At 37.3% G+C, this 72,089-nt stretch overlaps 3 protein-coding genes, 2 long non-coding RNA genes and 1 pseudogene across 5 annotated transcripts in view; 2 read left to right on the top strand and 4 right to left on the bottom strand.

Moving 5' to 3' along the window:
• LOC136224133 (protein ENHANCED DISEASE RESISTANCE 2) overlaps positions 1-2,794 on the top strand; it is a 3,689-nt gene extending 895 nt beyond the window's left edge. Inside the window, exons 2-3 of the mRNA XM_066012391.1 lie at positions 459-1,426; positions 2,459-2,794. Of these exons, the coding sequence (XP_065868463.1) occupies positions 465-1,426; position 2,459 (963 nt within the window). The 5' untranslated portion in view covers positions 459-464 and the 3' untranslated portion in view covers positions 2,460-2,794. The remainder of the gene's footprint in view (positions 1-458; positions 1,427-2,458) is intronic.
• Positions 2,795-20,092: 17,298 nt separating this feature from the next.
• Positions 20,093-21,914, bottom strand: LOC136224300 (RHOMBOID-like protein 13). The gene is made up of 2 exons (XM_066012594.1): positions 20,525-21,914; positions 20,093-20,434 (listed from the first exon to the last, which is right to left on the bottom strand). The coding sequence occupies exon 1, from the start codon at positions 21,338-21,340 to the stop codon at positions 20,531-20,533; it is 810 nt and encodes a 269-aa protein (XP_065868666.1). The 5' UTR covers positions 21,341-21,914; the 3' UTR covers positions 20,093-20,434; positions 20,525-20,530.
• A 3,517-nt stretch (positions 21,915-25,431) lies between these two features.
• Positions 25,432-53,390, top strand: LOC136222165 (uncharacterized). Its single transcript, XR_010685521.1, has 3 exons — positions 25,432-25,523; positions 30,525-30,696; positions 53,009-53,390. It is a non-coding gene; the product is annotated as an uncharacterized lncRNA (long non-coding RNA).
• On the bottom strand, positions 25,830-29,232 carry LOC136222163 (probable disease resistance RPP8-like protein 2; annotated as a pseudogene).
• Positions 30,552-34,021, bottom strand: LOC136222164 (probable disease resistance RPP8-like protein 2). The gene is made up of 2 exons (XM_066009675.1): positions 30,830-34,021; positions 30,552-30,727 (listed from the first exon to the last, which is right to left on the bottom strand). The coding sequence occupies exon 1, from the start codon at positions 33,956-33,958 to the stop codon at positions 30,848-30,850; it is 3,111 nt and encodes a 1,036-aa protein (XP_065865747.1). The 5' UTR covers positions 33,959-34,021; the 3' UTR covers positions 30,552-30,727; positions 30,830-30,847.
• LOC136221706 (uncharacterized) lies at positions 35,190-36,500 on the bottom strand. Its single transcript, XR_010685272.1, has 3 exons — positions 36,314-36,500; positions 35,472-35,600; positions 35,190-35,388 (listed from the first exon to the last, which is right to left on the bottom strand). It is a non-coding gene; the product is annotated as an uncharacterized lncRNA (long non-coding RNA).
• Positions 53,391-72,089: the final 18,699 nt, after the last annotated feature.

Genomic DNA, 72,089 nt, shown 5'->3' with positions numbered 1-72,089 from the left:
GCCAAAATTTTAAATTTCATTAAGAAAAATGTTATTGAGAATTTGAGAAATAAGGAATGAGTATTGTCTCACAAGGACGGGGATGAGAGCTATATTTTTCTCATTTTGTAAATGGGAATGGGGACAGAGATGGGGGAAGCAATCTCTAGTTCCACCCTTCCCCATTTGCAACCCTATGCTGGACACACTTGTTAGGTTGGATAGGACATCATTTGAGTCCATTTGGCTGAGTACGCACGTGATGGGCGAGACCGTGACAATGGCTTATTTGTAGCTTGTTATCACCTTCTAACAAACTTATAATTGAATGGAATCACCACATTGCCTTCAATAGGAACAATATTGTATGCTTCTGTAATTTGTTTGTAAGAGAAAAATGGTTTTTTAACAGTAGAAGTAGAAGAAAAGATGCCTGTTGTTGCTTGCATATTCTCACTGTTAACATCTATGGCAAACAGGATTACATGGCCAACCTGGGTGATGGACCTGAAGGTGAGTGGATAGAGAGCATCAAATCCGAGGGAGCTGTTCCCTTTCTTGAACTAGATGACTGTTCGAACGGTTGGGCTTCCCCGCCCGGAGAGAAGTTTATGGTAAGAGGTCCAGACTATTTTACAACCAAGGTTAAAGTCCCTGCTAATGAATACATTCTAAAGCCTCTCGGCTTTGACTGGATTAAAAGTTCTACCAAGATTGGGGACGTTTTGAGAGATCCGAATAGCCGTGTGAGGAAGGCTATGGATCATGAGTTTCCATCTGGTGACAAGCCCTTTGTTTGGGCATTCAATCTGCAAGTCCCTAGTAAGGATAATTATAGTGCTGTGGCCTATTTTGTTGCCAAGGAACCAATTCCTAAAGGATCGTTGATGGATCAATTCTTGAACGCCGATGATGGGTTTAGAAATTCAAGACTCAAACTGATTGCTAACATTGTTAAAGGCCCCTGGATAGTACGAAAGGCGGTTGGAGAGCAGGCAGTGTGCGTAATCGGGCGTTCTCTAACCTGTAATTACTGCATAGCAGAGAATTATTTTGAATTAGATGTGGATATTGGATCTTCTGTGGTTGCTAGTGCAATAGTTCATCTTGCATTTGGTTATATCACGAAGCTTACCGTCGATATTGCATTTCTTATTGAGGGTCAAACTGAGTCGGAGCTTCCTGAACAAATCTTAGGTGCTGTAAGATTCTCCGAGCTGGACCTCGCTTCAGCTCAGTTGTATGAGCCATCACCTGAATCTCTTGGTGCTTTGCAGTCTAAATTGTCGAAACAGACTTCTTTGTCGAAGCGTTTATGGAAGACACTCGGGCAAGGGTTTTCGCAATTGCTTAAACCAATACCTCAAGAGAGTAGTTCTACTGATGGCTCACCTCGTGCTAATGGAACTTCCACTCTTGAAAGCTGTAACGAAGACACAAAAAAATGGTAAGGATTTATGAATCATTAATTCATTATTATTATTATTATTATCTTGAAACTGTTTATATTTTAGCAACTAAAATTTATCATCTTTGAAATTTGAGTAGTCAGAAGTTGGTGAAATTTAATTCTTGGTCACATCCTAACTAAGGATGTGAACTTAAGGAACTTGTTCATTTGAACTTAAGGATGCTCTGTTTAGTTGCTGCAGCATTATGTCTTTCCTGCTCAATCAAATATCAAACTAATGGAGGCATAGTTTTTTCTTCAAAGATTCTCATTTTAGGACATTCTTTTTTTAGTTATAAGGTCAAAATTTGTCCTTATCATACACCTAACATACGAAATGGTGAAAGTTTACCCCTAATGTTTCCAAGCAAGATCAAGATCGATTTTAGGCCTACCTAACGGATAGTTTGATTAGGTTTGGTTTTATTGTTATTTGACTTCCACATTTGACCTTCCAAAGTTTGTCGATAAAATGGAAGCAATTTTATGCATTTTTTCAGGTTATTTCTAACTGTGTCAATAACACATTAAACATTTTAGATACTTTCGCATTTTTTTATGAGTAGCTTATACGTGACACACTTGGTTATTGGTATATTGTTTATAACTGTGTTAGTAACACAATTACATTTTAGACATAATTAATGTTTGGAAGGTCTGATGTAAAGGTAAATCTTTCCATTCAAATTTTTTGTTTGGTAGGAGTAAATTGATCTTGCTTGAAGATATTAGAAGTAAAGTTTTACCATTTTGTACATCACGGGTAAATATGCATTTCTCCAAAATAATAGGGGTGAATTTGGACCTTATACCTTTTTTTAATTATTGATATTCAATCCCCGAAGATTGAAGATTCCATCTCTGATTTTGGAAAACATTATTTGGTGTTCTCATCTTTCTACTGTGTAATGGTGATGTTTACTTAAATCTTGGATGCCTGCTTCATAACTTGTGGTCATCTATATGTTTTTGCTTATCTTGAGTTTTAATGATTTTAGAGCTAATGGTTACACATAACAATATCTGCAGATAAATCATCATTTGGTCCTTACAGACAGTGCATATACTGGTATATAAGAAGCTTAATCTTGGATTCGTGTTCGAAGATCGAAGGTAAGTTTCGGAGGATCATAACTTGTGCTGCAGAATTCCAAATCCCATTTGATTCTGGTGATTTTTGGATAGACTTTGCATTGGCAGATTGTTAATACTAGTCATATGCCGCACCTTGCGGTAAACTTAATATCTTAAAAAATTATTTATATAGAACATAAAATTATTAGTAGAATTCTTTTTCTTAAACTCTTATGAAGTAAATAATGCATAAATATATGGAGTAGTCCTGTTAAGACGGTGTTTGTTTTATTTTTTCAGAACAACTTTTAGCATTTCACTCAGTGAAATATATTGGTCCTATTTGGTAAAGAGCTTTTTGGAGTAAAATTAGAGGTTTGAGCCACTTTAGAGGTTTTGATTACTCAAACCTCTAATTGTAGGTGTTTGGTGAAGAGGGGTTTGGAAGAGCTTATTGGGTCCAAAAAGCTAATTTTGAAAAGACGGGTTATAGGAGCTTATTGCTCCATCTTTTTTTAATGACATTTTTACTCTTAATTAGTGTCCTTTAATCCCAAATAAATGTTTTGTCATATCTTTATTTTTCATTGTACACAATCAGCTATTAGTAATCAGCTGAATTTTATCCAAAAAAAAAAAAGTTTACACAATCAGTAAGTTTAGCATCCATTTCAAAGAAATATGCCAAATTTGAATAAATCAATCCAAAGTTGAAAGTTTTAACAATGTCTTAATTTGTGGAGACGAATCCTTGATACCCAAATCCTAATTATTTTTGCGGAAACAATAAGAATATAATAAGAATAGATTAAACAAAGAAAATGATGAATTGAAGTATAATAGTGAGAAAAAGGGAAAACAACAACAAAAATCTTGAAGAACAAAAGTATTACAGAAGCAACGGAGACTCGCACCGAAGAAAAGTATTATAGATAAATCAAAAAAGTATTAAACTGATGCTACTTTTTGCAATATAAATTTTGAGATTTTTGATTCATGGAAAAGAACTAAATTACTACTTAGTAGAGAGATAAAGAGAGAGAAAAAGATGAAGATGTAAGCAGGAAATGAGGAGAAAAATAGAAAGAGCGAAAAGACTTCTTATTGAAGAGGAGGTCAAAAGTAAAAAAATGTGGATAAACAGTAATGATACCACGAGTGTAACAAAGTATAAAATAAAGTGGTTTTTATGTTACATTTTGAAGTTTAGTGATCCTATCGTGAAAATGGATAAAATTCTGTGGCCATAGATGTAATTTTTCCCTAGATTTTTACATGTTAACAATAATAACTCATCATAATTTTATCACACACAAGCACTAAGTTCTGTAGAATCTAAATAATGCATTGTGTGTCATGCTAAATTAAAGAAATTTGTAACTAAATTTCTCTCCGTATATACCACTGTATATGATTTATTATTTATTAGGGTAAATAACTTATTAGTCTTGTGTTTTAATAATACAATATTTATCTTTTAACTTTTGAGCTATTTAATAGTTTAATCCATCAAATATTTGAATTATTAAATAATTTAGTCAATCTATAAGAATGTTAAATGCACCTTTTGGCCTTCCCTCTCATCTCTGACCACTATGATCACCATTACAACACATGGACGTTGTGAGTTTCCATATAACACTATATACAAAAATTAGTATTATAGTTAGAACTTTATAATATAACATTAGATGTTATATAATATAACACTATATACAAAATGGACTTCTCTCTCCGCGTGAGAGCTCTTTCTCCATCGTGAGAGTCTAGGGTTTTTTGACCCTCCTCCTTCTTCGTTTCTGGTTAGAGCTTGAGATCGACAGCGGCGACGTGGTTGCGGACGGTAGAGGTGCGGCACAGACGAATTCTTATTTGCAGAACCGTTTCTCTGCTACCGGATGCGAACGACACAACACTTTTCTGGGATAAATTAATTGCTTTTCTCGTTTTTTCTGTTCTTGGAGCAAGAGTCCGATCAAGGCGGCATGGTTCGGAAGGCAGAATCGATCCCCTGCTACCGGAATTGGAAGGCACAGTCACTCCCTGTGTTATCGTTCGATCCTCTCAACTCTCCTTTTCTTGTTGACGTTTTCCAATTTTAAAATTCAAGATCTGTTTATGTTAATTGAATGGTGGATTTGATATGTTATCAAAATCTTGCTTGTGCGTCTTGATTTTGCTTTGGCTCTGATTCAAGATTTGTTTGTGTTAATGAACTGGTGGATTTGATCTGTTAATAAGATTTTGCTTGGCTCTTGATTTTTCTTTGTCGACTGAATTAATGGAGTCACAGATGGAGAATCTTAACATAAACGGTGATGGTCTGGAATTTGACGGCCTGGTGGAAAATCAGGCGACCGCTGACACGGACCTATATCTAATCGGAACCCTAATCTCCGATAAAATGGTAAAAATACACCATCTCTCAAGTATGATGGCGAGAATTTGGAGACCGGGGAGGAAGATGAATGTCACGGAACTGGAAGGTGGTTTGATCCTTTTCCGATTTTACCATGAATATGATCTTAAATGGGTAATTGATAACAGCCCATGGACGTACGATAATTGTTTGCTTCCTGTGCAAATTATCAAGCCAGGATAAGATCCCTCACATGTACCCTTACATAAAGTTGAATTTTGGGTACAGATTTATAATCTTCCCAAGGTTTTTTTCTCTGAAAAGGTCGGTCGGGCCTTGGGTAACCATATTGGAGGTTTTGTTGCCTACGATCAGAGGAACAAACGAACATTCGAAAGACTGTATATGAGAATTAGAGTATGTGTGGATATCCAAGAACCTTTGAAGGTTTCTTATAGAGTTAGGAAGAAAGGGGATGAATGGATTGAGTGTGGTTTTAAGTACGAAAAATTACCCAGTTTTTGCTTTATATGTGGTCTCATTGGACATATTGATAGACACTGTGAAATCTTCCTATCTACAGAGGATCCTGAAAACCTGGTTCGTAAATGGGACTCATCTATAAGGGCACCTTTTAAGAAAGTTGTATCACTGGGAGGGGAACGCTGGTTGAAGGAAGTAGAACCTGATGAAATTGGAGGAAGGAAGGGGCCTCCGAGATCTCTTACCAAGCCGCCATTATCGAAAGGCCCAAAAAATCTACAATTCCTCGACGGGAATCTGGGATGTTCAAATAAACTCTTGGCTGATTCTAATGATACAATTATACCAACAACAGATAAAAGTATGGGCGGGGTTGAGATAATTGAAGAAAGGAAAAGACGCAGAGGGAATAGTGATGGAGGTTCTACTGATAACTCCATTATCAATACTATGGAGATTGATGAGGATAGCTCCAAGTCTGGAGTAAATGAGACAGATAATAACACTGACAAGGATTCTATTACTACAGGTACCGATCCAAAAAACGGGAAACAGGCAGGCCTCAAGGAGCAGGTCTGCCCAGCGATATGAAGATTCTGAGCTGGAACTGCCGTGGACTAGGTAATGCCAAGGCAGTTCCCATTTTTTGTGAACTTGTCAGAGTTCACAAGCCTGATGTTGTCTTTCTCTTTGAAACTTTGGTTTTTAAGTCTCGAAATTGATTTTCTTCGAAATAAAATAAAGTTTGATTCATGCTATTCTGTAGACTGTGTTGGTCGGAGTGGAGGCATATGCATTTTTTGGAAGCACACTAATGATTGTTCTCTGCTTTCTTTTTCTCAAAATCATATTGATATGGAGATTGAAGACGATAAACATGGGAACTGGCGCTTGACTGGTTTTTATGGTTGCCCAGAACGGTCTAGACGAAAGGAATCGTGGCAAATTCTACGAAATTTAGCTTCACAGTCTACTCTTCCTTGGGCTATTATAGGGGATTTTAATGATTTGTTAACTCGTGAGGATAAAAAGGGAACTAATGACCATCCAGAATGGTGTTTTAAAGGGTTCCACGAAACCATGGATGATTGTGGTCTTTCTTCCCTTCCTCTGGAAGGCTATCCGTTCATTTGGATCCGTCATAGAGGTAAATGGAATGAGGTGTAGGAAAAATTATATCGGACGTTCACAACTGATAATTGGCTTAATATCTTCCCTAATGGCTCGTCTCACAATACCATTACGCCAGTGTCTGATCACTCTCCTATCATTCTCCAAATGGAAGACTCTATTACTTCCCGTTCTAGTAAGCAGTTTCGTTTCGAGAATAAATGGATAAGGGAACCTGAGATGGCAAGGATTGTATTAAATGAATGGCTTAATAGTGGTGATAAGAGTTTGTCTGATAGACTGAAGGCAATTGCAGATAGTCTGGATAAATGGGGCCGTGGAATAAATGTGAATTTCAGGAGAGAAGTTAAATACCTTTCAAATCAGCTTGAGGTTTTGCGCAGCTCCAGCCACGGTCAGACGTCGTCTGAATACGAGAAGGTGCAGGCTGATCTTATTAAAATTCTGGTTCAAGAAGACGACCATTGGCGTCAACGCTCCAGAATTCAATGGCTCCAAGAAGGGGATTCTAATTCTCGGTTTTTCCACTCCTTTGCTAATGGAAGAAGACGACGTAACTTCATTCCTAAACTTCAGCGTGACGACGGTAGCATTGCTACTGAAGCTGACGATCTCTGTAAGGTTGCGCAAGAGTATTTTGGTTCTCTTTTCTCTCAAAGCAATATAGATTTTCAGGAGGTGGAAAAGGCGGTATCTCGGAAAGTCACTGATGAACAGAATATGGCTCTGTCAGCTCCTTTCTCCTTGGAGGAATTTAAAATCGCGTTATTTGGAATGCATCCCGATAAAGCTCCGGGCCCGGACGGATTCAACCCTCGTTTTTATCAGAAATTCTGGGGTATCCTTAGTCCTGACATTTTTAAAGCCGGATGCCATTGGCTTGAGATAGGTACTTTCCCGCCCAATCTTAATGATTCAATTATTGCTCTTATTCCTAAATGTGACTCTCCATCTACTATGCGAGACCTTCGCCCTATCGCTCTGTGTAATGTGCTTTATAAAATCGTTTCAAATGTGTTGGCTAATAGATTGAAAGGAGTATTATCTGACATTATTTCTGAAAACCAGTCGGCTTTTCTCAAAGGTCGTTCAATTCTTGATAATGTCATGATTGCCTTTGAAACTATTCACAGTATGAGATGTAATGTGGCTAAAAAACAGGGTGATGTGGCTCTTAAAATTGACATAAGCAAAGCCTATGACAGGGTGGATTGGAATTTCTTAAAGGCAATTATGTTGAAACTGGGCTTTAATGAAGCTTGGGTGCACTTAATTATGCTCTGTGTTACTTCTGTTCGGTATTCAGTAAAAGTTAATGATAAAGTGATTGGACCCTTTGTCCCAGAACGGGGAATAAGACAAGGCGACCCATTATCTCCTTACCTTTTCCTTATCTGTGGTGAAGGCTTGTCTGCTTTATTAAATCGTGCCGAATCAGAAGGAAGATTACATGGTAATCGAGTTGTTAAAGGAGCTCCTTCGGTGTCTCACTTGTTATTTGCTGACGATGCCTTCCTGTTCTTTAGGGCGTCGATTGAGGAAGCCAGAGAAATAAAACATATTCTATCCATATATGAAAAGGCGTCGGGTCAAGCGGTTAACTTCTCGAAATCCGGAATTAAGTGTAGCAATAATGTGAACCCTCTTCTAGCTTATGCTATGTCACAAATCATTGGGGTTGATAATTCACTAGATTCGGGCAAATACCTTGGGCTCCCTTCCCTTGTGGGTAGGAAAAAATCCGCTATTTTTGCTCACTTCAGAGATAGGCTTTGGAATAAACTTCAGAGTTGGAGGGGTCATAATTTGTCCAAAGCTGGTAGGGCGACTCTCATTCGGGCTGCTGGACAAGCCATTCCTATCTACTTCATGAGAGTATTTCTATTGCCGGTCTCTACCGCTATTGAACTTCAAAGAATGCTTAACTCCTTTTGGTGGGGTAATAAGCAAGATGGGTCTCGAGGTCTTAATTGGATGTCTTGGGAGCGGCTCTGTATCCCCCAAGTGTCAAGGAGGGTTGAGTTTTCATGACTTCACTGCCTTCAATATGGCGATGTTGGGTAAGCAAGGGTGGTCTATGCTATCCTCTCCACATTCTTTAACCAGTCGTATCTTCAAAGCTAAATATTACCGTCAAGCGGATTTCCTGAAAGCAAGACTTGGTCACTCTCCTAGTTTTATATGGAAAAGTATCTGGGGATCTCAAATTATCATTCGTGAAGGTATAAGGTGGAAAATTAGAGACGGTAATTCTGTTAATGTTTGGTCGGATCCTTGGCTGAGAAAAGTTGATGGAAAAATGATTGAAACCCCGACGATTGCAGGATTGGAGAATTTAAAGGTATGTGATCTTTTTATCCCGGGAACTCGCGAATGAGATGTGGAAATGTTGAACGAAATATTTATCCCCAGGGATGTGCAAGCAATCCAGAACATTCCCATGAACAGACCTGGTACTGTCGATAAAATTATATGAAACGCGAAATGGTCTCTACTCGGTTAAGAGTGCTTATCGACTGGGAACGGAAGTAGTGGCTCAAAATGACCAGTGGAGGGCAGCGGGTAATTGGAGGAAAATGCGGAGTATGGAGATTCCAGCAAAAGTTCGCTACTTCTATTGGAGAATTGCTCGAAACTGTTTACCAGTTCGGGCTAATCTATTGTCACGAGGTTTGTCAATTCCCTCTACTTGTGTGCACTGTAATACTGGATATGAGGACCTTTGGCATCTATTTGTTGTATGTCCATATATAAGGGAAATATGGGCTGACAATAATCTGCTTAATCTAATTGATTCTTTGTCTTTGGATGCTGATGGTTTTAACTCTTTATTCTTCGAAATCATCAATACTCAATCTAAAGATACATGCTGCAAATTCTTAGTGATTTTGTGGAGTTGGTGGAAAGCTCGTAATGATAAGCTATGGAAATGCAAAATAACTAGGAGTCGTCAAGTTATTATAAGGGGTTTAGACTGTCAGTCCAATTGGGTGGCTGCCCGTAATCTTAGGAATATTGCTATTCTGCAGGATCGGCCTGTGGTCTGCTCGAAGTGGCATCGCCCTCCTCAGGGCCTGGTTTGCTGCAGCGTTGATGTTGCGTTTTTTGCTGCAGCAAGAAAAACTGGTTCTGCTGCTGTTCTTCGATAAGATGAGGGACGCTTTTTGTCTGCTCGGGTTAATTCTGCAGATGGTCTTCAGCTGGTGCACGAAGGGGAAGCTACGACTCTGTTGAATGCACTTAATTGGATTAAATCGGCTGGTTTTGAGCATGTGCTTCTAGAATCCGATTCGTTAACTGTTGTTCAAGCAGTTAATTCGTCTTTTCCCGACGAAAGCGAGTTTGGTGATGTCATTGCTCAGTGCAAATCTTTACTCAGTCTCAACAACGGTTTTTCGGTCCGTTTTGTCAAACGTTTAGCTAACGGTTTAGCTGATGCTTTTGTTCGGCTTTCCTGTTTTCATGCTATTCCTTTTATTTATGATGTTATTCCGAATGTAATCTCTTCTAGTTTGTTGAACTTTTGTCCGATTGTGGCTCATTAATCTATTCCGTTTTCAAAAAAAAAAAAAAACACTATATACAAATAGGTGTTTGCTACTATTACTTTGTTAAAAAGCAAAGTACACATACTTTGTGTTTCATGCCATTCATCTAAAAAACACACCAATCTCATCCGTTCATTTATTGGATTAATTTCAACCGGTTACTTATTGGCCCTGTTTGATAAAGAGCGTTTTGGAATAAAAACAGCAGTTTTGACCAACTTTAGCGGTTTGACCATTGAAACCGCTGATTGGAGTGTTTGGTGGAGAAAAGTTTGGGAGAGAGTTTTGAGATGAAAACGCTAATTTAGAAAAAGCTCCTAAGGAGCTTTTTCAATTAGCGTTTTGCAATATTAAAATTAATGGACTTCTTTAACCCTACTTTTAGTTTGCAGGTCCTAAAATTAAAAAAAGAAATGCCCTTATTCGTCTTTTTGCACAAACCGCTATTATCAATCAGTTAATTTTTACCAAACAGGTATACACAAACAGCTAGTCAAATCAGCTAATGTAATCAGCTAACAGCTAACAGCTAATTCCCAAACAGAGTCATTCTCTCAGTTAGAGATTAGTTTCTAATTAACCACTACAACCCTTTTTCTCTTCTTTATCTGATTATGGATTTACAACTTTGCTCCCTTCCATATAATTTTTTCTAATTGCCATTCTACAACTCTCTTCTTATTCTTCTTTTTTTTTTTTCCCAATCCCGGTTGTTCATTGAAATTTCTTATTTTTAACCATGTACTTCAATTAAACCAATTAATATCTTAGCTTATAATAACCTCGACTTTAATTAAAAAATCAATTCAAAATTCTCTAATATGAAGTGAAGCATATATTTAGTGTTTGACATAATTTATTTACGTAAAGTTAGACTTAATTTTCATAAAATTATTATTTTACTAAAAATATGAACTAACATCATGAAAAATTGAGTTTCGAGTAAAACTTTAAATTTTACGTAAATATTCTATTGTTAGACATAATATCGCAAAGTGAGCTTAATTTACATTAACTTGTTATTTTACAAAAAAAAAAAAAACCATAAAATTATCGAAAATTCGAGCTTCACGTAAAACTGTTGAATTTTACATAATTCACATATTATTAGATATAATTTACTTGAAATGAACTTAATTTATGTAAAATAATTTTAAAAAAATTCACTAACTTCGCAAAAACCTTTAAACTTTATGTAAATCGTCTATTATTAGACTTGTAGAATTGAGAATCTACGACTAGCCCCAATCGATGGTGGGGACCAGCAGCAATAGTGACCGATCACCGTTAGAGTATAGGTCCTTGGAGAAGCGATGAATGAACGACTGTGTAGGAGATTTCTAATCAGTGAAATGGAGAGGAATTCTGGAAAAAAAAAACGAGAGGGATAAAGGATTGGGACTCGTTGCTTTAATATTTCTAAAAAGAAGGGTTAAGTAAGAAATTAATTTTTACGTTTACCTATCATAAATTTTAAATAGATTGGTTTACTATTATATGACTCGATATTTCATTATCACATACTTGTCAAATATCATGTCTAAAATATACGTAAAGTGACACTTAATATACGTAAAGTTGTTACTTTATAAAAAACATTAACTTTACGAAAAATCGAGTTTTATGTAAATCCTTTATTTTTAAGGCCTAATACACAAATAACCTCCTGAACTTGTCCAAATGTTACAACTGCCCCCTCCAACTTTCAATTGTAATAACTTACCCCTCAAACTTGTTCAATTGTAAAACATAACCCCTCAAACTTGTCCAATTGTAAAACATAACCCCAAATTGCTGACATAGACTGAAATTGAAGAAACACGTGAAATACAAATTTTGCAACGCTTGTGGAGTGTGATAATCAGATCGTTGGTGTGATACGAATCCGAAGAAATGTTTTTACGGTTGCTTCAAGTACGGGGTAAAAAAATTCCTAATTTGGGGTTATGTTTTACAATTGGACAAGTTTGAGGGGTAAATTGTTACAATTAAAAGTTGGATGGGACAGTTATAACATTTGAACAAGTTCAGGGGGTTATTTGTGTATTAGGCCTATTTTAAAACATAATTTACGTAAAGTGAGACTTAATTTACGTAAAGTTGTTATTTTATAAAAAATAAATACAAACTTTATGAAAAATCGAGTTTCAGGTAAAATCTTTGAATTTTGCGTAAATATTTTTATTAAGCCTAACTTACATAACATGTGACTTAATTTACGTAAAGTTGTTATTATACAAAAAGAAATCCACCAAATTTACGAAAAATCGAATTTCTCGTAAGACCTTGAACTTTACATAAATCCTTTATTCTAAAACATAATTTATGTAAAGTGAGATTTAATTTATGTAAAGTAATTTTACAAAAAAAATCATTAAATTCGCGATCAATCAAGTTTCATGTAAAATATTTGAACTTTACTTAAATCCACTATTTTTATACATTATTTATGCAAAGTGTGAATTAATCCATAAAGTTGTATTTTTACAAACAAAAAAAAAATATTAACTTCACAAAAATTCGACTTTCACATAAAATCTTTTATTTTTAGAGATAATTTACGTAAAGTTGTACCAAATTTATGTAACTTTGTTATTTTAGGAGAAAAAATCCATAAACCCTCTGAAAAATAGAGTTTTACGTAAAACCTTTGAACTTTATGTAAATCTTTTATCTTTAGACATAATTTATGTAAAGTTGTACTAAATTTACGTAACCTTGTTATTTTAGGAGAAAAATCCATAACCATTGTAAAAAAATGAGTGTTACATAAAACGTTTGATATTTACGTAAATATTTTATTTTTAGACATAATTCACATAAAGTTATAATAAATTTATGTAACCTTGTTCTTTTAGGAGAAAAAATCCCCAAAGCTTGTGAAAATAGAGTTTTACGTAAAACCATTAAACTTTACGTAAATCTTTTAATTTTTGAAATAATTTACTTAAAGTTGGACTAAATTTACGTATCCATGTTATTTTAAGAGATAAAATTCACAAACCTTGTGAAAAATAGAGTTTTACGTAAAACTTTTGAACTTTTAAATCTTTTATTTTTAGACATAATTTACGTAAAGTTGGAATACATTTACGTAACCTTGTTATTTTAGGAGAAAAAATTCATGAAGCATGTGAAAAATAGTTTAACGTAAAACATTTGAACTTCACATAAATCTTTTATTTTTAGACATAATTTACGTAATATTAGACTAAATTTACGTAACCTTGTTATTTTAGGAGAAGAAATCTATAAAACTTGTGAAAAATAGAGTTTTACGTAAAAGCTTTGAATTTTATGTAAATCTTTGAACTTTAGACATAATTTTCGTAAATTTAGACTAAATAAAATTGTTATTTTAGGAGAAAAAATCTAGACACCTTGTGAAAACTAAAGTTTTACGTAAAACCTTTAAACTTTATGTAAATCTTTTATTTTAGACATAATTTACATAAAATTTGACTAAATTTACGTAACCTTGTTATTTTAGGACAAAAAATCCATAAACCTTGTGCAAAAACGAGTTTTACGTAAAACGTAAGAACTTTATGTAAATCTTTTATTTTTAGATATAATTTACGTAAAGTTTGAATGAATTTATGTAGCCTTTTTCTTTTAGGGGAAAAATCTACAAAGCTTGTGAAAAATAGAGTTATACGTAAAAAATTGAACTTTACATAAATCTTTTATTTTTTGATATAATTTACATAAAGTTGGACTAAAGTTACGTAACCTTGTTATTTTAGGAGGTAAAATCCAAAAACCTTGTGAAAGATAGAGTTTTACGTAAATCTTTTATTTTTAGACATAATTTACGTAAAGTTGGAATACATTTACATAACCTTGTTATTTTAGGAGAAAAAATCCGTAAACCTTGTGAAAAATAGAGTTTTACGTAAAACCTTCTTTGCGTAAATCTTTTATTTATAGATATAATTTACGTATAGTTTAACCAAATTTACGTAACCTTTTTATTTTAGGAGAAAAAAATTCACAAAGCTTGTAAAAATAGAGTTTTACGTAAAACCTATGAATTTTACGTAAATCTTTTATTTTTAGACATAATTTATGTAAGGTTTGACTAAATTTACGTAACCTTGTTATTTTAGGAGAAAAAATCCACAAACCTTGTGAAAATTAGAGTTTTACGTAAAACTTTTAAACTTTACGTAAATATTTTATTTTTAGACATAATTTACGTATAGTTTGACTAAATTTAGGCAACCTTTTTATTTTAGGAGAAAAAAATCACAAAGCTTGTGAAAATAGAGTTTTACGTAAAACCTATGAATTTTATGTAAATCTCTTATTTTTAGTATTTTACGTAAGATTTGACTAAATTTATGTAACCCTTTTACTTTAGGAGAAAAATCCACAAACATTGTGAAAATTAGAGTTTTACGTAAAATTTTTGAACTTTACGTAAATATTTTATTTTTAGATATAATTTACGTATAGTTTGACTAAATTTATATAACCTTTTTATTTTAGGAGAAAAAAATTCACAAAGCTTGTGAAAATAGAGTTTTACGTAAAACCTATGAATTTTACATAAATCTCTTATTTTTAGACATATTTTACGTAAGATTTGACTAAATTTACGCAATCCTTTTACTTTAGGAGAAAAATTCACAAACCTTAGAAAAAATAGAATTTTACGTAAAACCTTGAAATTTTACGTAAACATTTTATTTTTAGATATAATTTATGTATAGTTTGAATAAATTTACGTAACCTTTTTATTTTAGGAGAAAAAATTCACAAACCTTGTGAAAATAGAGTTTTACGTAAAACCTATGAATTTTACGTAAATCTCTTATTTTTAGACATAATTTACGTAAGATTTGACTAAATTTATCTAACCCTTTTACTTTAGGAGAAAAATCCACAAACATTGTGAAAATTAGAGTGTTACGTAAAACATTTGAACTTTACGTAAATACTTTATTTTTAGATATAATTTATTTATAGTTTGACTAAATTTGCATAACCTTTTTATTTTAGGAGAAAAAAATTCACAAACCTTGTGAAAATAGAGTTTTACGTAAAACCTATGAATTTTACATCAATCTTTTATTTTTAGACATAATTTATGTAAGGTTTGACTAAATTTACGTAACCTTGTTATTTTAGGAGAAAAAATTCACAAACCTTGTGAAAATTAGAGTTTTACGTAAAACCTTTGAACTTTACGTAAATATTTTATTTTTAGACATAATTTACGTATAGTTTGACTAAATTTAGGTAACCTTTTTATTTTATGAGAAAAAATTCACAAAGCTTGTGAAAATAGAGTTTTACGTAAAACCTATGAATTTTACGTAAATCTCTTATTTTTAGACATAATTTACGTAAGGTTTGACTAAATTTACGTAATCTTTTTACTTTAGGAGAAAAATCCACAAACATTGTGAAAATTAGAGTTTTACGTAAAACCTTTAAACTTTACGTAAATATTTTATTTTTAGATATAATTTACGTATAGTTTGACTAAATTTATGTAACCTTTTTATTTTAGGAGAAAAAAATTCACAAATCTTGTGAAAATAGAGTTTTACGTAAAACCTATGAATTTTACGTAAATCTTTTATTTTTAGACATAATTTACATAATTTTGACTAAATTTACGTAACCTTGTTATTTTAGGAGAAAAAATCCACAAACCTTGTGAAAATTAGAGTTTTACATAAAACCTTTGAACTTTACGTAAATAGATTATTTTTAGATATAATTTACGTATTGTGTGGCTAAACTTACGTAACCTTTTTATTTTAGGAGAAAAAAATTCACAAACCTTGTGAAAATAGAGTTTTACGTAAAACCTACGAATTTTACGTAAATCTCTTATTTTTAGACATAATTTATGTAAGGTTTGACTAAATTTACGTAACCCTTTTACTTTAGGAGAAAAATCCACAAACATTGTGAAAATTAGAGTTTTACGTAATTGAACTTTACGTAAATATTTTATTTTTAGATATAATTTACGTATAGTTTGACTAAACTTTCGTAACCTTTTTATTTTAGGAGGAAAAAAATTCACAAACCTTGTGAAAATAGAGTTTTACGTAAAACCTATGAATTTTACGTAAATCTTTTATTTTTAGACATAATTTACGTAAGGTTTGACTAAATTTACGTACCCTTGTTATTTTAGGAGAAAAAATCTACAAACCTTGTGAAAATTAGAGTTTTACGTAAAACCTTTGAACTTTACGTAAATATTTTTTTTTAGACATAATTTACGTATAGTTTGACTAAATTTAGGTAACCTTTTTATTTTAATAGAAAAAAATTCACAAACCTTGTGAAAATAGAGTTTTATGTAAATCCTATGAATTTTACGTAAATCTCTTATTTTTAGACATAATTTACGTAAGGTTTGACTAAATTTACGTAACCCTTTTACTTTAGGAGAAAAATCCACAAACATTGTGAAAATTAGAGTTTTATGTAAAACCTTTGAACTTTACGAAAATATTTTATTTTTAGATATAATTTACGTATAGTTTGACTAAACTTTCGTAACCTTTTTATTTTAGGAGAAAAAAAATTCACAAACCTTGTGAAAATATTGTTTTACGTTAAACCTATGAATTTTACGTAAATCTTTTATTTTTAAACATAATTTTCGTAAGGTTTGACTAAATATACGTAACCCTTTTACTTTAGGAGAAAAAAATCCACAAACCTTGTGAAAATTAGTGTTTTACGTAAAACCTTTGAACTTTACATAAATATATTATTTTTAGATATAATTTATGTATAGTTACGTAACCTTTTTATTTTAGGAGAAAAAATTCACAAACCTTGTGAAAATAGAGTTTTACGTAAAACCTATGAATTTTACGTAAATCTTTTATTTTGAGATATAATTTACGTAAGGTTTGACTAAATTTATGTAACCTTTTTACTTTAGGAGAAAAATCCACAAACATTGTGAAAATTAGAGTTTTACGTAAAACCTTTGAACTTTACGTAAAAATTTTATTTTTAGATATAATTTACGTATAGTTTGACCAAATTTACGTAACCTTTTTATTTTAGGATAAAAAAGTTCACAAACCTTGTGAAAATAGAGTTTTACGTAAAACCTATGAATTTTACGTAAATCTTTTATTTTTAGACATAATTTACGTAAGGTTTGACTAAATTTACGTAACCTTGTTATTTTAGGAGAAAAAATCCACAAACCTTGTGAAAATTATTGTTTTACGTAAAACCTTTGAACTTTACGTAAATAGATTATTTTTAGATATAATCTACGTATAGTGTGACTAAACTTACGTAACCTTTTAATTTTAGGAGAAAAAAATTCACAAACCTTGTGAAAGTAGAGTTTTATGTAAATATTTTATTTTATCAGTCACTATGTTAAATATCTATCATATTATTTAGTTCTCGTATTTTAATAATATATTGTTTACTTCTTATTTTTTTATTTTGATCAACAGTTTTGTCAGTTAAATTTTTAAATTATTGAACAGATTAATCCATCTACAAGGGACTAAACTGTTGGATTGAGCTAAAATTAAGGACTGAATAGTGTATTATTAATATATAATGACTAAATAATGATTAGATTAAAATATAGGGACTTATATATTATTTACCTTGTAATTAATAATCTTTAAAATTTCCATAATTAAATATTCTTTATTCCCACATGAATAACAGACCAGGGGTATTTAGATTAGTATCTTACTGTCACACGACTTCGCTTGACCAAATATTTCTTTCTTATAAAAAAAATTAATGACAATAACAAATTTTATTAAAAAAATCAACAACATTCAATTAATTAATAAAATTATTTTCTTTGTTTCAAGAATATTTTTAATTTAAAAGAATTCAATTAGTAATTAACGAGTTCATTTGGCATGTTTTGATTAATGCTCTATTTCAGGAAAACATACCGCAATTAAGAATTATAAATAATTAATCTAATACTTTAACTAGAAGAAAGCGTACTGATTATATCCACTAATAATAAAATCAATTAATAATGATATTTTTTGACAAGTAATAATGATATAAATTAAAAGAAAATACCATGTATTGTAAAAACAATTTTCTTTTTTTTTCTAGAAAATCATCTATTTTAAACTTTATTCAGTTTAAATAGGAATATTTTGAAAACCAATCTCATTTGAATTCCAACAAAATTATATATATATATATTTTTTTTGTACACAATACAACTTAATCTAAAATATGAAAGAATTAAGGGGGCGTTTGGCTAAAACTACGGAATCGGAATCGAAAACGGAATGTAATGGAATCGTAATCGAAAACACAATTTATTTATTATGTTTGGTTTAATATGGAATCGGAATCAGAATCCATTTGAATCTGTTTGGTTCTCTAAATGTTTGGAATCGGAGTCGATAGACGAATTAATAATAAATTAATAATAATTATTATAATAAGTTTTAATAATTATATGAATATAATAACTATAATATAAATATCAAAGATTTTAAAGTTATTATGTAGTTATATATTATATTTTATATGTTCAATTATGGTTATCTACTATTAAATTCATATGTTTTATTTGGTGGAAAATTGAGTTTGGTAATTGAAAATCCAATTTTAATAGAAAAAACAAAAAAGGTATAGTAAAAATCAGAAAAAAAAAATCGTGGGTGAGAAAAAGGGTGGAATCAATTTGATTCCTTAGAATAAGGGGAGGAATGGTTGATTCCAATGTTCCAATGTAGTGGGTAATGTGAATCCCATTACCTATTGCATTTTCATTATTCAAACACTAAGATTCCCATTCCCATTCCATACCCTATTTTCCCTTAACCAAACACCCCCTAAATTCTACCAGTTCTTTTTATTTCTAAACATGAAATTCAAGCAAATAGAATTAAATGAATTAAATTCCACCAAAAATGAGATTTCCAAACACTCATTGAACCACTGTTTGTAATCAAACTCTTACAAAAGATGACTTCAACTATAAACTCTTATCATGATTTACAATTCCTTCAAATAACCTTATAAAAAAAAAAGACGGCCCGGTCGCACTACGCGTCCCCGCTGAGCGAGGGTCCGGGGAGGGGTCCCACCACAAGGGTGTACTGAGGGCAAGCCTTCCCCTGCCAATTTATTTGGCAAGAAGCCGCTCCTAAGACTCGAACTCGTAACCTCTTGGTCACACAACAACAACGTTTACCGTTGCGCCAAGGCTCGCCCTCTCAAATAACCTTATAATCTAAAGAAAATTATTGAATCTCTTATTTGATTTATTCCATACAATTGCATTCCAATGTAAAACTTGACCTATTGTGTCACTATGGAACAGAGCAGAAAGAAAAACTAAATATATTCATACAACTTGCAGAAACTAGTTCTGAAAAAAAAAAAAACCTCTCCAACTCAAATCAGGGAAATACAAGAAAAATTACGTATGATATAAATACAAGAAAAAATGATAATTGTATCGGTCTAAATCATTTTCGGTGTCAGAAATTACCTCCTGATTCTCATAATGTCAAACTAAGCCCAGAAAAAACAAAGCTATGGCCTTGTTTTTTTCCAACTTAATTTCTAGAGTTTAGAAGTGACTCAATCCTCTGCTACCATGTTTACTTTGCCATACATAAGAAAGATCCTATAGTTTTGATGCATATTTTTTTTATCATTTGTTTAAAATTGCCTAGCATATATAACATCACAGTTGGTAATGCATTTTCAGTTTTACATAAGAGTGCCAATTTCTGACACGACAACACGATTTATAAGGGCAACCTGCCAAACAAGACCCATTTGACACCGTTATCATTTTTGTTGCATTATATCATATATAATCATGTGGAATATATAGATCACATAGCATGATTATGACACAACAATCCATTTTGACATAATAGAGTATGCTGCAACCATATCCTCAACAAAACTAACAATCTAGCATGAAACAAAAAAACTGTAAACAACCCCATTTCTGGTAGCTTGTTCGAAGACCATAATTGTCATATATTATTATATAAATATAGTACTTCATGCATAATCTAGCACAGACCTAATTACATTACAAATGGAAGAGTAAAGGTAAAATGCATATGAAGATTCACTTCTCTTCAAATAATTCATTCAATCTCATGAAGTGTGTATTTCGCCTGTCCATAAAACACACATTACAGCAGAATCATTTCTGGAAACTATAGTCATAGGTTCTGTAAGCTAATTCATATAAATCATTTCAGCAAATTGCTTTGAACTATTTACTAACTAACTAGTACAACTCAAAATGAACCAAGGAATTTCAAAAGGGAATAAGAAGAATTTGCATTACAATGAACGAATTAAAAGCGGATGCTGATGGCTGATAAACTTGAACCTGTATGGTCAAACAATGACTTGCGTCCTATGGGCAAAAACTCATTAAGTGAAGCAAGCCTAAATTAAGGAATTCATTAATTGAAGCAAGTCTAGAATTAAGGAATTCATTAAGTGAAGCAAGTCTAAATTAAGGAATAAGATCTTCACCAGATGTTAAATGACTTCAACACCATCAAGTGGAGATGCACTCATCCGCAAGGTTCTAGCATTTCCAAGAAACCGCACAGAAGGCAGTGAAGGATCAGTCACCGACTCGATCTCAAGAAAGTTAAAATCATATGCACCAGATTTCTTCAAACTAAACACAAAAATAACCGCAATCCATCCCAGCATCGAGATTGCCCAGAAATTGTTCATCCCATGAATCAAACCCCAGGCAATAGCATACCCAACAATGATTCCTGATAAATGCCCAAGAAAACTTGCTTGTGGAACAATGATGGATGTAAAAATTAGTGATTCAAAAGGTGCAAAACTGATAGGAAGCGAAAGAAACCCGAAAAGCTCCAATTTCGACGAAGGTTGCTTCACAGAAAGTATTGTCATCCACCCAAAGACAACACAAGAATAGCCAACAGCGGTCACTCTCTTAAAGTAGTCTACCTTAAACCTTTGTATCAATAAATGGTACATTCCCAACACTAATAACCCGGAAAACACGACTAGCACAAGCGTATATTGAAGATAATATGCAACACCAAGGCCCATATGCCCCAATTGTTCTACTACCCCCAGACTCCACAATGCACTCATATTGAAAACAAGATGAACAACACTAATATGTGAAAAAGCTGAAGTAATTATCCTCCAATGGTGCCCTTCAATGGCGGTTTCATAACTTAACCCCACATGTGAATACCCAATGTTTTTCTTCTGTATATAAAACCATATGGCACTGCATATCCCTATTATACAACTAGTAGCTGGCTTTTCCAAAATCTGAAAAAACAATGGCTTCCCCATTTATAATAAACCTATTGCCTTCTCCTTCCAATACTCTAGCTATCTAATCTCACTTGAATGGAGTCATTCGAACACCATTATCAACTTCTCCACCACCATATTCTACACTACAGTTGCATTGAAGCTCAATCAAATAAGGGATTCTCTTATAAACTACAATTTGAACATAAAATCCAAAAATCCCAACTCAATTTTCACCGATTCTAAATAGACTTAGATCAAAATGTACCACAAGAACCGCCGCAACAGAAATAACATCCAGAATGATATAGTAAATTGTCTAATTCAGTGAAATCAGAAGAAAGAGCAGGGAAATTACTAGTACAAAACGGAAATCTCAATAGCACTGAGAATTCAGATTTGTATATCAAGACACAAAAGAGAAGCGAGCAATTGGGAAATTAGGGTTTTGTTGTAACCAATAGCAGGAAGAAATTAGGAGTTGAGGGAAAATGGATATCTTTACCTGGAGCTGTAATTGGATTTGGATACGGAGTTGATTGTTCCAGGTGCTTCCGGATTCATACAGAAAATCTCAGAAATTTTCATCCATAGCACCTCTTTCAATTCAACTGTTCATGTCGGCGTCAAAATGTCAAAACTACCCCTAGAAAAGCCAATTTTATACTATTCCTATGAAATTTATTTTTACTTTTAATAGTGCAATATAAATTTTTACTCCTAAATAATGCAATACAATGTTGACCTCGTGGTAAAAGTTTTAGTCCAATTATCATTTTTCAAGCAAATACCTTAAGTAACCCTAAGAATATTGTCAACAATTACAATTCTCACTCTCTTTAATAATAATAATAATAATAATAATAATCCTTTCCCAAAATAACTTTATCCGCTATATGTTTTTCTAGAAAGTGTAAAAATATTTTAAATGTTAATAACCAAAAGCAATTTATCTATATAGTCTAAAATGATGTATTTTTATCTTTAATATTGGTAAAAAATAATAAATTTATTCCTAACATTAGTAAATTAAGTCGATTTTAGAAATAATTCATTAAATTAATTTTTCATAAATTAATTTTTATTTACATTTCACATGTTCGTCATTTTATTGTTTAATGAATTATTTCTAAAATTGACTTAATTTGCTAATGTTAGAGATAAATTTGCTCGTAAAAGGTGTGGAAGGAGATTCTTCCGAGCCATTTGCTTCATAAGTTCTTGGCCTATCCTGGTCAGGATTGGTTTAGAGATGGAGTTAAAGGTTTGTTACTGCCGGAAATGGAGCATGGTGCTATTCTTTTTGCTATTGTTTGTCACCAGCTTTGGCAGTGGAGGAATGCTGATATTTTTGGAGATGGAGCAGTTATCTTTCCTAATTTACTTGCTTTTTTCTCTAAAAAAATTAATACTATTATTAAAAGCTTTAAGGAGGAATGTCTTCCGAATACTAGCCAAAGGAAGGCGTTTCATTTATTGGGCTGGTGCAGACCTGGGGAAGGGACCGTGAAGTTAAATACTGATGGTTCCTGTCTGTCGGATGGTAGGATTGCGGCTGGTGGGGTCTTGAGAGACGCTGGAGGTGCTTGGGTGTCTGGCTTTGCTCAGAACCTAGAAGTGAGATCTTCCTTCACTGCTGAGCTCTGGGGAATTTTCTCTGGGCTTAGGCTCGCTAAAAATCTGGGATTAAAAAGTCTTCTTATGGAATCTGACAACCTAGAAGTAGTTAAAATGATCTCTGAAAATAAGTCTTTATATTTGGACAGCCAAAACTTAGTAAAAGGAATCAAAAGGTTATGTACTTCCTTCGACACCATCAACTTTGGGCATGTCTTCAGGGAGCAGAATAGGGTTGCTGACCGCCTTGCTGCGGAGGGCCAGGTGAGGATGCTGGGAGTCTTTACCTTCTCGTCGCCTCCGGACTTCCTCTACTCCTTGCTGTCTGATGATCGAGTTGGGGTTAGCTTTCCCAGGCTAATCCCGGGTTAATGTTTTGGTTTTTTTGGTTTTTACCTTTCCTTTGCCTACAAAAAAAAAGAGATAAATTTGTTCGTTGTCGCTAACATTAAAGATAAAATTGCAACATTTTAGACGATATAAGTAACTTACTCTTAATTGTCAACGTTGAGAATATTTTTGCATTTTATCCGTATTTTTTTACTAGCTTTCATATAACATTTCTAGGGGTATATATAAGTTAAAAACCTAATCGAAAAAACAAATATTATCAGAACAATTGTATCAACATTTAATTGAATAATCAGCAATGTTCACATGCATCTTAATGACCAAGTGAACCACCTTAAAATTCTAATAAGCCTAGATTTAATGGTGAATGACCAAATTCTATATGATCATTAAAGTGTATGTGATCAAAACTGTTGAATAATCCGAAAACTATGATCAATTCTGAACCGAAATAAAAAAAACCGAAAAAACCGAAAAAACCGAATTGAATCAATTTGGTAATTCGATTAAATCGAATAATCCACAATCCTAATTATTTCTACACTTTATTAGGATACATGACACCGACAATCACATATATTTGAGTAATATTTCAATAAGATCACAAAATTTTATTTTTATCTTAACAAAATAACACATCTTTATATTATATTTCTTCTCTTCTCTCCCCAAATTAAAGTCTCAGCAGTTTAAAACTTTTCTCTTTTGTGGATCTATTTTAAAGAAGAATGGAGTTTGTTTTCCTTTTTTCTCCTCCCACCGAGTTAGGTTTTGTGTATTTTTTATTGTTATTTTCTTTTTAATCAGTATTCATATATTTTCTGGATCTCTCTATTTGTCTAAATTGTATCTGCTCCCAATTATTCTTTTATTTTTACCTTTTTCGGATTTAGCAAGAGCGGAAACAATTTCTTTTATACGTGGATCAATAGATCTATGCGATTGGAACAAAAAAGGACCCTGCTTCGAATGTTCGAAAGGGCTTGAATGATGAAGATCGTATTGCAGTTGCTCTTCTGCGGATTTAGATTTCCAAGAAGTATATGTTTAATTGTTTTTTTTGTGTGTTTTTATAGCTTTTATGGGATTTTCTTGCTCCTTGTAATTTTCTTATTGTATTCGTACTTTTTTTCATTAATATAAACATTTTCAAAAAAAAAAAACAGACCAATATTCTAGAGGCCCTAACTTCTATACTCCCAACTTAAAAAAAAAATAATTAATTGGGTAAATAATTTGTTATTTCTCTCCATTTTACTTAACAAATTGTTTATGTTTATAAACATTTTCAAACACATATTATAAATTTCATATCATTTTGATGTTAAACTTTTCATCCCTTTCTCTAATTTTTTTTTTTAAAGATTTTTAACTCTTACATTTGATATAAACAGATAGACATAAAATAGAAAGTAACATAACCAGTTTGTATCGTATTATAACTGTCCAGAAAACTAAAATATATTTGGTTAAAAATCTAAAAAAAAAGAAGATAAAATGACCAAAGGGTTAATAGTGACAAAAGATATGGACCTTATAATGTGTTTTTCAAAATAAGAAACTAAACGGTGTGTTACCTAAAAACATGAAAGACTAATAAATTATATACACAATTAAATTTAATAAATATAAATTTAATAAATATAAATTTAATTAATTCTGAATAAGATAAATCAAATAAAAATCAAACTTTTGAAACAATTTGCAGAGAAAAATGTGTTACGTAAAAATGTGGTTTGATTTTTTTTTTGCAAACGTAATACCGTAATTCAAAAATTTGAAAAATATATGTTCTTGTTTGTGTAGTTTGTAAACTCATACATTTCGTTAAAAATTTATTATCGTAACTATTTACTTTAAAATTGAGCGATTTGGAACAATTAAAAGTCTAGCTTTCTAAATTATTCTAGCAGATTTTGCAAAATAATTAAACTACAAGTTTTTTTTTTTACTGAAATTTTAACTCACCAAGCTACACAAATCATAAATCCTTAGACCATTAACCTGTATTTGCTAAATTAATTAAGATTGATCATCACTACCAAATTTAATCAATGGGCCGTTTTAGGTAGAAAAAAGCCCATAACTAAGAAGCCCAATGTTTCAAGCTTCAAAACGAAAACAATACCATATTTGAATTTGATGAAAGAAATCCTAATCGCTCAGCACATTTTCATAGTCAAGAAGCATCTGCCCCATCAGCACATTTTCGATAATCTCTTTATACCATCATTTGATCCGTCTTTCAATTCAGGTACATTATTCTCTAATTCAAGCTCCAATTTACCCAACGATTCTGTCATAATTTCTAGCTTCAATCGTTTCAGGAGAAAAACATATCCTTGTTTTTCCTGCAATTCTAGAACTGAGTTCTTGTGGCATGTCTATGACTTAAAAGTTCTTCGTGATTCAATACCTAGGGAAGCATCATCAATTGCTTGCATTTCTCCAGATTCTGTAGTTTCTAGAATAGAAAGTGTTTTAGAAGAACATCATTTGCTTTTCCCTTATGAAAGAATTTGATCATTTTTAGATTGTCAAGGTGTTTTCGCAAGGACATATATTGCATCTTGTCAACATTTAGCAATCAAATTATGAAAACGAAATTACAAGTTTTATAGAAAAGTAGATGAAGATAATACTAATGACAAGTTATATAGAAAAGTAGATGATGATTATACTAATTACTACTGCTCTAGTTTAGCAATCCTCAATACAGATGTCACGTACATGGGCAATTTTATTCCAATCCTCACCATTTATATCCTTAATCCTTTGTGACAATAATGGCAATTGAGTTAATTTTACTTTTCGAAGTGTCTTGATACTCTGTAATCCATCAGGAAGCATCTTCAAATTCATACATCGTCTGATGTCCAAGTCTTTCAGGGAAGGAAGTGATCCTTCCTCCATATCCCATGAGAATAAAAGCTCCAACTCCCTGACCTTGAGGATTTCAAGCTTAGGAAATCCTCCACAACCACATACCAGTTTCTTTCCCGTAAAAGATCTGGAAAACAGTCTCAGAATTCTTAGGTTCAGAAGCTTGTCTAATGTTTGCATTGGGTCATCCACCAGCCCAGATGCTGACAAGGTGAGCTCAATCAGATTCTGGGGAAAATTAGACACCAGTTGTTGATTCTTCAGTTCTCCCACCAGATATACGCTTGAGAGTTCGGAATGATCTGATAAACTCTCCAAGTGAAGATTCCATGGCTGTTCTGACTCATCAAACGATTTCAACCTCAATTTTTTAAGGCCTTTTAGGTTCGTAACCCAATTTCCCACAGCTATTAGTTGAGAGGACATTGCATCTCTCTGAGATGGCATTGACACCTTTGATTTAAGTCCCAATTTTGTAATGTTTGGCAATTTGTCAAGGCCATTTTTCACTGGACTATTCTCATCTACATATACACCCCAAATTGTTTGAAGACCATTTAGCTTGCTCTCTTCTTGGCAAGGCACAAACATGGTTCGGAAACTCTCATCAAGGAACAAATGTCTCAGTTCTTGCATTTTCCAGATTGATCTTGGAAGAGTGTTGATACAAGTTCGCTTCAGATCCAACGTTTGAAGGTTTAGCAATTTGTGGATGAACATTGGAAGTTTCTGAAGGTAAGTAGACCTCAAGCCGAGGTACTTCAAATGAGTTAGTTTACTAACTTCCTTTGGTAATATTGGCCTGTATACAGCTTCAAGGTCCAATATCCACAGGAAATAGAAGCAATTGTTGGAGATGCATCGATGAAGAAAGTTATGTATATCTTGTCCTGCTTCTTCTCGACCGTCAAAGGATAAAAAAGTGACCGAATCTTTATAAAAAGGATACAAATATGTTGAGTTTTTGTCATGTATATGATGAAAGATGTCATCATTTGGGTTAAGATGATCAACAAGGCGCCGAACCCCACATGTTACATTACTATGGCTATGGAGGAAATTAACTTCTCTAGCTTTTTCCCGCCAATGAATACGTAGAGGCTCAGGTAGGCAACACGTCTTAATCTTCCTGTTGAGTTTCCTCTCTGTCACTTGTACCGTGTTATAGTTTGCCAATTCTTCCAAGCATTTCTCTCCAACACGTTCAGCACTTCTTTCATCAACATTTCCACAAACTAAACCCTCTGCAACCCACAAATTAATCAATCTTCTGGCTGGGATCTTATAGTCTGCTGGAAACAATCCGAAGTAAAAAAGACATCGCCTCAAATACAAAGGTAGATATTTGTTGATGTCTTTCTGGATTTGTGGCCAAGGTTCTTCATCTTGATTTAGCTGTTCAAGCACTCTTGACCATTCCTCTAGAGTCGCTTCTCTCTTTGACAAAAATTCTGCCAGATTCGTGATGGCCTTTGGCAGCCCACCGCATTTCCTTAAAATTAGTTTTTTCAGATTGTTTTCTAGTTGGGAAGAGATGTTTAGCTTCGAAGTATGCATGAACAATGCCCAACTTTCATCATCAGTTCGTAAATGCAGTTTGTAGATGAAGTTAGTCTCAGAGATCAGTGGAGCTTCCTATGGTTTGCAAACATTGAAGATTATTCTTGAACCATTTAACAAGTTCGAGAATAGTCCCCTCATTTTTGTCCAACAATCGCGTGCACATGAGTCATCAACAACAATGAGAAATCTTTTACCTGCAAAGAGAGTATTAAGCATTTTGATAACTTGACTGTCACTAAGACAACCTTGGGCACCCAAAATCTTTTCCATGATATCCACCTCGCTGGCTCCAGAGACCCAGAGACGGAGAGGAAAACAATGCACAATTGCATTGTTTCTGTACACTAATTCTGCAAGGCTTGTCTTGCCAATGCCTGCAGCACCAAGGATCGAAATAGTGATGCAGCGGGTATCTTCTACCAGCAGCTTTGCAATAATTGCATCTACATCCTCATCAAAGCTCACTATATCTAGTTGGTCAGCAGCAAATACAAATGGCGAGCTTCCAACGTTGTTACTTAATGAAATGGGAGTTGAAATGAGTTTAGGTTTTCTATTAGACATATCAATGACATGGTCTTTTAGCTGTGATATCTTCTTGGCTAGCTTATTTTGACAAACTAAATTCGGGATTGCCGAAACCAACCTGTTTAAGGGCCCTTTCCTCTGCATTGAGCAAAGGAATGATCTAACAGTGTTATTAGCTGAGAAACAAACTTCAAAAAGTTCATATACCCACACCATATCTTCTGAACATAGTAATTCTATTTCAACATCTTTCAAAAAATCATGAAAACACTTGAATTTGTCGCATAACCACATAACTTGCCTTTTTACAGGAGGGCTAAGCTGCTTTTCTGCTTCCAAGGCTTCAAACTGTCTTATAGCTCCGAAGATGATTGCGTTCCCAAATTCGCCATTGTTTCTCTCCTCAAATGAACCACCGAGAGTTTGAAATGCTGAACGGTACAGCATAAAATCAAATGAGCCAGAAAGTTGAAGCGGAGAAGGCATAAGCATGTGGGTGATCTCGGAACAGATTCGTGACAACTTCTGAACGAGCCAGGAGTGATCAATCAATTCCATGACAATCATAACAAAGAACAAATCTTTTGGTAATCTACCAAAAGTCAAAAAATACCGAATGAAATCATCTTTTTTCTGTCTCTGGTTTGATCTAATTATTAACTCGTAGATTGCATATTCAATGTCGACAATTATTCTAGTTATTTTTCTCTGATCAAGCTCATCCTCCAACAGATCAGCTTTTCCTCGCAACAGATCTTCAATCCTTTGAATGTAAGGTTCTACTCCAAGCAATAAATGTGACTCTTGAATAAGAAGATTGGAGATTTTTCCCAATGTTACTGACAAATTCTGTGTTGCCATGGATTATACTAGGTGCAGTTGTTGATTGTTGCACTGAAAATGATGATGAAGAAGAAGAAGAAAGGAGAAAATTGCCAAGAACCTTATGATGAAGAAGAGTAGAAGTTTCTGAATGAGACAATGGCAGACGAAAATATGGACAACTTTCTTTGAAACATAATTGGAATGGCCCAAGGTTATTGGCTAAGGCAGTTGAAGCCCACATCTTCGTTTAGGGGCTTAGGGCTGCTGTTGTTGACTTTGATTTGTCTTAATAAAAATTCATTATTTTACTAAAGAAGAACTTGTTTGATAAGCTCTCTATTAAATATTTAAGTTACATAAATGTTTGTTGAATTAAGGGTCAAAATGACTCCTAATGTTGGTAGACTAGATCAATTTAGTTCAAACCGAATTTTAGGTTTCAACTCAGCTCTCAAGTTGATAATATTTGATAAATTAATCGAAATTTAACAAATTTTAGGTATTAAAATTGATTAAGTTCTTCTTGACTAAAATAATGAATTTATTAAGACAAATCAAAGTCAACAACTGCCCTTGCAGCAAACAAGTTCTTTACTAAAATAATGAATTTTAATGATTATAGCAGATGGTTTTGGCCATGTGAGACAGACGTAGAGCGCTTGATGCGCCGGTTAGGAGAACCGAAGAGTGGCAAAGGGATGTAGTGGTGAGGGGTAGGGGAAGACCTAAGCAAACTTGGAGGAGGGTGATCGAGAGTGATATGAGTTTATTGGGAATTGAGGAAAATATGGTAGTGGATAGGACGGAGTGGAGGGAGCGAATCTGTGTCGCTGACACGACTTGATTTTCACGGTTTTATATGATGGTTCATGTTAGCCGACCCCGAATCATTTCGGGACTAAGGCTTTGTTGTTGTTGTTGTTGTATAGCAGATGGTTTTGGATTATCTCTTGAAGTTAAAAAGTAGTTTGAGCATCAAGTTGAGACTTTTAGATCTGACAATATTAACAAATTATTTCTAATGAGCTTGAAATTGTCCTTGAAGCAAATGGGTTCATCACCAATTAACGTTAGTCTATGTTCTACAGAACCTTAGTGACAATTTTTTGATGTGCTTATTTTATTCGTATTGAAAATGATGGGTGATTTTATTATGTTGAAAATGATGGGTGATTTTATTATGCATACATGTGTTTGATAAAAAGATCTCATAATAATACATAGAGATAGGACTTTTAGATGTCTTGATACTATTTTATGACATAAAGATATGCTTGAAATTGTTGGTGAATAAGATTTTCCCAAACCCATTCAATTTTACAAAAAGTCATTTTTTAAGAAGGTCACTGTGTCACTGCCGAATTTAGTTAGTAAGTTGTGCTAACAAGTTGTTTTGATCATAATCTTTAGCTTTAATTACCTTGAGTTAATTTTGAAAGATTTCTCATAATTGCAGGTCAGGACTAAACTTCCGGATTGAAGATCACCAAAACATCCCTTTTATTGATATCAATAATAAATATAAATTAGCAGAGAAAACAAAGTCAGCAATGAAATGGCTGCAGCTTTCATACAAAGGAATGTCCCCATGAATCTCTTCCAAGCCTAAGCATCTCATCCGTATTCAGGTACTCTCTGTAATTCTTTCATCCAATAATTCTGTCATGAGAGACAACAAAGCAGTGGAGGTTATCAGCCTGTAGAATTTATGCTTATTATGAAAACATAATGCAGTTTTAGAGGAAAAAGAGGCGAACATACTTAAGACTGTAGACATTGTCAATTCTCAATGCAGACATCAACTACATGGCTAATTTTAATCCAATCCTCGCCATTTATATCCTTAATTTTTTGTGACAGCAATGGCAACTTGGTTAATTTTACTTTTAGAAGAGTCTTAACATACTGAAGTGCATCAGGAAGCATCTTCAAATTCATACAGCGTCTGATCTCCAAGTCTTTCAGATGAGGAAACGATCCTTCCTCCATATCCCATGCCTCTAGATTCTCCAACCCCCACAACTTGAGCACTTGTAGCTTTGGGAATCCCCCACAACTGCAAACCATTCTCTTTCCAGTAAAAGATTTTGAATACAATCTGAGAATTTTCAGTTTCGGAAGCTTGTCTAATGTTTGCATTGGATCATCTACCAGTCCAGATGCTGACAAGGTGAGCTCAATCAGATTTTGGGGGAATTTTGATACCACCTGCTGATTCTTCAGTTTTCCCACCAAATGTACGCTAGATAGATCAGTGTGATCTGATAAAGAGTCCAAGTGAAGATCCCATGGCTGTTCTGATTCATCAAACGATTTCAATCTCAATTTCTCGAGGCCTTTTAGGTTCATAACCCAGTTTTCCACAGCTTTTAGCTGAGAGGACATTGCATCTTTCTGAGATTGCATTGACACCTTAGATTTCAGTCCCAATTTTGTAATGTTTGGCAGTGTGTCAAGGCCATTTTTCACTGGACTATTCTCATCTATAAATAAGCCCCAAATAGTTTGAAGTTCCTCAAGAAAGCTCTCTACCAGACGAGGCTGAAAAATGGTCCGGAAACTCTGATCTAGGAACAAATGTCTCAGTTTTTGCATTTTCCAGATTGATCTTGGAAGTGTATTGATGCATGTTCGCTTCAAATCCAAAGTTTGAAGGCTTAGCAATTTATCGATGAACATTGGTAGTCTCTCTAGGTAAGTTGAACGCAAGCCAAGGTACCTCAGACGAGTTAGTTTACTTAATGCCTTAGGCAATATGGGTCTATATACAGTTTCAAGATCCAATACCAATAAGAAAAAGAAGCAATTTCCTGAAATGCATCGTTCGAGGAAGTTACCTATATCTTTTCCCGCGTCTTCTCGACTATCAAATGATATAAAGCTGACAGAATTTCTATAACAAGGATACAGATTTGGGGAGTTGTTACCATGTATGTGTTGAAACGTTGCATCATCTTGGTTAAGATGGTCAGCAAGACGCCGGATTCCAAGAGTGATATTACTATGACCTTGGAGAAAATTGGTTTCCTTAGCTTTTGCGAGCCAGTGAATTCGTAGAGCCTCAGGTAGGCGACACGCCTTGATCTTCCCATTGAGTTTCCTCTCTATCACTTGTACCATGTTGTAGTTTTCCAACTCTTCCAAGCATTGCTCTGCAACACTTTCAGCACTTCTTTCATATGAATCATATCCCCTGCCACAAACTAAACCCTCTGCAACCCACAGGTTTATCAATCTTCTGGCAGGGATCTTGTAGTCTGCTGGAAACAATCCGAAGTAAAAAAGACATCGCCTCAAATACAAAGGTAGATATTTATTGATGTCTTTCTGGATTTGTGGCCAAGGTTCTTCATCTTGATTTAGCTGTTCAAGCACTCTTGACCATTCCTCTAGAGTGGCTTCTCTCTTTGAAAACAATCCTGCCAGATTTACGATGGCCTTCGGCAGCCCTCCGGATTTCCTTAAAATCTGTGTTTTCACATCTTTTTCTAGTTGTGTAGAGATGTTTAGCTTCAGAGTATGCATAAACAGTGCCCAAGTCTCATCATCACTTCGTAGATGTAGCCTGTAGTTGAAGTTAGTCTCAGAGATTGGTGGTGCTTCGTTTTGTTTGCGCACAGTGAAAATTATTCTTGAACCATTGAACAAGTTTCTGAATACTCCACTCATTCTCCCCCAGAAATTGCTAGCACACGAGTCGTCAACAACAATGAGAAATCTTTTATCTGCAAAAACAGTATTAACAATTCTGATAATTTGACTGTCATCAAGACAACCTCCAACCCCCAAAATCTTCTCCATGATATCCATCTCGCTGGTTCCTGAGACCCAGAGGCGTAGAGGAAAATGCTGCACAATAGCCTCGTTGGTGTAGACTAACTTCGCAAGACTTGTCTTGCCAATGCCTGCAACACCGAGGATCGAAATAGTGATGCAACTGGCATCTTCTACCAGCAACTTTTCAGTAATTGCATGTACATCCTCATCAAAGCTAACTCTGTCAAGTTGATCAGCAGCAGAAGCAAGGGTTAAGCTTCTAACATTGTTGCTTAATGAAACTGGAGTTGAAATGAGTTGAGGTTTTCTATCAGCAATGTCACAAACATGATCTTTTATATGTGATAACTTTGCTGTAAGCTTGTGTTTAGAAATCAAATTAGGAACAGCCATAATCATTTTCTTCAAAGACCCTTGCCCGTTCTTCTTTCGTCGTTTCTGAACAGAGGAAAGGAAGGAACTAACTACATTATTCGCTGAAAAACAAACATCAAAAACTTGGTCTATCCACACCATGTCTTCTTTACTTAGTTTTTCTATGTCAACATCCTTGAGAAATTCTTGAAAAGATTTGAAGTTGTCACATAACCACAGAACTTCCCTTTTCACAGTAGGGCTAAGCTGCTTTTCTGCTGCCAAGGCTTCAAACTGCATTATGGTTCCGAAAATGATGGTGTTCCTCACAGATAGGCCATCAGAGTTCCTTTCAAATGAGCCAGAGAGCGGTACAGAGTAAAAGACAAATGTTTGAAATATATGGTTGTAGACGTCTGACCACTTGAGGACGAGTTTAGAGTGATCAATCAATTGCATGACAAGCATAACAAAGAATAGATCTTTTGGTTGAACACCAAAAGCCATAAAATACAGAAGGAAAGTGTGTCTCTTCCATTTGTTCTCTGATGTAATTATTAATTCAGTGATTGCATCTTCAATGTTGTGAATCAGTTCATTCAACTTTTCTTGGTCAGTGTCTTCTTCTGAGAGTCTTGGAAGCAACATACTCTCAATCTTTTGAATATAAAGTTCTGCTCCAAGCAAGAAATCTGACTGTTGGATAAGAAGATTGGAGAGTTTTTCCAATACTGTGGATAAATTTAGGAGTGTTGCCATGGATGAGATTAGAGTTGTTGATTTAGAAGAGAGTTGTAAGGAAGAATGAGATTACAGTTTTCAAAGAAAGTAAAGTAAGCATGAAGAGAAAAGATCCATCTTGTGGTGGTGGAATAAGATTTAAGTCCACAAAGGCGTTATGAAGAGTCAAATTTCAGTAGTGGAAAGTCAACAAGATGCCTTTAAGAAAAATATGCCGTGTGGAGCCAGTTGATGAAAGCAACTTAGATTTTTGTCTAGTAAAACAAGACCTTGTTTGATAAGCATTCTATAAAGTTCATTAATTTGTAATTTTTGTTTCTCACAAGCCTAATTTTTCTTTTCTGAAACCACTGGAAAATAAAAATTTCCAGTGATAATATAGACCTTATGGATATTCATATTATATTCTATTTTTTTTCATATATTTGGAATTGGAAGATTTAATTTCTTAGAAATTATGCTAAATGACCATAATGACTCTGGCAATTTGTCATATTACTTGAAAAAAATAAAAGTTCTTATATTGAACTAAAATAATTTATTAACTATAAGTAACTGGGCAAGATAAAATACAATTTATTAAATTTCATCAAAATAATTTAAAAAATTAATTCATTGTATGAGAACTTTGCAAATAAATAATTAATCAATTATATAAATAAAATTTTTGTCATTTTATTTAAAATAAAAAATAATTGAAAAGTAGCAGTATTTAATTAAAAGAAATTATGTCTCTCATTGTAATATTATTTAGTGCCGCGTTGTTAAAAAAAAAAAAAAACAGAACATTCAGAAATTTTTCTCAATAATGAGGAAAAAAAACTAACTAAAATATTATAATTTCCTGAAATAATATGGCGTACCTTTAAACGATGGGTGACAATAGGATAGGGATTTTCTGAATTATTTGAAGCGGGGTAAATACCCCGATAGTTAAATTTGAGTGGGGATGAACGTGAGGATCTTCATCCTGTCCCATTTCATTTCCGAAAAATCCCCATGGGGGATCACCAAAAATACGCAAAATTATATAATTAAAGGGATTAATTTAGAAAAAAAAACTTTGATTGCACGTTTTTACAGATATCCTGTCCCGTTCTAAAAAAATATTTGTGGGGAATCATTGAAAACACACAAAATTATCTAATGAAAAGGGTTAATTTAAAAAAAAAAAAAAAAGTTCGTGGTTGCACGTTTTTACAAATCTTTCTTCGATTCTATGACTTAAACATACAACTTTCAGTAAACTTATAATATAGTCGCAATTTTTTATTTCTCATAGAATTAACAGAACCTTGGTTAAAGAAAAGCCGAGTTCCAGGGCTAATAATTTTGATCCAAAATCAATTTACAACCCAACTCAATACATGAAGAGTAGAATTGTTCATAGATTGACTGATACGAACCAGTGGAGATATCCAATAGGAAAATGCAATACCCTTTTCTACCTGCTGCAACAAAATCAGATGTGGTTATTAAGCAAACAATCAGATGTGCATGTGCTTAAGTAAATCCAGCTACTTACAACTACCTGGAGTAGCAAACAATGAGATGCATTGAATAAATGGCAGCAGCAGATGTCCAAAGTACAACAAAAAAGAATCAATGATTTATATTTACATGACCAACAGCTCAATAAAACAATATATGTTCACTTCTCCTGCAATAAGAAGAAGATCAATTACAAATTGCCAAAGCTGCATAATTCATCAAATTTTCTTCAAAAGATCATATTTCAGATTTATTCCTTTGAAGTAGAAACCATTAATGAATCTAAAACCAGATAGGAGAAGTAATTGTCCTACTGAAGCTTATAACCAGCTAAATGGCCGCTACACAGTATCAAATTTAATAAAGCACATTCGAAGGTCACAAACCATAAAGCAGAGAAAATTACAGTAAATGACCCATAAAGCAGAGAAACTCAGAAACCATAACCAAAAATATGAACTACATATTCGAAGGTCAAAGTAGCTACCTCAAATCAAAGAACCCACAACAGAAAAACGTCTAAAACAGTAGAAAGTTTAGGGCTTTTTGAATTAGGGGTTGAATAAACATATCAACTTCCATTTGAGCTCAAGAGAAACACAAAAAAAAAAAAAAAAAAAAAACTATGGGGCTTTTTCTTGCTGATAGAAATAGGACCTGATTACTACTAAAACAACAATCAACAACAACTGTTTTCTATTTCCAAAGCTATGGGGCTTTCTGAAATTTCAAATGTACTTAGTATTAATTTTCTAAATTTATAGTTTACTAAAAAATAATTCATGAACATTATCCAAAATAACAACTACAAACTGTAACAACATTCATAAAGAGAAGAGAAATTGACTTGCAACTCCCTTTTCCTTTTATCTTTCAACCAACCTGAAATGATTCAATTTCATGGCTTACTTCTGAAACCTTTCACTGATACATACCCAAATGAGTCATGAGAAGACGGACATGGGTTAGGAGCTCTCCACCTTGTCTGAGCTGCTTGGCATGTTCACTAAAACTACAATGAATTGCAACATAACAAACCATCTCTACCCAAACATCCCTTCTCCTTCTCCCATATATGCTTCCTACGGCCGCAGCATCAACAAACAAACACCTCACCAGTCCATGGATTTCCAAGTTCGCTCAAGTCCATCTTTTTGGAGGTTAAGGAAAAGACACCAAGTAACATCCAAGGCTGCAATAGGAAACATATCATTGTTGGTCCCGTGTGATTAGTTCCAAGGGGGTTAAGAACTAATATAACTTTTTCTAAATTTAATTATGCTGACTTAATATAATTTCTTGAGTTTATTGACTTAGCTTTGGTCAGCACGACCGATTGTAGCGTAAAACAGCTCTAGTTAGATGTTGACTAGAACTATTTTACATATGAGTTGAGAATTGACACTTTTGTGGTCAGCTTCCAACTTAGCACTCTTATTTACTCAGTGTCAGTTTAAACAATTTATATGCCGAGTAAATGTAACAAGCAACACATACAGATATATATATTGAGAGAGAGTTTAGAGATAACTCAGCACGACTTATCCTGGTTCGGCCTCTCCACCTACGTCCAGTCCCCAGAGTCCCTCCGGGCTTTTTAAATCCAATACTGAGCTCTTTAAAGGTAGAGTACAAACCGTTTACAAGGCAGTTGAATATGCAAGAGTATCTTCCTCTATTCGTCTACTCAACTCCTACTAAGTGCTATAACCGAACACTTAGATTTCTCTACCACTGAGTATTTAAAACCAAATACTCAGCACAATACTCTCAATTTACAATTGATACAAGTTTGTTCTTTTCAGATGAAGAACACCTTAGATGATTACAAAATCAATCTAGCTTTTACACAAGTATAGGAAATTGGTGTAAGATCTCTTTTTGTTTTGATGTGCTTTGTTTGTATATCTTTCTTTTGTTGTGAGGCGACAATTGATCCAAGAATGATAATGTCCTTTTATAGTTGAGGTCTGAAGCAGAAATGATTTGAATCTTGAATTTGTCCGTTGAATCCAAACGACTCCTTTTTGAGACAAGGCTCTGACCAGCTTCAGTTTTGCAGGCCAATCATGTCGTCTGAAATTCACAGTCGTCAGGTTTGTCTTTTTCTCGCAGGTTTTGTCTTTTTGTGCCAGTTTGTCTTTTAGCAAAGGAACAGTTGACCCATGCATCTTGAAATTGGCTTTTGCGTAATTCCAAGGTTTCTATTATTGGTGCAGACAGTTGTTGGATCTTGTCTTTTAGTGAACGGATCATTCGCGATGTCCTGAAGATCACTCAGCTTGTCTTTGATAGCCGTTGTCTTCGATTGTTGCTAATACAAGTACTGAGTTCTCTTTTACTCAGCTTCCATGGTCAGCTTCGTTCTGCACGACAGTTCTCAAGAAGACTTTTCTACTTTTGATACTGAGTTGCGTTTTACTCAACTTCGTTGATTTGTTTGATCTTTAGGCTTCTATTCTGAAGATCTTCTATCACGCTGAGTTACACTCCACTCAGCATGTGCTGTATTCTCATGCCGACTTCGTCCTGTCTTACTTTTTATTTCCATTTATATTTATATTTATACTCAACATTGAACAAACATATTAGTACAATTAAATCAAAGCAATTAAATTTAATTGTTTCTTAATCATGGATTAACTTAAATAATTTTGTCAAATCAAAATCATGTGGAAAGGTGTTTCAACAAACTCCCCCATTTTGATGTTGGCAAAATATTTAATTGATGGAACTCAGCATTGAGATTCCCCATGATTGAAATTCTTTTTATGCTTCTGAAATTACTCCCCCGTAAGGGTTGCATCTATTGACTTAACTTAACTCTAAACCTTCTAAGATTTAATTGAGTAAGATTAAGGCATGCTTATACTGACTTAGTTCAGTTCTAGACCTTCCAAGATCTAATTCAGATGAGCCTAGGTCAGATTTCGGAAGAGGTCAGTGTGTGAAATATGTTTTGACTCAGTTTTGATACATGGTTAGTTTGATATCAGAGTTATGGGAAAACATTATCAGAGCAGATGTATCAAGTCTAATATGTACTGAGTATATTCCTTTTTCTTTTGTTTGTTCAATTAAGACATATCAGCATAAAGCACAATACGTAAGTAAGCATCACATAAGATTAATCAATTTTGAATAAGAGATGCATAATTTTATAGATAGTCAGCAAGACAAAATGCGAATAAAAAATACAAGTCAAGAATAAAAACTAGCAAATCTAGCCAAACTATTTCTTCCTATTGACTTGGGCAGGATTGACTTTGCCTTTTCCCTTTTGTTGCTGCTGACTACCGGATGCTTCTCCTGTGTGCTGAGTTCTATCAGCTTGTTCTTTCTCTCCCGTTTTGCCAGCATCGGGCGGAGGAGGAACGAAGGTGTCGTTGAGAGCAGCACGAGTTAATCTAACGAAATACGCCTTAAGCCTTTTCGTGCTTTTCCCTCAGACCATAAAAAACTGGAACACCATCGTCCAAAGTAGAACCGGAAATTCTGATAGAGGCACTGAGCATACTCAATATATATTCTTGGGATTTTCCTACCCATGTGATAGTGTCAGTCATCATGGCATAAGCTTGATGGTACATCTTAAGCAACGCCGAATCATAGAACTGACGTTGAGCATTCGTGTGACGCACATGTTTGTAGGTGGCTCGGGAGTATTGTAAAAGTTCGTTCGTCTTGAGTTGGTTAGTTTCCATTTCTTCCTTACTCAAGTTGAGTAGACGGACTACCTCACTTATTTGCTCAATTGAACACTGAGACGAAGAGGAGATTAACTCACGAGCTTTCGTCTGCTCAGCGTTTAGCTGGTTAAAGAGTTGATGAACCTCAGCTGAGGTTGCATACATTGAGTTCACAGCTGACAAGTTGTTGAGTTGACCCTGGAGAGAGTTCATATGGTTTACCATTGTCAGCTGGAGTTCAGCCAGCTTCACGATAGATTCCTGCTTGGGCTGTTGATACTGGAGAGATGTCATGACACTCAGAAGATCCTTAAGACCTTTGATTTCAATCAAAAGCTGAGTGACAGAGGAAAGTTGAGTTGGCTCAACATGATCAGACCCAGCGGCTTCGGCATTGGATTGATGAATATCCTGAAGAAGTGCTTGAGCTGAGTCGATGATTCAGCATCCAGACTCAGTAGCATGCAAATATGTGAATGGTTCATCACTATGTGGCCTAGATGCCGGAATATGAGTAGCACCGGATGGTGGAGGTGTTTGGTTCTGCTCATTATTGGAAGTGCCAGCGTGGTCAGCGGCTGGACTTATATTCAGATTACCAGCAAGAACTGACTGGTTAACGTTCTACATTGAAGGATTAGGAAGAGGATGATCGGCAGAATCATTGACTGGCTCAGTGTCAGTTGGAATTGGAGTTGGAGATTGAGGAATTTCAAAGCTGACATGAGCAGACTTTTCCTGCGCTGACTTAGAGGTTTGACCAACAGGAACTTCAAGCACTTGCTTGGTAAGGATTGGATTTTCTAGAGTCTTGGGATCGGCTTGTTCCTCAGCTTGAGAAACAGAGGCTTGATTTTTCTGGAGTTCCCTTGGAGAAGGCTCAGTGGGATTGGAGAAGAATTTGAATTGCATGTCAAAGAGATCAGTGATGGGATCCGTAGAGGAGAATCACCCAGAAGGTTAATAATTGGAGATTTGTGAGCCTTTTTCTTGAGTCGCCTTAATTTCTTAGCCTTTGGAGGAGAAGGGTCAGCTTGAATAGAGTCAAGAGATTCAGAAGGTGAATTTACCCCTAGGTCAGTGTGATCCTTTGCGGTTGGCTCAGTTTGTTCTTCAACATGCTCAGTGTTAACTGTCTCATGTTGCTCAACAGCTGCTGTCTCCTCAGCATCAACCTGACCTCCGAGATTACCCAACTCTTCTCCATCTTGGTCAGTGGGGGTTTTCTTAAGATCAATGCCTTGACTTCTCATAAAATGTGAGTCTTCAGAGATGACGACGTCAAGTGAGGGTGCATCAATGAGACTCAACCCAGAAGAGACCTTCTTCTTATTTCTCAGAGGCTGCTCGGGAGTATCCTCTTTTTCTTCTTCCTCGGGCTCAGCTTGCCTTTTGAGGTTTTCTACTGACTTAGGTTCATCATGACTTGGCTCAGCATCAGGTTTCTTCCCTCTTGACACAATTTTCAGCTTCTTTGGAGCTGTGTTAATGTTCATAACTGCTTGGTCAGCTTTCCTCTTCTTCTCTAGCTTAGCTTGGTCAGCAGGTTTAGCCATGGCGATCTTCCCTTCCTTGGGTTGCACATCCTGTACAGCATCGACTTCTTCCTCATTTTCCTCAATGACCCCTTCCCTTTTTAGACTTGAGGGGTTGGTTGTATACTAACCCAAACAGCAGAGCCGCTGTGATTTTAGTTCCCCAAGTCTCAGTTTCATTAATCATGTCTATTTGATGATCTTCAAGGATTCTTGTAATGAGGGAACCCATCCTGAGTTTCCCAGTACTTCGTTGAAGTGCACTGATAAGAAACACCGACATGTCGAGTGGTTGATAGGTCAGAATGTGCCAGATGAAGCACTGCTCGAAGTTTGAAGCTGATGATGCTGAGTTGATTTTAGGGAAGATAAAGTTAGTCAGGATTTAGTGAGCCATCTTTTGATTCTGACCCATACATGTACTAGCTATTTCCCCTTTGTGGTCCTCCGGCTTACAGAACGTCACGGTGTGGTCAAGTTTCTCCTTTGTAGTCCTGAATTCTTTCCCTTTGGCAGGCAGTTTTAGCAAGGTTGCTAGATAAGATGGGGTAATCGTTATTTTTTTGGCTTTTGACATGGGTTACCAGATGGTCAGCATCTTCTTCGTCAACACAGAGGTTGGAGTAGAATTCCCTTACCAACCTAGGGTAGGTTTTACCAGGAAGGGAGAAGAGTCCGACCCATCCATTCTTTGAGATACATTCACAGAACGGCTGCTCAGCCGTTATGAAGCTCGGAGAGAACCACCGACATCGAAGTACCTCATGGTTCTTAACACTTTTATAGACTTTAAGGAATACCTTTTCCTTGGGCTGCTTGTCCTTCTTTTTCTTTTTCTTTTTCGAAGAGGTTGCGAGGTCAGCTTGAGGGCTCTTGCTTGGAGTTTGGTCATGCTGACCTTGTCCTTAAGACTTGGTGGGAGTCTCCACGTACTCCCGTTGAGCAGAAGATGGAGGATTTTCATCGGAGTGATTTCTGTCGTAATCACCACCGGAGATATTCTGAGAATCCGACATGATTTTCAGAGATTTTTGAGAGATTTGGGATTTTTAGATAGAGAGAGATTGATTGCCAGAGATTCTAAGTGTAAAGAGGTAGAAGTGGGAAATCATCCTCTATTTATAGGAGTTTCGATTTGATCTGAATCGTTGAGGTGGTAGTTTTGACCTCGAGATAACCAACCGATAATGATTCTGGCATTTATGACACAATCGACGTATGTGTTTTCTAATTATTGCGCTTACATCATCCTAGGTGGCTATTTAATTCGCGTGCTAGCATTAATTGTGCAACGGATCTTTTACTCAGCGTTAAGAATTTTAAACGTTTGGAGTTCTGAGTAGTCAGTTTTACGTAGAGAATTATTCGGGTGCTTAGTAACTTGGCTTAAGATAATCACTCAGCGTATATATCTACTCAGCATGGGGTGATTTCATATCATATTTGACTCAGCATGCAATAGTTACATATTTAGCACAAATCACTCAACATGGTAATCACTCAAAGTTCACATAGAATTTTATTGAACATGATTAGACATACCGATAACTTCCCTTAGTATGTTGAATTGCTCACGAGCCAGAGGCTTAGTGAAGATATCTGCAAGCTGTTCATCTGTTGGAACGTAGGTCAGCTTGATCTCACCCTTGAGTACATGATCTCTGATGAAGTGATGCCTTATGCTAACATGCTTCATCCTGCTGTGTTGGATTGAATTTTTAGACAGGTCAATGGCACTCTTGTTGTCACATTTGACTTCTATTGTTTCTATTTTGACTCCATAGTCCTCTAGCTGTTGCTTAATCCATAGGACCTGTGCCACACAGCTTCCAGCAACAATGTACTCGGCTTCAGTTGTAGACAGGGCTACTGACGATTGCTTCTTACTGAACCAAGATACTAGACAGCTTCCTAGGAAGTGACATCCTCCTGAAGTGCTTTTATGTTCTAGCTTATCTCGTCCATAGTCAACGTCAGTGTATCCAATGAGTGTGAAGTCATTTGTATTTGGATACCATAAACCTGCATTAACTGAGCTCTGCAAATATCTGAAAATTCTTTTTACAGCTATAAGATGAGATTCTCTGGGGTCAGCTTGATATCTTGTGCAATAACATACTGAGTACTGAATGTCAGGTCTACTAGCAGTAAGATAAAGTAGAGAGCCTATCATACCTCGATATAGCTTGCTATCTACTGACTTACCTCTCTCGTCAGCGCAAAGGACAGTGTTAGTACCCATTGGGGTTGATATGGGCTTACATTCCTCCCTATCAAATTTCTTTAACATTTCTTTGGCGTACTTGGACTGACTAATAAATATGTCGTTCTTCCCTTGCTTGATTTGTAGACCAAGGAAGAAGTTGAGTTCGCCCATCATGGACATCTCAAACTCAGTTTGCATCTGTTTACTAAATTCTTTGCACATAGATTCGTCAGTAGCACCAAAGATTATATCATCTACGTAAATTTGTGCCAGCAGGGTATTTTTACCCTTTTTCTTAATGAACAAGGTTGTGTCAGCTTTGCCTCTGACATAATTCCTGGTCAGCAGGAAGTTGGTCAACCTTTCATACCAAGCTCTTGGAGCTTGTTTCAGCCCATATAGGGCCTTCTTGAGTTTATAAACGTGGTTTGGAAGTTTTGGATCTTCAAACCCTGGAGGCTGACTAACATATACCTCTTCGTTTATAAAACCATTAAGAAAAGCGCTTTTAACATCCATTTGATATAGTTTAAAGTTCATATAGCTTGTATATGCACACAATATACGTATAGTCTCTAACCTAGCAACAAGAGCAAAGGTCTCACCATAGTCAATCCCCTCTTGCTGACTATAGCCTTGGGCTACAAGTCGGGCTTTGTTTCTGACCATATTGCCTTGCTCATCTAGTTTATTTCTAAAGACCCACTTAGTTCCTATGGTCTTTTGATTCCTAGGTTTTGGTACTAAATCCCATACCTCATTTCTTGTGAATTGATCAAGCTCTTCTTGCATAGCGTTGATCCAATATTCATCGTGCCCAGCATCAGCAAAGTTCTTTGGTTCATTTACTGAGACGAATGCAACATTGCTGAGATACTTTCTAAGCTGATCTCTTGTCATCAGCGTCAAGAATGGACTTCTCCGAATGTCCTCTTGGAATTTTTATTTCTTTGGGTAATGTTGAGTTGTCTGGAATAGGTGTTTCTACAATATCTGCAGGATTAGATTGGTCAGCAAAGGTAATTCCGGTCTCGTTTTTACCTTTGGTCAGCCCTTGTACTGATGACTCAGCGGCTCTTGTTTGGTCAGCGGAAGCTGAGCTTGGTTCATCTTCAGCGGGCTGAGTTGTCTTTCCTGCAGGGTCAGTTTCATCGAACTCTATATGGACAGACTCTTATACAATTTGAGTTCGTTTATTATACACCCTATATGCTTTACTGTTAGTTGAGTACCCTAAAAAGATCGCTTCGTCAGCTTTAGCATCAAATTTTGCAAGGTTATCTTTTGTATTGAGTATAAAACATTTACACCCAAAAGCGCGAAAGTAGCTGTTTGGCTCTTTTGTGGGAAATTGCGGGCGTGCCAGAGAATTATAGTATTCTCGAACTGTGGAATGAAATTGGGTGCGCTTTCTAACTTCTATGTATCAAACGATTGTAAGAATATATGGCAGCGGCAACTACTGCCATTTCTTTCTCATTATGCTTACTAATCATCGATTTCTTCGATGATCGGTTCTCCCAATGCTCCCCAAGCTTTGGATGGAACGATGGCTGATGGTTGGAGGATAGCTTTCCCTTTGTTCTGACATTGCTTCTTCCAGGTGATACTTTTGGGTCCTCCTCTCTTGCTTTCACCTCTGAACTCTATTGGACCCACAGCTCCATCATAGTACCTTGCCTCCACTGAATCAGCTTGAGTTGTAAATGGTTTCCCATCTGCCCAGACAACTTTTACTTCATTTCCTTTCCAAAAAAGCAAGAATTGATGGAGTGAGGACGACACACACCAATTGGCATGAATCCAGTCTCTCCCTAACAAGATTTGATAGCTTGCTGTTGAATCAACAACGAAGAATGCTGCCATAGATGTGTTGCTTCCCACAGTAATATCTACTGACAGAACTCCTAAGGTTTTGGTGGTTTCCCTTGTGAAAGCTGATACCATAACCTCTGTGGCAATTAGATCTTCTATTGACTTCCCCAAGGTCTTCATCATCCTAAATGGCATGATATTCACTGCAGAGCCATTATCGATCAGAACCTTTGATACTAGCTTGCCATTTAGATGTGCCTTGATGTAAAGAGGCCTGATATGTTTGGTCATGCTATCTGCAGGTTTCTCAAAAACCACTCTTTTTGGTTCTCCTAGGCCACTCGATTGAATTGTGACCCCACTGGTGAATGAATCTCTCTTCTCAGGAATAGGTGAAATATTCTCCTCTTCAGCATGATGATCCCTTGAATTTCCTAGGAAATCAGCTAGAAATGTCACTGATGCCGTTGCACACCTGATCGGTATCACCATGTCACCTATTCGCACATTTTGAATGATTTCCTCTGGCTCCTCCTCTGGAACTATTGACTCTGGATCACCAGCTTGCACTTCTTCTTTTTCCACCGGTTCCCTTACTTCATCTTTCTCATCATGGTGTCTTTCAACAGCTGCCCTCTTACGTTGCATCCTTCTCTTCTATGTTCTTTTAAGATGTTGGGGGAACTTTTTATGGCGTACCACGCGCCACTTACCAGAAGTTTCTGCTTGAGGCACCACAAAACGAGGTCTCCTCTGATTGGCAGTTGGGGAATACTTCTCTCGGTGAAATTCACTTTTTAGAGGTTTTTGATTCCTGATGCGGATTCTGCGAACCCTCACTAAGGGATAAGTGTACCCCGTCGTTATCAAGTAATAAATTTCTGGTTTAAGTCCAGGTTATCGTCCACAGGATTTATTTCTGCAAGTACCGAGCTACTTGATCTCGGATGTTATCTAGGCTTAGGGGGTTTTGAGTTGGTTTGTTTATATTAATCTACTCCTAGGTTGAATTATACTAATCCTAGCTAAGTTATCCAATTATAACTAAGTTATCTAATTCTAGCTAAGTTATTCTACGCCTAACTAAGTTACTCTACCCCTAATTGATCTTTCATTAATGCAATTATTCGAAGGAACATGGTATGAACGATAATAATGAAGATAGATTATCAAGTCTATTGAATAAAACCCTAATCTGAGTCACTTGTATTCAAGGCGATTAATCCTACTTACCCTCCTGAGGTTCCTAGCGCGTGATTCCCTAAGGACGAAACTAGGTCTAAGGCTCAGTAAATTGGCGCTTAATCAACTAAGAGGTCGTCAATCTCCCAGGCTCTGACTAGGTCAGATTCAGCTCGCAATATGTGCCTACTAGATTTTGGGGCTTTTGAATGAGTTAAACCAATTGAATAAAGCGTAAGACAGAGATTAAACAAATAATCATAGAACAAAACAAGAGCTAAATTATTATTAAAGGCGAAGATAATTGTCACAAGATACAATAAGTCAAGTTCGGCAACTGTATCAAAGAGTACAAACAAGGAAAGATAAAGGAGATACAAAAATCCCTTTCAGGGAACCTGTTTACTCTGCAGCCAGTGACTTAATCTTAAGGACGGACCTTGATAATTCCTCGAGGAAGAGCTTTGAAGGAGCTTCAATGGAGGTTGGAGAAGATATGGAGAAGATGGAGAGGAATTACAAGGGGAAAGCTAAAATAATTTACAAAAACGAAAGATATTGAATTACAATGGAAAAATCCTATTTATAGACGCGGCTCGGGCCTCGTTTTGACCTATTTTCGTGTCCTTGTTGGTGTAGGAAGACGTGAGGTCAAACGTGGCTTCGTGGGGGCGGAATTGGTCTTTTTGACCAATTCCCGTAGGGTTGCTCGCCGAGCAGGGCTGCTCGCGCCGAGCAGGCCTCCAGGGGTCTGCTCGGCGAGCAGAAATGGCCCACGTGGCCCTGCTCGCCGAGCGTTTTCGCCCGGAACGCGCTCGATACGTGCCGAATCACCTCGATGTCCTTTTTCGCCCGAACTTACACCTGCGCACGTATAAAAACTCCAGATAACATTAGTCCAAAAGCTAAATTGATCCGTCAATCGCTTATTTTAAGCAAACGCTTCGTTTGGTGCGACTTTTGACGGACCAATTAGCTTTAAAAGATAACGGAATTATACTATGCATGCTATTTCGGCCGTATTTGCCTAAATTGATCACAAAACGAGCCTAAACGAAGAAAAGTAAATAGAACGTTTCCAATTTCTAACTAACTCACACAAAAGCATTTAAATGCGAGAATTGCTCGCTTATTAACTAAATAACTCTAAAACCCGTCCTAAAACCGTACCCAAAGATAGGGGTTTTTGACCCCTATCAATTCCTCTCAGTCTGAACCCTTCTTCCATAGTGATTCCTTCCGATGCTCTTCACTTCTACTCGAATTTTTGACTTATGCCCCCTTGCTCGCTGGTGTTAGCTTGAATTTCATCAGGACCTCTGAGATACTACTTAGGGATCCAAGTATGGTAACTTCTGCCTTTCTCCTTCTTGGACTCTCTAAGTTTTAAACGAAGGTCTCCCTTCTTCCTATTGAGGACATCTCGCATATCTACTGCCACCATGTTCATAGTCACCACCGGTGGAAAAGGATCTTCATCAACCAACATTGCTTCTTTCTTCTCTGGGAACTTAAGAATTCCCTTGTTGATTCTTTCCTGAACTGCATTCTTGAAGCCCCAACAATTATTGGTTGCATGATTCCAGGAATCATGATACTTGCAATATGTCTTCCCTTTGGTTTCCTCTTTTGTTGGCAATTTATGTCCTGCAGGCAAAGTAATAAACTTCTCCTTTAAGAGAAAGTCAAAGAGAGCATCACTCTTGGACACATCAAAGCTGAATTGCGGAGGTTTATCGTTGAAAGATTTCTTTGCTGCATCATGTCCTACGGTGGACTGGAGTAAGGGGAAAACATGAGTCCCTGTACTTTTAAGATCTGCCACTGCAACCTCGTGGTATATTTCTTGGCAATAAGTTCCCATGGCACTCTTCTTTCTGTGACTCTCTTCCCTTAACAGATCTTCGTACTCTGTCACCTTGGCAGCTAACTCATAAAAGTCTCTGAACTCCATTCCTTGGAACTTCTTCCTCAGCTCGATGTCAAGTCCTCTCTGGGCCATCTTCACGTACTCCACCTCTAGGAGAAAGACATTGCATCTGTTCCTCATCTTTTTGAAACGAGCAATGAACTGATCTGCTCTTTCACCTCCCTTCTGAGTAAGCCTAGAAATTTCTGCAACACACACTTCTGGCTCTGCTCGGAAGAATTGAGTGTAAAATTGCCTCTCCATATCTTGCCAACCATGAATGGAGTCTCTAGGGAGAGTAGCATACCAAGTGAAGGTTGGTCCCGTCGGAGAATTTGGGAAAAGCCTCAACTTGAGATGGTTGAAGTTAGGGTAGTTGGCAAGTTCTCCACACTGGATCGTGAACCTTGATACGTGCTCCAAAGTTGACAACCCATCTTCCCCAGAGAATAGGGAGAAGTCAGGTACTCTGTACCCCCTTGGGTAAGGATTCTCCATGTCAATCGCATGAGGGTAAGGCTTGTGGAACTCAGGGCGACCAACTTGACGAAGGCCAGGCCCATACAGCTCTTGGACAACTTCTCTCACTGCCTCCATATTGAATGCTGGAACATGTTGAGGAATGCCATTCTGCTGGTGACCATAAGGCATATGAGAAAATCCAGTGTTCCTTCCATTGCCTCTATAGTTGCCCCCCATGTCCCCAGTAATACGGTGGCCTCCTGCCTCCTCATGATACGAAGCTGTGTGGGAGGTAGGATTAGTGTTTCCAAAATATTGAGAAACAGGTGACTTACCACTATTTTCTCGGCCTGCTGAACTAGCGGCCTTCTGCAAGACAACATCATCCCCCAAGGGTGGAATTTGATACTTCTCAGCGCCGGACACCCCACGTCCCCCATTGGAATCTGGGGAACCTTGAGGAACATGGTTTTCTCCATTCTTGATTACCCCTGGTTCTGTTAGCTTCTGGAGTATTTTATCCATCTTCAAATCTATGTCACTCTCAGAGCTTCCATATTCTTCTCGATGGAACTGAAACGCCTCTCCAAGAATGGTGAATTTTGGATCTCTGTAGAGATCCATGATTCTCCTCTAGGGCTAGCAACCTTTTCCCCTTCGATTCGTCCCACCATCTGTGGAACATTGCCTGTTGCCATGACCTCCTCTTCTTCAGAACTTGCAACTACGAGATCTTTGTTGCTCTTATCGCTTTTCTTAGGCGGCATTGTGATTTCTGTCCCACTGGGAGTGCCAATTTTTGTTTGGCTCTTTTGTGGGAAATTGCGGGCGTGCCAGAGAATTATAGTATTCTCGAACTGTGGAATGAAATTGGGTGCGCTTTCTAACTTCTACGTATCAAACGATTGTAAGAATTCCGAAAATTCTTAAAGGATTCGATTATCAAAACGATACCGACCTTACAGAAAATGATTGAACAACAAATAAAATAAAATTAAACTGGAAAAGATGAATGAACTTTAGATCTGAAAATTGAAACTAAGGGAATAACTAAGAATTGTAAAATGTTGATGTCTAGAGGTAATTTGCTAGAGTTTTTGCTTGGGTTTGTTGAGTTGTTGAGTTGGTTGATTGGGCTTGTTTCATCGTGATTCCTTCCTTTTATAGACGTTGGGGTAACTTCCTCCTTGCTTCCACAAGTCACGTTCTCCACATTCAATCCACGTCTTGATAACTGCTCCACTTTGACTTTCACGATGGATTGTTTATGGCGCTTTCTCACTTTTCTGCATTTTAATTGGCTCACAAAGCACGTTAAAATATTGATTGGCTCTTGGTTCCCCTAAGTTTACTTCAAGTTTCCCCTGATGTCCACTTTAGAAAAATATACTTAGACGTAGCCAATTAATATATTAAAAATAATTAAAAGCCAAAAAATTAAATTATGGTGTAAACAGTAGCCAATGTTGGGCTTTCGTCCTTTCCAAAGTTCATAAGGGGTTTTCTTGAGTATAGGTCTAACTAAAGCCCTATTCAGTATATAGCATGTTGTGTGGACAACTTCACCCCATAAATACTTTGGAAGCCTATTTTCGCTCAGTATTGTCCTAGCAATTTCGACAATTGTTCTGTTCTTCCTTTCAACAACCCCATTTTGTTGAGGTGTCCTAGGAGCAGAAAAGTTATGATCAATGCCACTGACTTCGCAGAATTCATCAAACTGTTGGTTTCTGAATTCTCCGCCATTGTCACTTCTAATGTGAGCTACTTTTAGGTCTTTGTCATTTTCAAGCTTCTTAATCAATGTTGTGAACATCTCAAAAGTTTCATCCTTGCTACTCAGCAAGATGATCCAAGTATACCGAGAGAAATCGTCTACAATGACTAAGGAGAATTTCTTACCGCCCAAGCTGAGTGGCTGGACAGGTCCGAAAAGGTCCAAATGTAGTAATTCCAATGGTCTCTTGGTTGAGACAATGTTTTTACTTTGAAAGGACTTTTTCGTTTGTTTACCTTGCTGACAAGCATTACATAATTGATTTTTTTCAAATTTCAATTTGGGCAATCCCTCAACTAGTTGCTTTCTAGCTAATTTGGCAAGGAGGTCCATGCTTACATGACCAAGTCTCCTATGCCATAGCCAGGAGTTATCCTCTTTAGACACTAAGCATATATTTTTCGAAAAATGTTTTTCTAAACTCAACATATATACATTGTCAACACGAGGGGCAGTTAAAATCAAATTGTTTGTTTTTCCCTCGAGTATCCAACACTGAGTAGCATCAAATATAACCTGTCTACCGCTATCACACAGCTGAGCTACGCTCAATAGGTTATATTTGAGACCCTTAACTAAGGAGACTGATTCAATGGTGGGGTTACCTCCGATAGTACCTGGTCCTACTATCTTACCCTTCTTATTGTCTCCAAAGCTTATGTTTCCACCTCGTTTAAGCTCAAGTGTGATGAACTGAGTTTCATCACCAGTCATGTGCCTTGAGCATGCGCTATCAATATACCATAGTTTCGATTTTTCCACGCATCTCAGGCTCACCTGCATTTTAGATCATTCATCTTTAGGTACCCAATTCTTTTTGGGTCCTCGTGGGTTAGCATAGACATGTGCAAAGTCATGTTTTAACTTGTGACGGCATACTTTTATTGTGTGGCCAGCTTTACCACAAAAGTCACAGAATGTTACCCTCTTAGGGTGACTTTGTTTTTGGTCAGCACCATTGTGCTGAGCATGGCAACATACCTTAGTGGTATGTCCTTTCTTTCCGCAAAAGTCACATTGGACAATCCGCTTGTTGTACCAATACACATCTGTTGTGTGTCCCCTATTCCCACAACAGTCATACTGAGTGAACTATCTACGCTGACCAGTACCTGAGTACTCAACATGGGATTTGTTTGAACCTTTTATTTGGTTCTGTAGGTTTGTGACATCCTTTTTCAGTTTCTTTGAATCTGATTGGACCTCCGAGACAAACTTGTGCATAATTTCCATGTTGCTATGCAAAGTTGAGTTGTCTTGGAGAAGATATCGAATGTCATTAAGTTTGACCTCTTCGATCTCGTCACATCGCCTGCTGAGTGCCTTTATTTTTTGTTACACTTTTTAGTCAGTGTATATAGATCACTCAGGGCGTTAATTATTTCATTTCTAAGCAAGTGCAAGGATGTTACCTCATTTGAGTACTTCTCTTATTCAGATTCTTCAGAGAAGTCAGCTTGCTCAGATCGAGTGTGGTCAGCAGCGTCATCGGCCATGAAGCATATGTTTGCTGACTCGGTGGCATCAGCTTCAAATGATGTTGACTCATCGTTGTCACTCAATGTGGCCACCATTGTCTTTTTGTTTCCCTTCTTTTCTTTCTTCAAATTAGGGCATCTTGACTTAATGTGTCCAGTTTGATGGCACTCAAAGCATGTGACAGGCCTGGAGCTGTCCTTTTTGTATTTGTCACTGGACTCAGCTTTGTACCTATCACCTCTTCTGAATGACCTCTTGCTGCTCTTTTCATTTTTTTCTGAACAGCTTCTTCATCTTTCTTGTGAACATGGCCATTTCCTCATCATCCGATGAGTCAACTTCGGTTGAGTCAGCTTTCATGACAAGTGATTTTTGTTTCTTGTCTTCTGACTTTTCTTTTGCTTCGAAATTTTTCATAGAGATCTCATAAGTCAGCAGAGATCCGATCAGCTCGTCATATTTATATGTGGTCAAGTCTTGAGCTTCCTCCATGGAAGTTTTCTTAGCTTGCCAGCTCTTGGGTAAGCTTCTCAGGATTTTCTTTACCTGCTCTTCTTCAGTGAAGTTCTTGCCGAGCCTCTTTAGCTCATTTATGATGTTGGCGAATCTAGCGTTCATTCCAGAGATGTCCTCATTGTCGTTCATCTCGAACAGCTCGTATAACCTCATATGTTGGTTCACCTTTGATTCCTTGACCTTGCTTGTACATTCATAGGTTACTTCAAGATTTTTCCAAATCTCCTGTGCTGACTCGCAACGTGAAATCTTATTGTATTCTGCAACATCTAAGGCATAGTGAAGCATATTGATAGCCGAAGCATTGTTTTGTAATTTTTTAAGGTCATCTTCTGACCACTCAGTTTCACCCTTAACAATTTTCTCATTGTCAACAGTTTTATAAGGCACATATGGGCCTTGAACTATTGCAAGCCATGCACTCATGTTTGTGGCTTGAATAAAGTTCTTCATCCTATTCTTCCAGAACATATAATTAGATCCAAAGAATAGGGGAGACCGACTAATTGATAATCCCTCAGGGAGTATCTGTGTTGTTTGGTTCCCTGGAAGGAAACGAGTGATGTTCTCAGCCATTTATCGGGATCAACTCAAGATAGTTATATCTTTGAGTAGTGAGTTATTAGGCTCCGATACCACTTGTTGGTCCCGTGTGATTAGTTCCAAGGGGGGGAGGGGTTAGGAACTAATATAACTTTTTCTAAATTTAATTATGCTGACTTAATATAATTTCTTGAGTTTATTGACTTAGCTTTGGTCAGCACGGCCGATTGTAGCGTAAGACAGCTCTAGTTAGATGATGACTAGAACTATTTTACATATGAGTTGAGAATTAACTTAGCTGAACTCAGTTTTGGCAATTTTTCATTTTAATGGGATTCTAGTTTATGTTTATGTGCTAGTAGCGTGATGAAAGTTTGGTTTTGATTCTTATTTAGTGAAAGTTTGATTCTTAACAATGGTGTTAAGATTTAACTCATTTATGTTTGGAATGTTGAAAAACGCAGGCAAGAGAAGATCGTAGGCGGCTGGGAAATGGTTGATCCTTTCTTGGTTGAGGCTCTTCAAAACCCTCGTCATCGTCTCACCCATAAGATTTCTATTCATTATAAAGGCTCTGAAAGATTTATTTATTTGTTTTTCTCGATCTGGTTTTGTATTTAGGTTTTCGTTTTAATGCGTTTTGGGGATTTTATTGGTGATTTTGAATTTCTATTTTGTTGTTTAGGGATTGGGGTATAGATTGGAATGGAATTGAAATCTTAAATAACATAAAACTCTTATACAAATAATTAGAATAATGTTCTTGATGTGATCTACTTGCATTCTAATTTTTAAAAATCTTTGCTTCTTATTTGGTTATTATTTCACTCTTTAACCTTTTAGGGGCAGAGTGCAACTTTCTGTTTTTTCTCAAAACCATTGTGAAGTTGATCTCTAATGACTACTGCTTACTCATTACTTGTCCATTTCTTTTGGATGGATGCATCATTGATATTCACCATTTAATTCAGCTATATAGCTTGTAGATTGTGATCCCGGTGATTTAGTCTATCAGGGCTTAGAGATGGATTACTGCCTTGGCTAACTACTGGTATTCAATTAACTGTATGCAGTGGCGGGGGCTGGAGCCTCGGCAGCCATAAGAAAGTTCAAGAAAAAATATATATTTTTTACCTGTATGTTAAAAGCAGAATTTTTTTATTGTTGTTTTTTGCTGATACAACTTACAAGCTTAATTCATATGCTGATAAAAGCTTAATTGATGTTGATTTTTTTGTTGTTCTTTGAAGGCAAGGCAAGGCACAATTTTTATTCATATGCTTATTTAAGTTTGGGTGCTTAAGGTTAATTCTCAATTTCTGTTCATATGCTGATAAAAGCTTAATTCATATGCTTATTTAAGTTTGGGTGCTTATTGTTTGGACTCAATTTCTGTTGTTTTTCAATTTCTCAATTGCTTTGCTACTCATTGTTTAATTTAATTGAATAGTGCTTTGTTTATGTAGGTGCTTTGTTCTTTGTTTAATTTAATTGAAAGTATGTGCTTTGTTCTTTGTTTAATTGAAAGCATGTGCTTTGTTAGATTTAATTGAATTGAATGGTCAAATTTTTTTTTGTTCAATATTTGAGCCTCGAGTCATCTAGGACTCTGGTTCCGCCACTGACTGTACGTTAAAAATCTGTAGGATTTTAGGAATAAGTGATTGAAAGTTTGATTGATTCCCATGCTTTCTTCCTGGAATAGATTTTGGTATTCCTTAGTGTCTTAAAACTTGTTATCACTCTGATTTCAAATAGTATCAAAACATTTTGCTTCCATTTGTTGGCTTGACTCAAAAGGAGAATCTGAAAAAAAATCCCCAAATTTATACGGGTCCAAGTTCCATGATTTACATTTCATCAAACGTTGTGCTACTTTTCTTCTGTAATTAAGCCTGCCCTTGCTCCTATTTATTAGTTTTCCGTGTCAATGATAGGGGTATTTTCCCCTATCTTTTAGCGTGATTTACGGATTAATTTTAAGAGAAATAAATAAGTTTAATTGCAAAAATAAAGTGTTTTAATAAAATAACAAAATAAAAATAAACTCCGCACTTTCGGTTAATTTTCCTTATTTTTGATTAATTTAGAAAATAAAACGTCAAGCTAACTCGACTCTCGAGAATTGTATTTCAGGTACGACCAAGAAGTGAAAATCTACCAAAATACGCGAGGCGTATCACTCCTCACGCGGGGTGTGGAACACTTAGTCAGAAATAATTGCCCTATCCACAGGTACCACATGGGATCTACTCAGTAATACGCGAGGCGTACCAACAACCACGCGAGGCGTGGAAGATGTGTCAGAAATGATAAGCCTAATCCCGAAAGTCAGACTGCATGGTCTCCCTGAGTCAACTACCCTATGCGGGACGTACCACCTTACACGCGGGGCGTATAAGGAAGTTCTTCAATGCAAAAAGCTTAGAGACTCATTTACGCGGGGCGTGCCTCAGCTACGCGATGCGTAAATGACCCAATTCAAGCAATAAAATCTCAGAAACTCAAACACGCGAGGCGCATCCCAGTCTACGCGGGGCGTGGTTGAGACAACAAGATCTGGATTTGGTCCACATGCAGAAGATTTATGATGGAATGGCAAATACGCGGGGCGTACTCCACCATACGCGAGGCGTGTCATGGGAAATCTGCAGAAAATCATGTTCCTCCATGCTTGTATCTTATGAAATTACAATCTTGCCCTAGCACTCATTTAGACATCTGATATATCTCTTTACCTAACCTTAGACTTTGTATACACCATTGTTATTATAGTTTGAGATTTTAGTTTACATAGCAATTCTCTTCCACCTTGAGAGCTTGTTCATTGATTCCGGCATTCCGTCAAAGTCCTGTTCCATCTCCGTTCACCAAGCTCGAAAGCTCCACCTCCAAGTCCTAAGAGACGGCCTTGACTCCGGTTAGCTAGTTCCGAGGGTGGATTCTTCCATTTTCACTTGCTAATTAGCTTGTACTCTTCCTATTTACTAGGCTTGGTTGTATTTCACATTTACATTCTCCATATTTATAATTTATGATTCATAATCTCTTTCTCTATATTTGTGTTTGATGTTTGCTACTTGTTTTGATACTCGTAATTGATTATTGTGTAGGAGAACGCGATTTCCGACGCCATTCGGGCTATCTTTAGGGATTCATATATGTGTTGCCTTACCGGAAGTGACGCTCCGAAAACCGTAGGAATTGACAAACCACGGAACTATTGGCCCTAATTTCTGGTCCCAAGCATTAGACACGCCTTGACTAGGAACCACGTAGTCTAAGTACTTCACAGGTCGGTCACACTACACGTATTCGTCATTGCAAGAGTAAATCATTAACCGTTTATATATTGAGAGTCATTGTTTATCATATTTATAACTTATCGCTTTCCATATCATTTCGTGGAGTTTTGCTATATAAATTTATCTTACCCGTAGTTAGGAGTAGTTTGTAGTTGTTCCCCGAACCAACTCAAAGTATTCACCGCTTTGATAACATATAGAACCGAGTCGTTTAATACTTGCAGTTATAAATCCCACGGATTCGATACCCGGTCTTAACCGGATTATTACTTGATACGACGGGGTACACTTGCCCCTAAGTCGTAGCGTCTAGTAGAGATTAAGTAATTAGGAAGATCACATCCATAGCCATAACGCACTTATCGTAATATATATTTCGTCGTAGAAACTCTACCTAGGCGCCGCACGCATCAAGTTTTTGGCGCCGTTGCGGGGATTTATAATATCTTGCAATATTAGACAAAAACGTTTTGTTGTTAGTTTAAGCATTCTTTTTGTATAAATTGTTTATATATACTTTTTTGTATATACTTTTTACTAACAACATTTTTTTTCTTGTTTATATTTTATTTCATTTATTTTATGCACATCCGATCTCGGAGTGATTCTCTCGTTCCTATTGATCTCGAAATTGAACGTACTCTTTGTAGGATTCGGAGAGAGAAAATGGCAAACCCCAACGCCAAAGTCAACCAGCCGAAGGGAACCAGAGGCCGCACGTGAACAACATCTGCGAGGGCAACGACACGCGTTCGATGATGGAGATTCTTGCTCCGTATCATCCCCAAAATCGTAATAGAATTGTCGCCCCCACAATCCCGACCAACACATACGAGATAAAGACCGGAATGATCCAACTGATACAACAATGCGGTCAATTCGGAGGGGAACTCCATGAGAACCCTAACGAACATCTCGATAAATTTCTTATGTGTGCCGACACCTCTCGGCAAAATGGTGTTCCCGTTGAGGCTGTAAGACTAAAGTTGTTTCCCTTTTCTTTGACAGGACAAGCGTTGGAGTGGCTACACTCGTTGGGAGGTAGGATCAATCACGTCATGGGAGGAGCTCGAGAAGGAGTTCCTTTCCTACTATTTCCCGCCGTCCAAAACGGTCAAGTTGAGGACTGATATCACATCCTTTAGGCAGCTGGAATGCGAGGCCCTTCATGCAACTTGGGCTAGGTTCCGGAAGTTGCTCCGAAACTGCCCCCACCACGACATCCCAAAGCACGACTTGGTAAGTACTTTTTACCACGGTTTAACCCCCACTAATCGTGCGACCGTTGATTCTGCTACAGATGGGGATTTGTTTTGGAAGTCAGCAAGTGAGGCCTACGAGCTCATTCATGATCTCGCGAGAAAAAGCGTGTAGTGGCAAGAAGATCGGCTTGCCGGACCTTCGCGACATCAAACGTTTGCCGTGGAGAAAGAGGCTCCGAAAAGTTCCATGGCGGAGATGAATAAAAAACTTGACGCTTTAATAGCCCAGTTGAGCCTCAACAAAAGTGCACAGGTCCTGTTGTGCAATCATTGTGGTGGAGACCATGACGAACTTAATTGCCAAGCCGGTAGTCCGTTCGCCGGCGGTACCGAAAATGTAAGTTACATAGGAGGCAATCAAAGGTACAATCCTAACCCGAACTCCTATTCACACCACCACAATAATAATAACGGCGGATGGAGGCCTCGATACCAACACCCGAACTTGTCATATGGCAATAATAATAATGTGTTGAGGCCCCCATCCGACTTTGATCAAGAATATCAGGAAAACGGGCTAGGGCAATCACAAACCATGCCCGGTAATCGGAACGCTCCACCCCCCGATAATGTGCATGGCCAGTCCGTAACGTCCTTGTTAAAGGATATCTTAACTCGTTTGGCCGATAGTGAGGTGTTTTGCAGGGACCTTATCCGCCAAGTAGCCCACTTGAATCGTCAGCAATAGGAGAGGCCATTAGGAACCCTCCCGGCAAACACCGAACAAAACCCGCGGGGCAAAAATAGAGAGTCCGGACAGGCGATAACGCTCCTAAATAGTAGAAGTTCGGACCCGTCAAGTTCCAACTCGAAAAACCTGCAGTAACCCGCCGTATGAGAAAGTCGAGCTACTTCGACTCTAAACATAGAATAGGTTTGAATTTCTCAAACCCTGTGTTTATATGTATCATAACTGTTTTTCAACTTATTTTTATTTATTCTTATTTGTTCTCTCTTTTATGTTATTTTTAGTTTTCTCTCTTTTATGTTATTTGTTTTCTATTTTTATTTTTACCTTTATTTTTATTTTTCATAAATCAAAAGAAAAACAAATCCCACTTTTAATCCAAAGAAAATAAGCCACGCGGGGCGTGTACACCTATACGTCCCGCGTATCTGCGTCTCTGACCCCTTTACTCGCAGTAGAAGGCATGTTAAGCGAGGCGTTTACCCTTCCACGCCCCGCGTAATGTTCGACAATTAATTACCGCAAAATAAAAGCCACGTGGAAGGACACGAGGGATGTGCCCTAGGGCACGCCTCGCGTATCCTCGGGGAGTTGTGAGCCTTTCCCTCTCCCACCTTTCCCATCACTCTCTCCCCTTCCCCAAAAATCTTTCCCACTTCTCCACTCCACCTCCTCTCTCCTCCAATCACCATTCACCTTTTCAAATTCAAAAATTCCCTCTTTCTTATTTTTGTAACCACCCTATTAATTGTTAATTAAAATAATAAAAACATTAAATAAGCAATTAAAACCCATAAAAATTCAAAAAACTCATTAAAACTGAAAAACTATTCATTCCACGCGGGGCGTACCTCCATTTACGCCCCGCGTCCTCGCCCCTCTCACTTCAAATTAGGGTCAGGAGGTGCAATACGCGAGGCGTGCTCTCCCACGCGCCCCGCGTACCGTACCATTTGCGTGTCAAATAATGGGCAGGAGGTGGGATACGCGTGGCGTGGCCCCTTCACGCCTCGCGTACCCCCTGGGAATCCGAGTTATACTTGGATTCTCCACTCCTCCCCTATAAATAGTTCCCATTTTTCCCCTTCTTCTTCCTCACAACTCATTCCCACTTCCCACACCCTTCCTACACACTCTCTCTCAATCCCTCACTCACACCATGGTAAGGCGAAAACAGACTGCCGATATGCGCCCCCCACGGTCCACTCGGGCCCGTACCTCCCGCACCCAAAATCAACAACCACCACCATCCGAACGGGAAGAAACACCACCACTCACCCGCCAATACCGGGCTCCTTTCCATCTTCTCACCGAAGAGGAAGCCCAAAACTACCAAACACTATCCGCCACTGTAGACACCGAGTCAGAGGACCTGTGATGAAAACCCATAACAAGACGGTTGAAGCGGTTGATTCCAATAATTTAAACAATAAAAATCACGAAAGCGTCCGTAAGAATTACGTGTCGTCAAGTGGACGGCTTGCGAGTGCTCAGCGGCGTTGGGCGAGCGCCTAGCGGCAGCCGGCGCGTGCCCGACGGCAGTTGGGCGCGCACCCAGCAGCGCAGGGCGCACGCCCAGCGGCAGCTGGACGCTCGCGCCCAACCTACGTTGGGCGAACGCCCAACATCCGTTGGGCGGACGCCCAACGACGTTGAGCGAACGCCCAACGTCTGTTGGGCGTGCGCCCAACAGAAGTTGGGCGTTCGCCCAACCTGTTTTGGGCGTCGCCCAACTCTCATTGGGCGACGCCCAAAACTTTTAGGGATCCGTGCCTATAAAAGGCACGGATCCCTATGCATTGGAGGGCAGAAGATTTTTGGGAGCTTCTCACTCTAGACATTTTTAGAGAGAGAAAGTTAATTTTTTGGGAGAAAACATTTTTTTCCTACAAAATCCAAATTTTCTAAAAGTTAAATATTTTACCAAAACACCAAAAAACACCGAAAAATCATAATTCGTGGAATCAACCGACTTCAGCTGTCAATACCAATCTTGAGGTATTATCCGAGGACTAGACTCGTTTCATTTTATTTATTTTCTTCATTTATTTTTAGGATATAGTTTTATTTATTTATTTAGTTATTTATTTATCACATTTATTTATTTCTCCGTATTTATTTAAATTCCGTCACGAATTAAATAAACGTTTGGTTTTGTTTTGAAATAAAAAATCTCGTCTTAAGTCCCAATACGAACCGTGATCCCGTTTGAGGGTAGTTCAGGGTTAAAACGTTGTATATATATAAATTTTAGAAAAATCCTTTTTAATTAACGTTTTAAAATAAAACATCGTTTAGGGAGGCTCCGTTGTAGACTATGACCCGATTTGGGGTAGTTCAGAGGCCCAAAATGATAAATAGAGTTGATTTAAAGCCTTCTAATGAATCTGGAAAGTATAAGGACTGCTGTTGATATTCTGCCATTTCTGTCACTAACAGCAGATTAGCGACGGATTTTCCGTCGGTAATCGGCTGAATCCGAAAATTTCCCTTTTAACCATCTTTTCTCAACTTTTTGATATTTATACTTGTATACATATGTAATATATTTATAAAAATTATTTTTGAGTCCTATAACTATTAATTACGTATTATGTAGCTATATATTTCATATTTGGAACTTAATTCATTTTGATTTGGTTTTGTAAAGTATTATATTTATATATATATATATATATATATATATATATATATATATTTTGGCTCATTTAAGTTATATTAGTCATTATTTAGGATGGAAGTTATTTTATATATATTTATTACTTAAAACTAGTTTGAACCAAATGTTATTCTTCACATTTATGAACTTTGTTCATTGTTTTACACGTTTTGAATTAGAATAAGAATGCATTATATTTAGTATTTTTCATTTTCTTTATTATACCATATAGTATCTTTTACTCGTTTTTATCTATAGATATATCCTTATTTTTAGATAAAAATGTATATATATATATGTATTTTCGCTCTATTTTTGTATATATGTGTATATTTCAAATGTATTTGGTTGGGTGAATTTGGCTTTGATTTGTTAATTGTTGTGATTATGAAGGTTAAAGAGAGTGAAAATGGGGAAAATAAGCCACAAAAGGATTTCAATTCAATGGTGTAAATTAAAGGCATTTGGAGACTTTCAAAATGTAAATAAGAGTTTTTTTTATTTCTTTTTTTGTTCCAAGTGGTTTTCTAAAATGTCACGTTTCGAAACCTTAATTCGTTCCAACGACGGATTAAGCGAATCTCGTAATTAAAACCGTTTTCATTGTAAATAACAGAGTTTTAAATCGTTTTCCTAACTAAACAGTTTTGTACAAAATTAATGGACTTATATGCTTAATCACGTTTTCTTGTTAAAACTTCTCATTTCAACGTTTTCAAACACTCGAGTCGTTCCAACGGCGATTCAAGTGAACATCATATAAACTCACGGGGTTTTGAAACGTACCTAAGTCGTTCCAACAGTAATTAAGGTACGAACCATGTAAATAAACTTGTTTTTGGGAGTGAGATTAGCGTAGATGTAATATATGATATAAAGCATAACTCACACTATAAATAAATCAATTCTTTCTTCTATTCCCCTCTCTCTCCTATACGCTTTAAATTCATGCAAAATGGGTGATTCTTTAATAAAATGGCTTTCAATAACATGCTCAAAACGATTTTCAAAGCGAGAAAGAAAAGGTTTCAAATGAATTTTAAACTTAAAAAAATATATGATTAGTCCGTTATCGCCTAACACACGGTGGTTCATAACCGGGTGATGTCGGGGTGCCTAGTAGCCTTTCTCCGGAAAGGAGCTAGCCTTCTCGGCTCGTACCTAAGTTTCTCGAACCCTCACCGGTCTCTCGCAAGGGATCGGTGTTCATTTTCCCATTCGTGGGTGGCGACTCTGTTGGTCCCTTATTTAGCTTTAAAGTATAGTTCCAAAGGGGGGTTAGAAACTATTTAAACTTTTTTCGCAATTTAGGCAAACTTCTTTTACTAAAGAAAAGGTTTGAACAACGGCACTTAGTAAACAACAAGATACTGGCTTAGTCAACAGGTGACTAGGTCAGTTTCTTATCTTGAGTCAGGAGATAGCACTTAGAGTCTATTCCTGAGCTCTTACGTTTTAATGCGCACAACTCAACTTGACCTCTTGACTTGGTCAGTTTTGATTGTTTAAGTAAGCAATATAAATAAGGAGTCAACGGTTTAGAAATACTTCACTCAGCAGATTTATCCAGGTTCGGCTTCTTCTAAGCCTACGTCCTGTCCCCGGAACACGTCCGAGATTTCAAATCCTCTACTGAGCTCTTTAAAGCTAGAGCCTCAAACCTTTTACAATATCAGCAATTGAGTATGACAAGAGTACCTTCCTCTATACTTCTACTCAATCCTAATCTCTCCGCTGAGTACTTAAAACCGAGTACTCAGCCTCTCCTTTCTATCTCTTGAAATGATAAGTGTTTTTGTCCTAATACAAAGATGTGCTAAGACACTTTAGACGATTTACAATCACTCTAGACTTTTACACAGATATGAAAATGTAGTGTAAGAATTTTGCTTTGCTTCTTGCTTGCAGAACTTGTAGAGATTTGGTCAGCGTAATGGCTTGATCAAGTTCTGTATTTTGTGAAGCTTGTGATGGCACTATTTATAGAGACGTCTGGTCATTCGGTCATTTCGAATTTCGAAATAACCGTTGGAGGGAAACGGCTATGTGTCGTTGTCATCCTGACTTGCACAGAGCTCTCGGCCAATCACAATTGTGTATCTTCTGTCCTCGGTCAGCACAGCAGATGGTCTCTCCTTTTATGGTAAAGTCAACTGGACAGCATACTGTGTCGTCTGAACTTTGCCAAAAGAGGAAACACTTTGTCTGGAAGTTTTCCTTTGCCAGCTGCTGTCTTGTACGCTTTGTCGAGACTACTCAGCAGCTTCATCTTGAAGTTGTTCCCAAAGGTCTTCTAGATCCTTCCGATTGCTGAGTTGCGTTTTGAACAAAACGACAACGTCTTGATATACGCGGGCCGAGTGTACTGAGTTGTTTGACTTGGGCCTTGGCTTCCGTATTGGGCTTGGGCCATCCAATCCTTATGACTTATAACATTTATACTCAACATTGAACAAACACATTAGTGGAATAAATCAAAGCATTTAAACTTAGTGTGTTTAGAATATGTATTTTAACAATTTTCTCAAATCAAAATTATGTAGAAAGGTGTTTCAACAGACTCTTCCATACTCCATGCTCCGGTCCTGCCGAGCAGCTTGATTCCGCGATTGGTTGCTTTCGGTGCCAATCACAGCATCTGTCGTCAACAGTGTCCACCCCCCCGATCTGCCCGGACGAGGTCGCAGCACCTACAGCCACCCACGTGATGGAGCTTCCATACATTGAACGTAGCGTTCTCGATCGCTACAACGTTGGAGGTGCCTTCGAGGACCGCTTCCGTGCTCTAAATTGGCTCGATCACTATCGGGCACGCCACCACGTCTACTCTTCGTTGGTCGTGGAATTCTACACCTCCTTAGAATCCAACAATGTTCCGGGAGCCGCCCTCTTCAACTTCCGCCTCCACAACCAACCTTTCACCATTGACACCCAATGGCTCCACAATCATTTCACCAAACAAGCGGAGGCGGGCAATGCACATTGGCCCGGGGGTGTCTCCCCTCGTGATTTTTGGACCTCCATCACCGGGTCCGACGATTACGATATCTCCAACCTTCGCCCGACGTGCATCCGTGATCCGATCCTCTAACTTCTCCACCGCTTCATCTCCTTCTACTTCTCGGGAAAGTCCGAGTCCACTAAGGTCAATAAGCATGAGCTTTTGGCCCTTTATTGTTGTGCCAACGGCCTCACCTACAACCTCTCCTACCTCGTGGCCGTCCAACTCCACCACATGCCCACCCAAAAACGTGGGAGAATCGGGTTGGGCCATCTCATCACCATCTTTTCCACCTCCGCTCTTGGTAAAGCCGCCCTTGATCGCCTTCCAAGTCTTGAGCCTTGGCCCTTGGAGAAAAATGCCTTCAAATCTCTCAAGCGCCCTACCTCCGGCCCGGGTGATACTTCGGGGGCGGCCCACTCAAACGAGGAGGAAAGCTCGGACTCAGACATGGGCCTCAATTTCAGTCCACCACCCCTCCACGACTTCAACTCCCTCTATGCCCGGTTGGATATTTTGGAGGACAACCAACGCCAAGATCGGGCCCACTTTGACTCCCGCTTCGATGCCATTGATGCTCGCCTTGATGCCTCCGAGGTTCAAAGGCGTGAGGATCGGGCCCATCTCGATGCTCGCTTCGATGCCCTCACCATCTCCTTCGCCTCCTACTTGAACATCCACGGCAATCCTCCTCCGCCTCAACCATAGTTTTTTATGTTTCCCTTTGTTTTGTATTTTCTTTTTTCGTGTTTATTTTAATTCGTTTCGTTTTAGGTGTGTCCTTTGTTATTTTTGTTATCTTTTTCTGTTTTTATTATACTTTCTTTTCTATTTTAATATATTTATGATTTCTGTTTACGTTTCGTTTGTTTATTTTTCTCAATTTCTGCGCCATTAATAACCTTCATGCCGGACGTACTCCCTTTTACGCCTCGCGTAATCGCCCTTTTTCTTGTATAATTCGCCCAGAAACTCAAACACGCATGGCGCCCCTCGTCGTACGTCCCGCGTATTTGAGTCTCTGGCCAAAAATGGCTAAAAATGCACCTCCTACACGAGGCGCCCCCCTGGGCACGCCTCGCGTAGGACCTGACCTTCAAAGGTCCTATTTTTAATTTAAATTCCATCTTTATTTTTGTTTTTGTTTTTCTTTTCTTTTGCGACGTCCTTGGAATAGACGTCATTTTAATAACGCGGAGGGCCGTGCAACCCCGCACTAACCGTTTGTTTTGCACTAACAAAAACAAAAATAAAAACTAAATAAACAACAAAATAATTAAACTAATTTATTGATTCTTTAATTTTTCCGACACACTACCCCCTCGGAAATTAATTAAAGTTCCGTTATTTGTTCTTGAATGTAAAGACATTAATACAAAGGATCGGTTTTAGTAAGAAATTTTAGTCTTAATTCTGAAGCTCTAGAATTTATGCAAAGCCAAGGTTCGTACTAAACAAAAGCATTGAGTCCTAACCCAAAAGTTACCTCTATAATGAAATTTAAAAAGGGCAATAAAAACGGGAAAGTTGAAAATTTGACGAGAACTTGAATATACACAATTTAACCCGAAATTTTGTGAGATATTTTTGAGCCTAAAAGAGTTTTTACGAGAACTCTATTTCTTTTATAATTTTTTGAGAGCTTTGACTTCACTCGACTCATAGAGTTTTCACCTAATACCGGGTTAAGTACACTTATTTTGGTTAAAATGGCAATAGATGATAAAACGAACTCACTTAGTCTAATTCTTTTCTTAAATTATTTTTCTCGTTTTCATCAACCTCTAGGAAACCCTCTCAAGCCTATTAACCAACTTTTCTTGTTAATACCCTTTTAACAATTAACCCTTTTTTCCTCTTGTTTAAATACCAACAAAATCAAATCGTACCCGAAATAAGCCAAGGCCTTGATAAGTAAGCACCATAAGCTTTCGAAATCGTTTTTGTGCCGCTCTCAAAACAAAAAGAAAGAGAAAAACACAATAAAGAGCAAAAGGCATTTTCAAGCTCCACCCGAACAATTTCGAGTTATATTTTACAAATTTGCCAAGGCCAAAATAAAAGCATGGTGCGATCATCAAAATGGTGTTTAAACTCGAGTTTCCAAAATTAACCACTAAAAAGCCACCCGCATTACAACCCCCCGCGGGTTAGTTTTTAATATTGCCTAGACCATAACACAGGAGGAAAAACCCGGATGAAAATGCAAACTCAAAGTGACTTCGAATAAGTGCAAAGAAGAGTGCAAAAACACCGACCCACCAAAATTTGAGCGTAAGAGTGAAATCCCTTGGTGAGGTACTATCGGGTTCTCAAAAGATAATCGACCCCCGTTAATATTGCCTATTAAATTTGATCATGGAGGTTTCAAGCAAGTTTTGGTCACTCATTTGTTTGCATAAGTACTTACCGAAAACTTTGTATAAAACTTTAGCTTCGGAATCACGCACTTGGTAAAACCAACCGACAGTTTGTTTCTTAATAATCTCAATCCCTTGTCTTTCGATTTCTTTTACTTAAGGACAAGTAAAACTTTAAAGTCCGAGGAGGTTTGATAGGGGTATTTTCCCCTATCTTTTAGCGTGATTTACGGATTAATTTTAAGAGAAATAAATAAGTTTAATTCCAAAAATAAAGTGTTTTAATAAAATAACAAAATAAAAATAAACTCCGCACTTTCGGTTAATTTTCCTTATTTTTGATTAATTTAGAAAATAAAACGTTGTTGTCGTGTGACCAGAGGTCACGGGTTCGAGTCTTAGGAGCGGCCTCTTGCCAATTAAATTGGCAAGGGAAGGCTTGCCCCCAATACACCCTTGTGGTGGGACCCCTCCCCGGACCCTCGCTCAGCGGGGACGCGTAATGCGACCGGGCCACCCTTTTTAGAAAATAAAACGTCAAGCTAACTCGGCTCTCGAGAATTGTATTTCAGGTACGAGCAAGAAGTGAAAATCTACCAAAATACGTGGGGCGTGGAACACTTAGTCAGAAATAATTGCCCTATCCACAGGTACCACGTGGGATCTACTCAGCAATACGCGAGGCGTACCAACAACCACGCGAGGTGTGGAACATGTGTCAGAAATGATAAGCCTAATCCTGAAAGTCAGACTGCATGGTCTCCCTGAGTCAACTACCCTACGTGGGACGTACCACCTTACACGCGGGGTGTGTAAGGAAGTTCTTTAATGCAAAAAGCTCAGAGACTCATTTATGCGGGGCGTGCCTCAGCTACGCGATGCGTAAATGACCCAATTCAAGCAATAAAATCTTAGAAACTCAAACACGTGAGGTGCATCCCAGTCTACGCGGGGCGTGGTTGAGACAACAAGATCTGGATTTGGTCCACATGCAGAAGATTTCTGATGGAATGGGCAAATACGCGGGGCGTACTCCACCATACGCGAGGCGTGTCATGGGAAATCTGCAGAAAATCATGTTCCTCCATGCTTGTATCTTATGAAATTACAATCTTGCCCTTGCTTGATGTGTATAAATAGGAGTGACTAGCACTCATTTAGACATCTGATATATCTCTTTACCTAACCTTAGACTTTGTATACACCATTGTTATTGTAGTTTGAGATTTTAGTTTACATAGCAATTCTCTTCCACCTTGAGAGCTTGTTCGTTGATTCTGGCATTCCGCCAAAGTTCCGTTCCATCTCCGTTCACCAAGCTCAAAAGCTCTACCTCCAAGTCCTAAGAGACGGCCTTGAGTCCGGTTAGCTAGTTCCGAGGGTGGATTCTTCCCTTTTCACTTGCTAATTAGCTTGTACTCTTCCTATGTACTAGGCTTGGTTGTATTTCACATTTACATTCTCCATATTTATAATTTATGATTCATAATTTCTTTCTCTATATTTGTGTTTGATGTTTGCTACTTGTTTTGATACTCGTAATTGATTATTGTATAGGAGAACGCGATTTCCGACGCCATTCGGGCTATCTTTAGGGATTCATATAGGTGTTGCCTTACCGGAAGTGACGCTCCGGAAACTGTAGGAATTGACAAACCATGGAACTTACAGGCCCTAATTTCTGGTCCCAAGCATTAGACACGCCTTGACTAGGAACCACGTAGTCTAAGTACTTCACGGGTCGGTCACACTACATGTAGTCATCATTGCAAGAGTAAATCATTAAGCGTTTATATATTGAGAGTCATTGTTTATCATATTTATAACTTATCGCTTTCCATATCATTTCGTGGAGTTTTGCTATATAAATTTATCTCACCCGTAGTTAGGAGTAGTTTGTAGTTGTTCCCCGAACCAACTCAAAGTATTCACCGCTTAGATAACATATAGAACCGAGTCGTTTAATACTTGCAGTTATAAATCCCGTGGATTCGATACCTAGTCTTAACCGGATTATTACTTGATACGACGGGGTACACTTGCCCCTAAGTCGTAGCGTCTAGTAGAGATTAAGTAATTAGGAAGATCACATCCATAGCCATAACACACTTATCGTAATATATATTTCGTCGTAGAAACTCTACCTAGGCGCCGCACGCATCAGTCAACATAGTTTTATTCTTGAGAAAAAGTTATCTTTGGGTAAGCCAGATGGTTTGTGGGCTCTTTGCTGCAGCATACAACTGCTTTGTAGCATTATCGTATATATTGAATCCATTTTTTTGGTGTCATACATGATAACTATTAAAAGTTTTGAATTCTTGTATGATTATGCATCCTAATACGTTAACCCTTCTTTGCTATAGATTTCAGAGTCTAATGTGATTACGTATAACACTATTAGGATCAGTCATTCAAAAGGATCAGAGGATCACTAGTGAAGCTCTAATTAGAGAAATTGTGCAGAAAATGGAACAACTTCATGGCTGAAAGCTCTTCTTCAATGCAGCAAACTCAGCGGTGATTCCAAATAATGCATGACAAGATGTATATTGGTTAGCTATCAAATGGAGACAAAATGTATACTTATCACTTTTGTAATTTTAGAAATAACACTTGTAATATATTCTTTTGGATCCATTTATAAAATTTAGAAATTTATCAAAATTTGAAAATTTTGATATTATACTCTTTTTCAAATGATTCGAAAGTTTTGTTGATTTAAATTTAAGTAATTGATCAATTATTATTATTAGGATAAAAGTTATCTATAAAATATAATATAAAAATAAATGAATTACTAATAGGGGCACTTAAAATCGTCCTTACAATTAAAGCGGCAAATTTTGAATTATCATAGAGGTGATGAGGGCATCCCTTCCCTAAGCCCGAACCCGGAGCCAAGAGAAGAGAACAACGAGAACCGGGGCAACCAGCCAAGCACACGAGGCGTTCTCACTAAGACGCGGGACGTAAAGGACTCCATTGCCGAAGAATTGTCCAGGAGATTAATGATGCGGGGCGTCTCTCCAAGTGCGCGGGGCGTGAAACTAGAGTCTGAAGTGAAGAGTGTCCAGGAGGCCGACTACGTGGGGCGTACCACCAGGGACGCCATGCGTGAAGTCCATCAACACGGATCGCCAAGATCAGAGGCTCCAATACGCAGGGCGTGACTCCAGGAACGCCACGTGTGAAGTGCTCCTCGAAGACTCTCCAATCTCAGTAGCTAAGTCACGCGGGGTGTACCAAGGTCCACGTGGAGCGTGTCCTGCCAGAAGGATACTTCTCCTCCAAGTTCTTACCTTTAGGGGATAGATCCTGCTCTTGTGTAATTACTGTTTTACCATCACCCCCTATTTACTAGGTTGCCATTATTTCTTTCCTTTCCCATCTCACCCTTGTTCCTATGTTTTGCTAGAAACCCTATTCAAGGGCTTTTAGTCTTTTCCCTCTTATTTTGTTGGAGTATATAAGCTCCTTTATTTGTAATGAAACCTTACTTTTTATGAAATTTATCTCAAGCCTCCATTGGAGCTCAAGGTTCATCCTTGTTTTGGGTTTATTCAACCTTCAAGTTTAGCTTGAAAAGATTGTATTCTTTGTGAGTTTACGATTAAAACTCTGAGTCAATTTCACGCTACATCAGTTGGTATCAGAGCCGAGTCATTTTCCTTTCCGGAGACTTCTTATTGGAAATGGTTCAACCACGTATCACAAACGAAGTTACCGGATCCATGGAACAAAGAGTTGAGACGCTAGAAGGAAATGTGAAGCATCTAACGGAGTCTCTAAGTACGTTTGAGGAAAGGTATAACATGAGTACCCGAGATATTCTCCTTGCCCTTGAAGAACTCAAAATAGCAACCCGTAATACTCAAGCTCTTCTAACCAGGGAGCCTCACCAGTGGTAAGAAGAGCCAGCCCGCCCTCTACCTAACCGACAACCGTCAGCACCACCAAGGAGAACGTATGCACCCCCAAACAATGGACCCGCGGGTTCAAGAGGTAAGGCGGACTAATCCCGTAATCATTAGGAATGTGGATAGTGATAGGGATGGGGACTTATTTGATTATTACGATATGCCTAAGATTGCTAGGAATATGGGGATTAGGATTGATGATAATGCAATGCATGATAGACATAGACATGATGTGCATGTGAATGATGTTGTTGGTCCCGCGCATGTGCGTGTCGAGAATATGGATATTATGCATAATGATGTTGTAGGTGGTTATGAGAGGGAAAATGTTGGTTTGAATGACCCGTATGGGGGTCGGGGTAATGAAAGAGGTGGATACAGAGGCGAGCCGAACGTGAGAATGGGGTTTGGAGGAAATTTTGAGAGGGACAACGCCTTCAAGTTGAAAGTCGACTTACCATCATTTGGGGGAGAGCTTGATATAGAGGGCTTCCTCGATTGGTTGCTTGAGGTGGAGCGGTTCTTTGATTATGCGGGAATACCAGAAGATCAGAAAGTCCGTTTAGTGGCTTATCGATTGAAAGGAGGAGCTTCGGTTTGGTGGGATAATGTTAAAGAAGGGAGAAGAAGAGGAGGAAGAGAGCCGATTAGATCTTGGCTTAGAATGAAGCCGATGTTGAGAGAGAGGTTTCTACCACCCGACCACGAGCAATACATCTACAGTTCTTACCGGAATTGCTCTCAAGATGCAAGGAGTGTGCACGAGTACACCTCGAAGTTCTTGCGGCTTTCGACAAGGGCTAACTTATCGGAAACCGAAAGCCAAAAGACTTCAAGGTATCTTGAAGGATTGAGGTACAACATTCAGGACCAGATTGGAACGCAAATGGTAATTCGGGTCCAAGATGCCCGTAACTTAGCATTGAAGGTCGAGTCGCAGTTGAGTTTGAGGGGGCGTGACGGCTATAGGAGAGCCGTAACTGAAGGTACTGATGGAGGGAGAGGAGCTCCCAAGGGGATTAATAAGGGCAAGAGTATTGCAAGTTCGAGCGACCCCAAGGCGCCAAGTATGGAAAAGGTACCTAGTGGAGATGTGAGGACTTTTAAGGCGACACAACCCTCTAGAGGCAACAACCCTTATGCGAGTCCGACTCCATTAAAATGTTTCCGATGCAATGAGCCAGGCCACCATTCTAATGAGTGCCCCAAGAGGAGAAGCGCCAACATGGTTGAGCGGTATGAAGATGATGAAGAATATGATGATGAAGGGGATGTTTGTTGTGAGCCGATCGATGATGACCATGATGGGGAGTATGATGGTGGATAAGCCATACATGTAGTGAGAAGACTTTTGGTCTCAAGTAAGGTGGAGTCGGATCAACGGCATCAATTGTTCCGAACCTGATGTCTAGTGCAAAGGGTGAAGTGCAATGTGATCATTGATAGTGGAAGTCAAGATGATGTAGCGTGAAATCGACTGAGAGTTTTAATCGTAAACTCACAAAGAATACAATCTTTTCAAGCTAAACTTGAAGGTTGAATAAACCCAAAACAAGGATGAACCTTGAGCTCCAATGGAGGCTTGAGATACATTTCATAAAAATTTAGGTTTCATTACAAAGAAAGGAGTTTATATACTCCAACAAAATAAGAGGGAAAAGACTAAAAGCCCTTGAATAGGGTTTCTAGCAAAACATAGGAATAAGGGTGAGATGGGAAGGGAAAGAAATAATGGCAACCTAGTAAATAAGGGGTGATGGAAAAACAGTAATTACACAAGAGCAGGATCTATCCCCCAAAGGTAAGAACTTGGAGGAGAAGTATCCTTCTGGCAGGACACGCCCCGCGTGGACCTTGGTACACCCCGCGTGACTTAGCTACTGAGATTGGAGAGTCTTCGAGGAGCACTTCACGCGTGGCATTCTTGGAGTCATGTCCCGAGTATTGGAGCCTCTAATCTTGGCGATCCGTGTTGATGGACTTCACGCGTGGCATCCCTGGTGGTACACCCCGCGTAGTCGGCCTCCTGGACACTCTTCACTTCGGAATCTAATTTCACGCCCCGCGCACTTGGAGAGATGCCCCGCGTCATTGATCTCCTGGACAATTCTTCAGCAATGGATTCCTTTACGCCCCGCGTCTTCGTGAGCATGCCTCGCGTGCTTGGCTGGTTGCCCCGGTTCTTGTTGTTCTCATCTCTTGGCTCCGGGTTCGGGCTTAGGGAAGGGATGACCTCATCATTCTCCCCTTCTTTGAAGGAGTCGGACTCCGCCTCCGACGCCTTAGTTGGCAATGTTCCATCCGGTTTCCACAAGCTAAGGTCCTGCACATTAAAAGAAGAAGACATCTT

Source organism: Euphorbia lathyris, chromosome 3, assembly GCF_963576675.1.
Source record: "Euphorbia lathyris chromosome 3, ddEupLath1.1, whole genome shotgun sequence".
NCBI lineage: Eukaryota > Viridiplantae > Streptophyta > Magnoliopsida > Malpighiales > Euphorbiaceae > Euphorbia > Euphorbia lathyris.
Note: the sequence above shows the minus strand (reverse complement) of the source record. Positions and strands in the feature narration are given on the sequence as shown.

Excerpts from the sequence above, each read along its gene's own strand:
- LOC136224300 (XM_066012594.1), bottom strand. The coding sequence starts at position 21,340 with ATGGGGAAGCCATTGTTTTTTCAGATTTTGGAAAAGCCAGCTACTAGT.
- LOC136222164 (XM_066009675.1), bottom strand. The coding sequence starts at position 33,958 with ATGGCAACACTCCTAAATTTATCCACAGTATTGGAAAAACTCTCCAAT.